Raw genomic sequence first — 70,350 nt, forward strand, 5'->3', positions numbered from 1 at the left:
AAACCATAAAACCGACATTCTTCACCTCCAACTATACAAACCAGACGAATTACCCCCCTCGATCCAATCCGCGGTGGTTTTGGTCTACATGGCGTACGCATGGCAGTCCAGTCAGTATTATATATATATATATATATATAAAATATTGGGACCCACCTGTCATATAGCCTTCCTCTCTCTCTCACTCTTCCCCTCTCTCTCTCGGTCATCGGCAGGCGGGGGCGGCGGCCTCGGTGCGGAGCTGCTGCGGCGTCGGACGGTAACGCGGAGGCGGCGGCTGAGGGTGGCAGCCTCAGCGTGGAGCTGCGGCGGCGGGGGCGGCGGCCTCAGCGCGGAGCTGCGCGTTGGCGAGGCGGACGAGGCCCGCGCGGCCGCGGGCGGCGTGCCGTCCTCAGCCTCGGCGCGGAGCTGCGCGTTGGCGAGCTCACGGTTGCAGCGCTTCCTGCCGTCCTCAGCCGCCCTCAGCCGCCGTCCCCGCCGCCCTCTCTCTCCTCCCTCCCTCTCTCTCTCCTCCCTTTGGCGCGCCCTCTCTCTCTCTCCTGTCTCCTGAAATAGTTGGTCATCAATCGTCTTCTTCGTCTCCTTGCGATCTGATTCTTTTCTGTCACCGTGTTATTGAGGTGAGTCATGGAGATATATGCTTTGCATTTCGTTGCCTTTGTTCTTCGCAACACAAGCAGAGAAAGACGAGGACCTCTTCAAGGTTCCCCGGTTCCCGGCCAACCCCTACAACTGCAGCAAGGGGAGGGAGGAGAGAGAGAGGGCGCGCCAAAGGGAGGAGAGAGAGGGCAGCGGCTGAGGGCGGCTGGAAGTGCTGCAACTGCGAGCTCGCCAACGCGTAGCTCCGCGCTGAGGCTGAGGACGGCACGCCGCCCGCGGCCGTGCGGGCCTCATCCGCCTCGCCAACGCGCAGCTCCGCGCCGAGGCCGCCGCCCTCAGCCGCCGCCCCGCCGCCGCCGCCTCCGCGTCACCGTCCGCCGTCGCCGCAGCTCCGCGCCGAGGCTGCTGCCTCCGCCTCCGCGTCACCACCGCCGTCGCAGCTCCGCGCGGAGACCGCCTCCCTCAGTCGCCGCCTCCGCGTCACCGTCCGACGCCGCCGTAGCTCCGCGCTGAGGCCGCCGCCCCCGCCTGCAAACGACCGTGAGAGAGAGAGAGAGGGGAAGAGTGAGAGAGAGAGGAAGAGTGTATGACAAGTGGGTCCCACAATTATGCTGACTGGACTGCCACGCGTACGCCACGTAGACCAAAACCACCGTGGATTGGGTAAGGGGGGGTAATTCGTCCGGTTTGTATAGCTGGGGGTGAAGAATGTAGAATGTCCGGTTTTGTGGTTCAGGGGGGTAATTCGGACGACCACGATAGTTCGGTTGGGTAATTCGTACTTTTTCCTATAATAAAAGTAATTTACAACATATATATTTCTTTTATTAAAATATAGTCATGTAAGATCTTGTTATAAAGATTTAATTGCAACGAACTATAGTGTAATCGGATTATAAATCGGATAAATAATTTAAAAGAAAAGTCCATAAGAAGAAGAAAAAATACGTGTATCATTTGGTGTACTAATAGGTAAAATGAGTCTCTAGTTAAGACAATATAGAGTGCAATCTCTGCATAGTCACGTCCTTTTGAAAGCAAACGGGATTCATTAACCAACGGGGGTGGCCACAGCATTAAAACCAAGGCAAGCCCCACAGCACCGCCTCCACCCTCCACTGTGCAACCGATAAGAGCCAGCCTCGGCCTTCTCCTCCTTCCTCCTTCCTGCGACTGCGAGCGGGAGCCCGCGGCTACCAACCCGGCGGCGGCGGCGGCGGCGGAGAGGAGAAAGCTGTGTGGAACACGGAGAGGTGGAGAGCGTCTCCGGTCTCTTCCAAAGTTTCCACCCGAGGAGGAGATCAAATCTTGGCCTCTCGAGTCAGCCCCCCCGCGTCCGCGTGGGAATCTTTCCAGATTCGCGCGCACGCTCCGTGGACGCGGATCGGGAGCGGGGAGGGGGACGTAATGGTGGTGGAGGGGAATGGCCGCGCCTACTCGATCACCATTGGCGTCTGCGTCATGGAGAAGAAGGTCGGGGGGATCTTGCGGCCCTTTGGTTCTAGGACTCTCGTTTTCTTTTCTTTTTCTTCTTCTCTTTTTTTTTTTTTGGGTGGTTCACGTGATCCGCGAACGCATGGATATGGCTGTTTGATTTGGTTTTCCTTTCGTTTTTTTTCCTTTTCGATCTCTCCTGTGTTCACTAATCACTTATCTGTTCTTTCTTTTGGACGTCTCTGGTTTCTTGATCGATTCGTGCTGTTGCCGTGCGTTTCTGGTTCTTGATTTGATTCGCCTTGTTGCCGTTACTGCGGCTGCCTATTGATTGATTTGGCCGGTTCTTGAGGAATGAGGTTTCTAGTCGCGCCGCTGGTTCTTGACTATGATTATGATATGGTCTAATCAATCTCTTGATTTTTTTTTGTTTTTCTCTGCAGGTGTTCTGCTCTCCAATGGAGCAGATTCTTGAGAGGCTCCGTGCATTTGGAGAATTCGAGGTACGCGAGATTTTTTTTTCCAAGCCGTTTCTCTTTCTTTGTTCGATCAATTTGCAAAAGTGGAAACGGGTGTGCGATTGAAGCTTGTCATGTGGATCAGTGGATGGGTGGATGGAATTGCATACGATAAATTTTCTTCTTTTTGGTAAAAAAAATTGCTTTTTCGAAATATTTTATGGCGAGACATCCGTGAATCTTTGTGGATACCAATTTATTCTGCATCTTTTCTTTGTGGATACCAGTACTTGAGGTCCCCATCATGTGGTTGCTTTTGCGGTTTGTCCCCAAATGTTTTGTCTTATAGCAACTAGGTCCCTTAATCTGTACTGGACACGAGTGATCTCTCAGTTTCTTTGCAATATTCTTTTTGGGTGGACTTAAGTTCGCCTACTTTGCTTTACCGATAATTTAGCCACTATTGTCAATTAAATATTTGAATGTTAGCACTTGAGTACTCCATATCCCCCATTTTTTATGCACCAATGTTGACTCCTTTTAAGTATATAAGCTATTGACCGGTGCTTTAATATGAACCGGGATTCCCTATCAATTAAACAATGGTGTGAAATGCAATGGAAATCTTAACTTTCTGCAGACGATAAGGCATCGGATTTGGTCCACGGCATGCATATATTAATCCATTTGCATGTTGTTCTTTGCATTCTACTCGGGACCACTGACCACTTCGTCATTCTTTATGCATTACCGTAGTTCGAGCTACATCACATGTCACTAATTACTCCTTGCTTCCATTAATTCATCATGTTGCTTCTTTTATTTTATGTTCCATACTTCATATATTTTATCAAACCTGTTGATAAACCTGGACTGCACTTATTTTACGCTTCAAATTTCTCTATTTTTTATCTCAGGCATACTTAATCTCATTATTAATTACTCTATCTGAACTTCAATTTATTAATTGATGTTCAAGTTATGTGCAGAAAGTTGAAATGTTTCAGATCAATTGTCATTCAGCATTATTTATTTGTCTTGCAGATTATAATATTTGGGGATAAAGTTATTCTCGAGGATCCTATTGAGATGTATGTAATGACAACTCAGGTTATTGATAACTTAATCATTGTTCTTTTCAAGTATAGGTTTATCCACACTACTTCTGTAGTATTTTTTTATGGCATAAATATAGTGCATGCTTGGCTGTAAGTTTACGAGTAATGTCTCACTTATCTGCATTTTATGTCCAGTTGGCCAAAATGCGATTGCTTGATTGCCTTCTATTCATCTGGTTTCCCTCTTAAAAAAGCTGAGGCTTATGCTGCTTTACGAAGGTATGAACTGTTTCCTTCTACATTGTTATGTTGGCATAAATTCTATTATGATTTAGCAAATACATCCCTGTTTCCAAAATGATTTATAGAGCACTTCTCAAAATTTTTATTATAATTTGTCGTATCATTTTTCTTGGAATGTACATGATGATTCTTATACAACATTTAGACAACTAGGCCGGCGTCAAGGAAGTGTTCCTTTTATTTTTGAAGTTCTGTTTGTTCCTCTTCAATATTATCTTACGTCTTATTTTAAGCTTTTGCTAGTGTAGTACCATACGTTGCACTGGTTTTCATATAAATGTCATGCATTCTCATTCAAAAAATGCCCAAATAGTTATATTTAAATGTAAACTAAATACAACCATATGGACTATTCATCCATATATACACATGTGTACACGATGCAATTATTTTCTACAACCCTAGAAAGGTTCACCCTTGCCTGCAAAGACCCATCCACAGAAAATCAGTGTAGTGTGGAGCACACTGCACATCATCACCATCTTCCATCACCAACTCCTCTTATCAACAAGCTTCTTATATGCATCTAGATATTGGAACATTGCTATTGATCTGTGTAGTATACCAGATATCTCACTGGACATGAGTTGATCAAGAGAGCATTGAGAAAGTGGAAAACTTTTACTGTTTCTTACAACCACTGGAATTTCTTTGCCGTTAATTACTTTAAATAAAATGTTAAAAGTAAGAACTGCCTCACACCCTCACCAGCTCACCTTATTGAGGGTGATTTTTTTTTCCTTGAAGTGAATAGAGGTTACCTTTTCTGTTACATTTGGTGATTTTAGTTTGCCCATATCTCCCAGTTGTCTTGCATTTTGTAACAGCAGTCTTATCCTCTATAAATGTCAGGCCTTTTTTAGTGAATGAATTGGAGCCACAACACCTACTTCACGACCGCAGAAAAGTATATGAGGTATTTCCATGGCATTCATAGTGTCTTCTCTTGCGCTCAGTAAAACGCATGATCTTTATTCTCTGATTACGTACACTCCTAGAATAAATATATATGTTTTATCTTTAACCTTTGTGAGAAGTGATCTTGTTATCTATGTTGGAACAGCATACTAGCATTGACCTATTAAGAGTTTCAGTTTAGCATTACTGCTCTCAAAGTGTCTTTACTTAAAAGTGGATTTTCCAGAGCTCCGATAGGCACTCCTGTCATATTTATAGTTTCAATAAATTGTGTTATGGGGTTTCCCCTGCTAGATGAAAAAAAAATTCTGTTGTTGCTCTGCATGGGGTGTTTACCAAGGTGTCAGTGAATCACTTGACATTTTTGGAAGATAAAATAAAATGTTAGTGAGCCAGTTGACATTCTTGGAAGATTCATCTACAGGTAGTATAGAAGATATTCATTTATGCAGTTACTAGTTGAATACCCATGTGTTGCAACGGACTTCAAGTAAATATTCCATATATTTTATAATTGAGGAGTTCTATATAACTCTGGAAGAAAACACATAAAATTTTCAACCAAACATCAGACATAATTTTCAGTCATTCACAAATGATCTACTAATCAAGAGATCCCACCAACTCAAGAAATGGTGGTGGAGTGGCAGACGACCACCAACGCACCTAGTTTCTTCTATATTGTACTGGCAGCACATATGTTTACAGGAGTACTGAAGCACGAAGTTTAACAGATGACATTTTTTTTAAAAAAATCTAAGGTTATTTCGGCTTGGGTGTACTTTTGATTGCCACTGACCGAATTGGCTAGCATTCTAAATATTTTATTTGTATGTATCTTCCACATCTTGTTTATCAGACACCAAGTCGCTCTTCCTCAAGTTGCAATAATTTTCTAGTAATTATGGGATGTGTTTTTCATGATTTCTCATTTACTCTTCCAAGTTATTCTTTGGAATAATTACTAAATTTTGCTAAATGCAATCATTTTCATGATTAAGCATCTGGAGAAGTATGGAATTCCTGTACCCAATTATGCTCTTGTCAATAGAGAATATCCGTACCAAGAGTTAGACTACTTTATTGAGCAAGAAGATTTTGTTGAGGTTCATGGAAAGCGATTTATGAAGCCCTTCGTGGAGAAACCTGTCAATGGTAATTGCCAGTATTTATCTAATTAACTTATTTCTGCTGTACTGTGATTCGTCTCTTTGAATTGTTGTTTCCATTGCCTCATTGGCACTGCTGTGGTTGATTTTGCTGTATGCATGAAAGCATACACTATATTTTTTTTTTGTGCTGAGGGTACAACAGTGAACGAAATACTATCATTTTAGCCTCCTTTTTTATAGTAGTATGGCTTGTTAGTCTATGTTTCACTCACAATGATCAATTATACGATAACTGATTCCTTAATCCTTTTCAGGGGATGACCATAGAATAATGATATATTATCCTAATTCTGCTGGTGGTGGAATGAAGGAACTGTTCCGAAAGGTAATTTTGAATGTAGCACGCCACAACAGTTTAAGTTTCATGCATCATACTTACCACTCTTTTACCTGGTGACTGTAATTACCTTTCCCCCTTGAGTCCTTAAACCTGCCAATTGCTTTGATTCTTTGGCTTCTGGAAAACAAAGATATATGAAAACATATCTCTGGAGTTATTTTGAGTTGAGGATCCATGCCTTTTATTTTCTGCAATTTAAGGAAAAAGGGGCCAATGATTACCTAATTATAATTGCTATGCTATCACAAGGCTTGAATGCTTGATCCCTTGCATTTCCCTTTGCAGAATTCAATTATTAGCTCCTTTATATTTTGTTTGTCAACATGTCAGGTGGTTTCTAAACAGAGAGGAAACCAAACAACATTTTCTGTTCTTCATGTATTCTTATGTATTTTTCTTGTATCTGGATACAAAAATAAACTTTTTGTTATATTTCTGATTAAATGTAGGTTGGTAACCGATCTAGTGAATTTCATCCTGATGTCAGGAGAGTGAGGCGTGAAGGATCTTACATTTACGAGGAGTTCATGCCTACTGGTGGGACGGATGTTAAAGTAAGAAAACTTTTGCAAGTGTTCTGTTCTTTTAGTTGGGCAAGTGTTCTGATTCAACTGCTGTACACTGAAAAATAGCATATTAGTTTCACTTTAATGGTTCTGGCTGTTCTCTTAAAAGGATTCATGAATCTATTTCTTTCCTATGTTCAGCTTTGTTTTGGAAAACCTGAAATTGAATGGACCTATATCCTTGCAGTCAGCCATATACAATTTATTTATGGATGAGAAGCTTCTCACGGTCTCACCAAATGTGGAAACTATCCATGTTCACATTTCACAAAAGAAAAATCATTTGGTCTATTTTTTCCAATAAAAGAAAGTCGAGCCTCAGTGTGCTCAGCTCCTTTTATTGGATTCTTTGTCTATTTTGACATGGTTCATTCAACAGTTTGGAGAGCTTTTGCATTGAGTAAATCATGCAGGGAACATATGTTCCACAAATTTCACTTTTCTGGCTTCCGTCTAAATTATCACAAAACTATTTTCAGGTTTACACAGTTGGCCCAGGATATGCACATGCTGAGGCACGTAAATCACCAGTTGTTGATGGTGTTGTTATGAGGAACCCTGATGGGAAAGAAGTGAGCGATTGCACATGTTTTTTGTTAAATTCATTTGAATATGCATTGATTTGTGTTGTTCAAAGTTCATGTTGTGCCATGGTATTTGCTTCATGAAAATAGAAAAAATCCACCTAAAATTTGTGTTATCATCACTGGTATGAAACCTGCACATATTTCATTTGTTTCCAAGCAAATTCACAGTCAAGCAGGTCTCTTTGCTGAGATGTCCACATCTGTTAGGTCAAATTGATACCGTTTTCCACAATGGACTTCTGATTGTTATTACCAGCTTTAAGGTTTTATTCGATATTGAAGTCAACTTAAACTGGGCATGCTTTGTGCAAACAATTTTACATAATGTAGCCAAGAACAAGACAATGGATTGATTTTTGGTGGTTTGGCAATTTGTTAAATGATTATACCGTGGAGTATGGTAAAAACACTGGTATCAATATATCGTGAACTAGCATTTTTATTGTATATTACTCATCAGTGCATAGAAGAAATAGTCGGACTATTTTTTGGGGTGAGAACTTGCTGTATTGCACCAGGCTGTAATTGGCTGCCCTATAGTCAGACCAATGTGGACAGGCATGGAGCAATCAACCTATGGCTAATGATAATTAATAAAACCTTATTATTTTTAAGATCATGGAGTTTGTTAATTGATACACGCAGTAGTTTAAAAATCTATTGGCTATTTAATGGATGTTGTTTAGTAATGTTTGAATTATGACTCTAAATTAAGTTTCTTGACACGGAGCTTTTCATCTACTCCATGAACAATGTGTCATCCTCTTCATTTCTTGATATTCCTGTTTCCTATTGATCTTTCTTACCTTTTATTTTATTACTTGAAGGTACGGTATCCTGTGCTTTTGACCCCTACAGAGAAACAAATGTCAAGAGACGTGTGCAGTGCTTTTAGGCAGATGGTAAGCTAGCTTACTTTGTTATATCTTAAGTTTATTTTGAATATCCTATGAAATGAACGCCTAGATTAATTGTGCCTTTTATTTTTGTTTTGTTTTGCTTGAGAGTGAATTCTTCAACTGATACTGCAGCAGACTTATATAATCTAGTTTCGTTTCAATTTGCAACTCTGCTGAATAGATAAGGTGTTGCATGTTGTCCAATTTTTGGGGGAAGTAGTATGTTTTACTATCTCTATAGTTATGCTTTAGATACTTTGCATCTATCGTGTTTGCTTGCTTCTCATCTTCTTTTCATGATAACCGCCTTGCGTTTATCATAGTATTTCCTAATATTCCTATTATGTTCTGATATGACTTGTTTCCATAGGTTTGTGGTTTTGATCTCTTAAGGTGTGATGGAAGATCATATGTTTGTGACGTTAATGGATGGAGCTTTGTGAAGAACTCGTACAAGTAATTTATTTAATCCTAGTGTTCTTTTCTTACAGACTGTCTATGGACCTTAATTAGTTCTGAAAGATTTGCGTAACTTTTTCTATCATTCAGGTATTATGACGATGCTGCATGCATCTTACGAAAGATATTTCTAGATGCAAAGGCACCTCATCTTTCTTCAACCATCCCTCCAAGCCTTCCTTGGAAATCTAATGAACCAGTTCAGCCCACTGAAGGTCTTACACGACAAGGAAGTGGAATAATTGGCACATTTGGGCAGTCAGAAGAATTACGTTCTGTCATTGTTGTGATACGCCAGTAAGGATTACTGCCTCTATGCTGGTTAAGCTGGTATTGAATGATAAATATTGGTGTTGTGTCTTGACATCTAATATCTGTTTAGTGGCGATCGGACACCAAAGCAGAAAGTGAAATTGAAAGTTACTGAGGAAAAACTCCTGAATTTGATGTTGAAATACAATGGTGGAAAGCCAAGAGCTGAGGTATCCCCTTTGTGGAATATTTATTTTTCATTATCCTGTTGGTGCTTAAACTAAATCATTTTTTCTTGATTTCCTTGCAGACAAAACTGAAAAGTGCCGTGCAACTACAAGACTTGCTAGATGCCACAAGGCAGCTTGTACCACCAACAAGGTAAGCCAATCCAGAATTAGCTGTCTGTGCAAGTTTATTCTTCTATTGGCTTGCCACAATTCGCAAACTTGTTAATTTAGTCAGTTTGATCTTCTATTTACTCAACCAAATTTATATTATCTAGGTCTGGCCGGGAAAGTGACAGTGATGCTGAGGATTTGGAGCATATTGAAAAGCTTCGTCAAGTCAAAGCAGTACTGGAGGAGGTAATTTTTAATTCAAATCTGCCTGTCCATGTGATATGGATATTTCTTCACCAGGTTATGGGGGAACATATCTTGCGCAAACTCATACAAGTAGCTAGTATTATGCATGCAAAACCTTTTCAGTTTGGCATCAAATAGGCATGACAAACACTCGAATCTGGATGAATGGGTAGTCCCTTATTTAGAAATTTATATTTCAAATGACTATGCGCTGGAAGAAACAAAGTGGGACAATTATTCTAACTCGCTATGGAATAATAATAGAAATACATGCTGTTATTTCCGCTTCCACGGAACCTCACTTCCTTTCTGTTTTTGCTATCAATCCATAGACTTTCTTGTCAATTTGTTAACATTCTTTTCATTAATTTGAGTCCTAATATTCTTGTTCCTAATATTTGTTCAGGTTTACACTAGATATACCCCGTGGAGGCTCTTTATTATTATATAGCTAACACAAATGTATTCAGTGTGCTTTGTAGCCACTTAGTTCATGATGCCACAAATGGAGGCATGAATGCTATTTACTATTGATTTCTCAAACTTTTAAGTTATAAACCAGTAGACTCTGATACTAACATTGTTAGATTTTTGTTAATTTTTGGTCAATTCAAGAAATTATAATTTTTTTTGGAGCTATAATAATCTTTTCACTCTTAGTTACTTATTCTTTTCCTGCCGTTAATGGAACAAGGTGCCATATTTGTCTTGCATACCTTGTAGTCAAACATAATGAACTAGTGGTAAAAGGAGCATGGAACTTGTATATATCCTCCAGCCTTCTAAAGGGTGCTGGCATATCTGTCATAACAAGGTTATACCATTCTTTTACAAGAATGCTGACATATGATAATTTTTGTTATCATTGCAACACTAGGGTGGGCATTTCTCTGGTATTTATAGAAAAGTGCAACTAAAGCCACTGAAATGGATTAGAGTTCCAAAGCGCTGTGGTGATGGTGAAGAGGAACGACCAATTGAAGCACTGATGATTCTAAAATATGGCGGTGTACTCACTCATGCTGGGAGAAAGCAGGTTTTGTACTCATAACTTTTTACTTTAATTTTCAACTGTTTGTTACTCCCTCTGTCCCACAATGAGTTCATTTTTGGCCTCTCCCATTTGTCCCAAAATAAGTTCATTTTTGAGCAATCATTTCATCGGAGTTAGTTTTCTATTGGTATATGTGATGGGTGAAAAATGAACTTATTTCGTGACGGAGGGAGTATTATGTATTCTCATGGTAAATATCCACCCTTCCTCATTACAACTTAATTAATCTAAGTTTAATTTAATAAGCATCAGAGCTAGAATTATTCTGTATCAATCACTAGTTTTCTGTTACTCCAATCTAGGCTAGTACCTAAGCATTGCAATGGAATTTAAATGAATATACCAGAATATTGTAAACTTGCAAGGCTCTATATATATATCAGAAGAAAAACATATCCATAGAAGGTCCCACCAACTCAAGAGGTGGTGGTGGGATGGTTAGTCAACTAGGTTCTATTATGTCGTACTAGCCAAATATCGATGAGTTGTAATGATCTAGAATAAGTACAATAGAAATTTGAAAATTTTTATACAATTTTCAATTTATCATCAATCCACAAATAACTCTTACAACCGAATGAGCAAATTTGGATACAACAGGAACAAAGTTCATACAGTTGCATTTGTGATCAACTTTATTCTTACGTCATGATTTTATTTTTCATGCTTCTCATTCAGGCTGAAGAGTTGGGTAGGTTTTTCAGAAACAATATATATCCAGGTAAGATTCACATTGTGTTGCTTCTGTTATTATGTAAAGAACTTTTTTTATCTTTGATGTTCTTTTCAAGTGAAAAGAGAAATTTACACTGGAGATCCATAAACTTGAGCAGTAGTGGCCTAGGTCCTTGGCAGGCTTGTGATGTTGAACACCTGTTCCACTTAGTTTACTACAACAATTTTCTAATTAATTTGGAAAGGAAGTTCATGTAAAAGGTGACTTAGCTGTCATAATAACATGTATGTGAGTAGTTGATGTGGCTTGTTGAAGTTACTGCTTAGATGAAGTTCTTGATGGTTGCAAACAAGAAATTATAGAACACCCATTTTTTATCTTTGCAACTTATTTTAGCTAGTTAAATATCTGTACAATACCTACATCAATTATGTTTTTCAAAACCTTCAGCTTACAATTGGCTCATTGACATAAACGACAGAATTGTCAAGTAGGGCCCTAGCACACCTGTCATTAATGGGCCTTCTAGTGAAAATTTCAGTTATTTTCTTTAGATATAAATGCAATAAGAACCTGGCATTATTATAGGCAATGATTGGCTAGGAAAAGTAACTTTACTGACATTACAGTCTGTTGCAGATTTCTTTTTTTTAAGAATAAAGTTGCATGTATTTAAGCTTTAAAACATTTTAAGTAATGTAATGTTCTCAATGAAATGTGATCCCTGTCAGGCTGCCTTGTCTTGCATGATGACCTTGTATCATCTTGGTTTTCTTTTCTCTTTTTTTTTTAAAAAAAAGTTTATTTCTTGTACTCAATATTCTTTTCTTACTAGTATGTTATCCTGAATATAGGTGAAGGAACTGGTTTGCTTCGCCTTCATAGCACCTACAGACATGATTTAAAAATATACAGTTCAGATGAAGGCCGTGTGCAGGTATACTTTTGGTCTTCTTTTTTTCAATTTGTAGCCCCTCTGAAATAGTTCAATTTAGATAATCTGAAATAGTTTTATTTTTTTAATTTATTCTGTTTTTCCTTTCTATGCTGACATTGGTCATGCCAACAGGATTTAGGAAAATTTTACCAGTTGATAGGTAATTGTTGTTAGTTACCTTTCAACTACTTTTTATTTCCTGTGGTAATAAAGCCCATACCTGCTTGTGTTTAACCTATCAAATACGGAACAATGGATGGGGGCAAACATAACTTAAGCTGATGAAAATTGTTTGGTCTCAGTGATATATGATGTTTGTTCTTCTCAGATAGTGCTAAATCTGCTTGATCATATCCATACCGTGTTCAGGATGGCTCGGAAGCAATAATCAGTCTAATATTAATCAATGCATATTCAAACTTTATTGGAAACTCTGTAATCTAATTGTACTCCTAGATAATTGCATTTTTTCACTATTTCCTGGACTACTGGAAAACCAGGCAAAATATACTATTGTCATAACTAATAGCCTAACTTCAAATCTGTATATTCAAGCCCAGCACGCTCATTTTGGTACTTTCACTACTTTGATAAAATTACACCACTGTTATACACTTTGACAAATTGTTGTACTCGAACACATAAATACAGAAAAATATATTGCAGAAATGATAGGATAAGTTATTCAGTAGGATAATCATAAAAGTGGATGCTATCACTGGGTATAGTAGAGAGAAGATAGCAGCAAAATAGAAGTGGATCGTCTGCAACTTGTCTTATAGTATGTGGCTATGCGTTATTTTCTCTTGTAATGTTATTTATCATCTGAGTATATGTTCATGATGGTGTACTTGTCAGATGTCAGCAGCAGCATTTGCCAAAGGCCTTCTTGATTTGGAAGGGCAACTAACACCTATACTGGTCTGTTGCTTATAATTTAGATCCTTTTTGTTGCTTACTTGTGACTCCTGCCTCTTTCTCAACTCTGCCTTTGTACTAACTTCTCCAGGTCTCTCTAGTAAGTAAAGACTCATCTATGCTAGATGGATTGGAAGATGCTAGCATCGAGATGGATGAAGCAAAGGTTTGCTCTCATATTTAATAAACACCCGGTATTTGTTTATGGACTCTGAAGTATTGAAGTCTCAAAAAGACACAAGCACATAGTATACTGCGAAGAGGTTAATTTTAAGGTATATACTGTCTGGTGCTACTGTGGACTGGCACTGGTGCATCCTCTTCAGCTTAGTTGGATTGATACTCCTCTTTGGTTAGGAGATTTCCATCGAGAGATCAATTAGAGATTGCCTGTGAGGATTTAAAGGATATAGCTAAGAGTATGGAAATTTTGGATGAGATTCTGTTATTAGGAAATCCTGTCCTGATGACACTTATTCTGTCTTCCTGTTTCTCTCACTGCCTCTTGTCTTCTTTGCTTTCCTCATCACAGCTCCTGGTCAGTGACGCTTGGGGCCAAAACCACCTACCCATGACAGTTACTTGTTACAAGTCCCGTATAATTCATGCCATGTCCATACTTACCATGTCAACCAGTTCCATATACGATACAATTAGATATGTATATGTTTTGGCATGTTTGCTTTAATCTCAGGAAGCTAGATCATTTACGAGTATATTACAAGTCTAGCCTGTATCTTGTATATGCCAGGACAACCGCCTGGCATAACTATGAGTTTTAACACTTGCTAGTGTTGAATCTAACCATTACTTTATTTTTCACCCCTCATAAATCTTTAGAAGCACCTGTGATGTTACTTAGTTACTATAAGCTAATTCTTAATCCTTCTGTATTGTCATATCTTCACTTAATAACTAGGATCTCCTTGCTGCTTTCTATTCCTGTTCATCATATACTATTACCAAAAATTAAATAAATAAACATTTTCAGGCTAGATTGCATGAGATCATCATTACAAATGCTAAAGCAAAGAATACCAATGAACCAGTGGAGTTTCCATGGATGGTTGATGGTGCAGGATTGCCTGCAAATGCTTCGCAGCTTCTCCCTAAGATGGTACAGTACTTTGACTGGATATAAGCTTGGTCTTTTTCATAAGCATCTTTTGAAGTATTCAAATAATTTACAGCATTTGTTTCAATAATGCATTTCTAAACCACTCTAGGAGAGGTTTTAATAATAAGAGAAGACAGCTATGGAAAATATTGGACTGTCTCATGTAGGGCAGTCTTTTCTTCAAAAGATATGAGAACAAAAATATTGAGAACTTAGGGCAGTGCTAATAATTGGTATTTATGTATATGCTGATGATTAACAAAGAACTGTGAAAAATATTAGCTCACATTCACCTCAAAGCAATATGTTACTGTGTCAGTCATGCCAACTGTGAAGTCTTGAGCTCAATAGGTTTATACTGGAGCATGTCTTGCTTGATTCATGAAACAAACCTTTTGAAGCAAATATAATTAATGTTAGAAGTCATGATGGTGTAGGATTCAGTAGATGCCACTGTTTTGTCTTGAGAATTTACGCAAAAATGTATATGATTCTTATTTCCTTGCTTTAAAACTTACTAGGCCAAGTTGACGAAAGAAGTAACTGCACAAGTCAAGCTACTTGCTGAAGATGAAGATGAGAAGCTTGCATTAACAAACTCGTTTTCTAGATATGACCAAGCAAAGGCTTTTGGAAAAACAACAATTGATGTTGCTCGTATTGCTGCCGGGTTGCCTTGTGGTAGTGAGAGCTTCCTCTTGATGTTTGCTCGATGGAAAAAACTTGAGAGGGATTTATATAATGAAAGAAAGGAGTGAGTAGAATGTTTCACTTTTAGACTTCTTGATGTCAGAAATCATTTTATTAACCAAGTATAACTTCCTTCTCCAATCACTTATATAGTGCTCCATAAATTTTACTGCAGCCGATTTGACATTACACAAATCCCAGATGTCTATGACTCCTGCAAGTAAGTGAACAAACCATCTTCAAGTAACTAGGTTATTTAGAAAGAAATCAGGAGCGTGAATTAACTGTCTGTTTTCATTAGCAATCTCTATTTTCTAGCTTTTCTGAATCCAAAGCCGCTAATATATTGAAGGGTACCTAAATACTCATTATGACATAAAGTTATTTAAATTTGACACAGAATTATAACGTGATGCCATTATTCTTCCTTATATATCTAATGTACTTATTTGAATTATGAAAGATCATTTACATCTGTCATGAACCGCACAATCTAAGTGCTGAATTACATTGCAGATATGACCTCCTGCATAATGCACATCTTAACCTTGAAGGTTTGGAAGAGCTTTTCAAAGTTGCTCAAGTAAGGAACCTTAACGTTCTATACTTCCATTTGATCTCTCTTTTAAATTTGCATGAATGTTACTGATGGACTTCTTGAGTAGCCACGAAGTCATATTGACTAAGTACTTCCTGCAGAAGAGAAATCAGTCAATTGCAATTGTAAATATATACTGATATGCAATTGCAAAATATGGCCATATTATTTTGGTATGAACAACTGGGTAGATAGGGCATTGAAGTTCTGACATCTGAGGATATCATTTGACACAAGTCACCTGTGCCACATAAAGAATGACATTCCTAGTTTTCTTTGCCTCCACAAGTCTTGGAGTGCAGACTATTGCATTGTGGTCACATAGGCCTTGAAAAGATCGCAAGCGGTTAAATTATACAGTTCCAATGCTCAGGTGATGTGACTATGTGAGACAAACTGTATGGTCAGTGCTTATGTTATGATGATTCCTCATAGAAGGTTCAATCTTATATTCTTTTTGTATAGCCTTATGAGAGATGTGAGTCTTAAGTTCATTATGCTAGATCTTGTGGAGTGAAGTGACCTGGAACAGACATTGTTTGTTTAGTGCATCTGTTTGGATGATTCAACGTAGAAGGTCCAATTCCACATTCTTTTTGTACAATGTTATGTGAGATATTAGTGAGAATTTCATTAAGCTAGATATTAGTGAGATATGTTCTTTTCTTCATACTTTTATCATTTCGTATAAATCAATTACTCCCTCTGTAGAAAATTGTAGGGCATATTTTATTTGGAAAAGAAGTCTTTAAGACAAGACTTTGACCATTGATTGCGCATAAATATATTCATAATATCTATAAAAGCAATGTTTATGAACGCTCTTTGAAAAATGAATGTATTGGTATAATTTTATGCACTAAAATATACTTATAATTTGACTAATTGTTTGTCAAAAATTTACAAAGTTTGACCTTCTGAAAAATTATAGCTTTTATCTATTAGAGCCACATATGATGTTATAGTTTTGGATTTTTTTTTGTTAGTTTATTTGCGTAGATTAGTTCTCTTTGACGTTTTTAATATTTTCATCATAGCTTATCTAACATTGATTGTTGTAGCTTCTTGCTGATGGCGTAATTCCAAACGAGTATGGGATCAACCCAAAGCAAAAACTAAAAATTGGCTCAAAGGTTTGTTTTAAGAAAGACGTTACTGTTTGTTCCATCCACAGATGATTATATGCTCTTTGAATGCCACAAACTGATTAATCATTTTGAATGCTTTGATTGGTTTTCCTAGATAGCACGTCGGTTACTTGGAAAAATTTTAATTGATCTACGGAACACTCGTGAAGAAGCAATAAGTGTTTCAGATCCAAAATTTACAGAAGATGAAGCTACATTCTTACCAACGAAAGAATCAGAGTACCAACAAAAACTTCAAACTAGAAATGAGGATGGAAGAAGATCTAGTTCCACAAGTGAGAAATCATTGGATCAGGAAGATGAAGATGATAGAGAAACTAAATACCGCTTAGATCCTAAGTATGCCCTTGGTTTTATCAATCCTAATCAATCCTAATCACATGTGTATTTAATTTCTCTAATTCACTTTATTCCAGGTATGCTAATGTAAAGACACCTGACAGACATGTCCGGACAAGGCTTTATTTCACATCAGTATGCATGAGACTTCATGTTCAGCTTTGCTTTTGTTCTTATCATCATTTTTGGATTTAATTGTTATTCTAACATTCTCTTTAACAGGAATCTCACATACACTCCTTAATGAATGTCCTTCGCTATTGCAACTTGGATGAATGTCTACAAGGGGAGGATAGCCTTGTCTGCCAAAGCGCTTTAGACCGACTGCATAGAACCAGGGAGCTTGACTACATGAGTAATATTGTGCTTAGAATGTTTGAAAATACTGAGGTATGGATCTTTTTCATATGGCTCACAAGAAAACTTGCCTTGTTACAAATGCTATTTTTATTCTGGGTAAGATTTCTGTTTTTCACAAAATACATGAGACCATATGTTTCCAAACCGCCATTTTATGTGCGATGAGGTCCTGGATCTCTTTATCTTATTTCCTTGACTATTCTCTGTTTTGCACCTACTTATGTTGATGTGCTTCATAGGTTACAGTTCTTACTGTTGGGATAACGTGTACAGCCAGTTCTCTGGAATTTGGATGTTGTTGTTTTACACGGTCTTATTTGCTTACCGGATTTCGTATTTACAGGTTCCTTTAGAAGATGAGAAAAGGTTCCGGATTGAAATGACATTTAGTCGTGGTGCTGATCTTAGTCCTCTAGAGGTGATGCTTGCACCTTCTTTTGCAACGCAGGACATGAGCTCCGGTGTGCTTGCTCGCTACTAGATGCATTTGAGCAATTGAGACTTACTCATGTAATATATGTTTTGGTCCAGGATAAAACCAGTGAAAATACTTCCTTGCTCCAGGAGCACACCCTGCCGATAATGGGGCCTGAGAGACTGCAGGAAGTTGGTTCCTGCCTAACACTGGACAAGTTTGAGAAAATGGTGCGACCATTTGCGATGCCTCCTGAAGACTTCCCTCCAGCTGCTGCGCCACAAGCCTTTTCTGGCTACTTCAAAGGCTCTGGAATGCTTGAAAGACTCGCTAGTCTCTGGCCTTTTCACAAGGGTGCGACTAACGGGAAATAAGTGAAAAGGCTACAAAATGGGTAGAATTGATCCATGTGAATATTTCTCAACTTTTAGCATCTGGTGGCAACACCATTTGCCCAATTTTGGTAACTTTGTCGAATGTTTCAGAGACTGGATCCTTTATAAATGCTCTTGCCCAATGTCTTCAAATCCTGTTGGTGAAGCACAAAAATATACTCTCTCCGTTTCAAAATGTTTGACACCGTTAACTTTTTAGCACATATTTGACTGTTCGTCTTATTTTAAAAAAATTGTAAAATATGTAAAACTATATGTGCACATGAAAGTATATTTAACAATGAATCAAATGATATGAAAAGAATAAATAATTACTTAAATTTTTTGAATAAGACAAATGGTCAAATACGTACTAAAAAGTCAACGGTGTCAAACATTTTGAAACGGAGGGAGTACATGCAAAGCTAACTCTGAATATGCAATCTCCTCAAGTTTTTTCAGGAACTGGCTTGTCCAGGGATCAAATATACTTTCTGCTCCTGATCAAGCTCTGGACAATGTTGGCATTTTGGCAACATGGACAATGTTCATCAGACAATGTCTGTTGGAGAACACCTATGCTAACACCTAGGCATGCACTAATTTCCTTGCATTTGATTTCCACCTTGCAGCTGGTTAGCTCATGCACATCTATTTTGGCACACTTCAACTCTGCTGAAAAAAAAAGGCTGCACAGTCAATCAGCTAGACACGATCATTGTCTGGTGAATGATATTAGAATCTGATTGAGTTGTAAAGTATAGGTTACGTGTGCTTATGTCATTTAAACTCCACCATCTGGTGAGCCTGGTCTCAAGAAACATGAGCATGGGTAGCATCCGTAGTTTTTAGTGTATTTTAAGAGATCTGGTCAAAACCTACAACAATAAGGCAAAATTAAAATAAAATATTTTGTTTGCATCAACGATATACTCCTAAAGGCAAGATTTTCCAATTGTTAAATAAGCAAAAGATAGTGTGATGAAAGCCGGAAACCTAGCGAGGTAGGTGAAGAAAGACAAGGGATGTGTGAAACATGATATCTTCATCTCGTCTTTCTTTTTGGCCATTTTAAAAATGATTTAAACTCTAATTTATATTTGGGGGCATGATTGGATCACACATTGCACTGACAAGTGTCGCTCTACGTTTGGATGCTTCCATTGACTGTGGAAAGATTACAATAGCATATCATTTCATTTTTCTTAAAAGAAATTAATAGATAAGTATGCCCTTTGACACAGCTGATGATAAAAGGCAAGAAAAGATTATGTCAACTTCACTTTAGTGGCCGAAGAGCGAGTTGCCTTTTGCAGCAATTCAGCAAAGTGCAGCTTGGAAGCGTCTGGCGTATTATGCCAAGTATTTGGACAGCAGGAATTTGTCGCGATGGGTCTTTGACAGGCATTACCATACCAATAGTTGAGAGCTTAAGGCTCAATCTGAATATGTTTCCGCCTTTATTCTTAGTAACGTAATTTCCATTATATATGGATAAATATTATTATCCGTAAAAAATATTCTCTAGTAACTATATTCACACGAAAACGATGCAAACTAAAATTAGAAAAATAAAATCAAACATCAAATCCTGTTGCTGTTTGGCAGCCACGTTAACTTGTAATTAAATTGTAACGTGGCTACCAGCGCCAAAGAAGCCAAGACAATGGCTGGCTACAGTTCACTAGTGTTTACTGGGTGAAACCCCGCGTAATGCTGCGAGAGTTTACTACGATAATAATAAGTAAAAATAATGTGTGAAATGGCTTAAACAATATGAGCTTGCATAAACATAAGTTGATGTGATTTAAATTTAATTAGTATATAGAATGATGATCAAATGTAAAAGTAAGATGATGTGGTTTATGAGAAAACAAAAGAAGGAAGATAATTTAGACCATACATCTTAGGGCTAAAAAAATTGAGATAATTTGAACCAAAGATTAATCATATAAGGATTAAAAGTAAAAACAATTGATGAGATATGACTTAATGAGAGAAAAATAAAAGTAACATGAACTAAGTGATGATGAACTTTATAGGTATAGGACATAATATAGAAAAAACGATGGAGAGATATATTAAAATAGTATATGAATTATGTGGAATGATTTGATATGCTTACATTTTAATTCTCTAAAATTTAATAAATTATTAAATTATAAATAATATAGCAATACATGTATGATGCTTAAATGTAATAGTAATTGTTAGTGGATGATGATGTGGCACCTTTGCGTATAAGATAGAATTATCTTGGTTAGAATTTATACATAATTAAAAAATGGCTATACATACCATCCACCGGTGCGTAAAACCTTCGTTCTATATAACTATTTTGGGATAAAGGTGCAATTCAAGTATATAACAGTACTAGTTCAGTTTTTAAATATGCGATGATTTTTGACACGATGTTTTAATATTCATCATGTTCAACAATTTAATGTAATATTAAAAACTATAATTCATACTTAAAATACATTTAATGGTAATAAAGATCATAACAGAATGGATGATATTTATATAAAAAATTAATAGTAAAACGAATGATTGAATATCATGTATAATAGTTGACAACATTGCCATATATATTTAAAAACTGGAGGTGGTGGCGCAAGATTTATACTACTCCAGTATTAGTACGGTAATGAAGGGCACTTTAATGATAGGGTCAGCATAGCAGGTGATATCAATTAAGATATCAATCACACGTAAGTAAAGAGAGTTTATTAAATCATATAATCTCCTTAATAGATCAAAACAAACGTGTCAGATGTGAAAACAGCAAACGATGTGATGAATCTGAACACCAATAATTAACATATATAAGAGATCACGAACGTGATGGTACTGCAGATTGTGACCCGGTAACAACAATATATATGAAAATTCAGGATGCTATAACTGTCATAAATATAGATTATATATGTCTTTGCTCGGTGAAATAATATTTGGTTCATCAACGATGAACAAAATGACTATATTTCAAATGACTATTATATACTCTTTCGCCATCCTAAAATATGTAACGATGGTGACCAACGTCTTAAAAAAATGAAATACTTCATCCGTATACTATTAACTTCTATTGTAATATTTATCTATTTTTTTACTCAAAAATTTTATATAAATGTTATTTATTTTCATTAATGAAACTCTAATTTAACTTGCAACTTTATATATTTCTACTAAATTTCTAGTTTTAAATTTTAGCTTATAATTTTATATATTTATACTAAATTTTGAACATTTTTAACAAGATAAAAGTTGAAGAGCGTCGCATATAAAAAAAACCCGGAGTTATTAGTATATTTAATATTTCAATACGAGATCCCATCGCAGTCGGTGAAATTAATTTGCTGACATGCATGGCATGGCTCGCAAAGAGCTAAAATCCACGTAATGCATGTTTGACCTCGGCGCACGTGGGCCATATGCATACATGTACATGTAATTGTCTATTTGCAATTCACGGGAATAGAAAAGGAAATGAGAGAAGAAGAAATGGAAAAAATAGGAGGAGGAGTGTTTTATTTTTATTTTTTTTTCATGTGTAACATATGGAATCCACTAACACGTACGTGTTACTGCGCAGTACCACGTCAGCGCGTGGAGTGGGTTAGAGTCCATTTAAACTAGCTATGGTACCTAAGAGTACGTGTTACTGCGCAGTACCACGTCAGCGCGTGGAGTGGGTTAGAGTCCATTTAAACTAGCTATGGTACCTAAGACAAATTTGAGAGCTTGAAAATACGTTTAAGAGTTTTGAAATCTAGATGATATAGCTAAACAAGTTTAGGTATCATCCATACACTTCTCTCTTTAATATATATTAGATGGTTATGATGAGTGATGAAATTGATCCAATATGGTTCTCTTTCTATAATTAATGTGACCTTAAGGTATATTGAAGATTAGTTCTAACTATATCAGATGTCTAATCGGATAAATACGATTAAAAACTAAAGAAAGGCATATTCATTTTTGTAAATAATTCTTTTATAATTATATAACTTATCTTTAAAATAAAACATGTATATATATTTAATTTAAATTTGGGCTTTCTCTAGACCATAGGCTGACTTTTAGACTCATAATTTAGCCTTGGGTTCGTGTCTACCTGGCCACAAACACACCTAAAATATTTGGTTAACGTATAGGAAGAAAATATTTGGTTAACGTATAGGAAGAAATGCTATACGTTATCATAATATCTTTTTTCTCTCCCAACGTTAATTTTGAAAGTTCATGCATTGGAAAGCACCAATGTGATGGTGACATCATGGATGCTTAACTCAATGTGCTAGTGTTCATATAATCCTGATGCCTACGAATGTTTCCCATATGTGTATAGGTGCCCTTTTAATTAATAATATTTTAGTGAGATCGGATGTACCACTAGTCTCCACCTATGTGAACATATATTAGAGATTGTATTTTATGGGTGGGTCATTGTATAGTGGCGTGGACGTGCATATGAAAAAAAAAAAAGAAAGAAAGCTCCTGCACCTATCTTCTGTGAAAAATATTTTCTATGTGCCTTTATTCACAACGTACTCAGGCGGTGTGTTGTACGATGGTGATTTGATAGGATTTTTTTTTACTCTAGAAGTATAAAATGAAAACAATATGGCTGAGAAAAGGAATCAAGTACGCTCATTTGTAAAAAAAAAATAGAAGGTAGCTCGAATACGTAGCATTGTTTTTGCCTTTTTGGGCTCACATTTCCTCTTTAGAGAGTCCCTAGAGAATTTCTATTATCTTTTATAGAGTACATACATCAACCTACCTGAAGGTACCACTTTATGTTGATCATGCACACAAAGTTAGTCGGAAATCTTAAATCTTAAATCCTAATTCCTAATGTTCCAAAGCTTCTCTAACATATTATATGTTCATTGAGTGTTGAATCCTACCAAATGAATTACTACGTAGAAAATAAGAGAAAACTCTAGATCAAACGCCAAGAAAACCAACAAGAGGTGGAAAACCAAGAGGTGGATCCCTATCTACACCGAATCAACCAACCTTTTTTTTTTGTTGGTAGGTGCCGATACGACCGATGTCATATGGCCTGCAAGAGATATCTATGCTCACGTAGTATAATTAGTTCAGTAGCGAAAAAGGTGTAGCCATAACGTCAATTTTGTTGTCGCTTTGTTGACGTCCACTAGATAGAGTGACGCTCCTATACTAATCACTAAAGTCAAATATGCAATGGGAAACAACATATTTGTGGTCATATGTATTTATATATGTAACTCCTTTTAATTGATACACACATTGATCATTATATTTGCCACCACAACCATTACACATGTTCTTGATCATTATATTTGCCACCACAACCATTACACATGTTCTTGGACATTATTATTTTACATGAAAAAAAATAAATCTAGCCTTTTGCCCTTACAATCATGCATCCATACCAAAATACTTTTACAATCTCTACTAGGGGTGCATTCGGCTGGCCTTGCTGCCGCAACGGCTATGGCTGTGACATTGTAAACGGTTGTAGCACCCAGCCGGTTTGAACTACCACAATCCTCACCAAAATGCTTTTGTAAACTACCGGGGCTGCGTTCGGTTAGCCTTGCAGCCGCTACGGCTGCGGCAGATAGCGCATGCTATTAGGGTTTAGTTTTATAATCTAGATCAATCTTTGAATCTATTCTTATTTTCAAATGTAAACAATAAACAACCTCAGGTTAGAAAGCTGAGGTCTAAAAAGAAATTTAGTACCAAGTATTAGTATATTTTTAAAGCTGTTATAAAATCACACATTATTACTAACATAATAAAATGGTAATGAACTAAAATAGCAAGGAGTAACCCTATATGACAACAACAACAACCAAAAAAAAAACCATCTATAGGCATAAAATTGTGAGGAGAACCACAGATTGTCCTGATTTTCACATAAAAAACCTACTTTTTCCCAGCCCAAAATCTCCCCTTTGCCTGGTACACTACCTACCCTTTCTTTTGTTGTCCAATTCATTTCCATTTCTTGCCGTTTTCTTCCACATTCTTCTCTGCTGCTGGTGTCTCTTGTGGGCCGCGTGGAAAGCCACTCTCTCCTCTTTGACCTCGCTATCTATCCATCTACTGCAGTTTGCTCACTGGAAATGTTTTTCGCGTATAAATAGCTGGGAGGAGAGGCAAGGGGACCGGAAAGAGCGCGAGAAAGAAAGAAAGGCGAGTTCTTTTTGGCAAGGGAGGGAGGGGGGGCACTCGTTGAGGGTGGGTTTCAGAGGTGTGGGAGGTCGCCTCCATGGCGGAGGACAAGGGAGGCCTCGATGCCGTCCTCAAGGAGTCGGTCGACTTGGTAACGCCCTCATCTTTGGATGGGATGGTTGTTCACTTGTTCTTGGGGTGTTCTTGGGTTTAGCACCGGGGGTTTCTTGGGTTTTGGAGGATGATTTTTGGCGTGGTTGTGGTTTCTTGGGATGGATGGATGGTTTTTTCAGGGTGGCGAGATTGGTTTCGGTTCTTGCTGTTCTTTGGTTTCAAGGATTTCAGTTTCAGGGTGGCCTCGGTTTGTGGTAGAGATGATTGGTCTCTTTCACGCGCTTCTGTTGTTCGGAGGGATCTTGGTTTCTGCATGTTCTTGGATTTGATGGATACCCGTTTGTTTGTTCTTGCATGTGTGTTAGTAGTTCGTGGAGTCGAGTCAGAGTTCAGAAAAATGCAGATTTTTTTTGTGTGCGCGTGTGTTCGAAGTTCTTGTTTGGTTGGTGGGCTGTGCAGCAAAATCGGCATGAACTAGTTGTTTCTTGTGAATTCCAGAATGCCAGGTGATATTCTTGGAATAAAGGTTCATTTTTTTATATTCGGTTACTGTTCTTGTCACTCTCTGATCTCTGATTATTATATTCGACGGTAGGATATCGTCTTTCCCCCACATGCAGGTGTTGACTGCTTGCTTTAGTTTTCTCGTGTGTGTGTTTTTTTTTTACTCGGTTCATATCGTTTTATGGTTATTTGCATTTGAAGATTGATTCTTGTTTATTGGAATCTGTTACAGTTCTTGGTTCCGTGGAAATTGGAATCATAGGTCTCATACTTGAATGTTGAAAACATATTTTATTATCGGTAGTCAAATCTTTATTTTGTTTTTCTTGGGTTACCATCATGACAATTGCGTGCAGGTTCTGGTAACTTTCTTTGTGCCGATTTTTTTAAGAATAAAAAAAAACTAAAATTTCAATTATTTACAGGAGAACATCCCGATCGAAGAAGTATTCCAGAATTTGAAATGCAGCCGACAGGGGCTCACTTCCGAAGAGGCGCAGCTGCGCCTGCAACTTTTTGGTCCGAACAAGCTCGAGGAGAAGGAGGTTGAGTTCCTTCATCTCATCTTGCCATTGCTATCAAAGATTTACCTTTTTCTTGTTGGAAAGTAATACTATAATTCAGTTCATTTGCGTTACGTTTCCGCTTATGCTGGGTCATTGATGGTTGCAGGAGAGCAAATTCCTCAAGTTCTTGGGGTTCATGTGGAATCCGCTGTCATGGGTCATGGAGGCTGCAGCTATCATGGCCATTGCATTAGCCAATGGTGGGGTAAGTACTTAGGAGTCTTAGACATAATGACAAAATCTGTTACTCCTATTTAGTACTTGGCTTCTGTCCTTTTCTCTGTTGATGAATGCAGTGCAACTGTGTAAGTGGTCCCGTTCCTTTTAACAATATATGTGGTGTTATCATCAGGGGAAGCCACCAGATTGGCAGGACTTTGTTGGTATCATCACACTGCTACTTATCAACTCAACTATCAGTTTCATTGAGGAAAACAATGCTGGCAATGCTGCTGCTGCGCTCATGGCGCGTCTTGCGCCAAAAGCCAAGGTCTTTCTTCAATCTCCACTTTTATTATGAGATATCCACTCTATTGTCCATATTGAGGTGGAGCACTTTTGAATATTGAAACTCATGTTGTGTTGGTTGTTAGGTGCTCCGAAATGGTAGTTGGACTGAGGAAGAGGCAGCCATCCTTGTGCCTGGGGACATCATCAGTATTAAGCTGGGAGATATCATTCCCGCAGATGCTCGCCTCCTGGAAGGAGATCCTTTGAAGATTGATCAGGTTCTTTCTGCAATTCACATTTTAAAGTCATTTTCAGTCTTTAAGTAATTGAGGTTTACTCATGTCATGATGTGATCTATTGTTAATAGTCTGCGCTGACTGGAGAGTCATTGCCAGCCACCAAAGGTCCTGGTGACGGTGTTTACTCTGGTTCAACGGTTAAGCAGGGTGAGATTGAGGCTGTTGTGATTGCAACTGGTGTGCACACTTTCTTTGGAAAGGCTGCACATCTTGTTGATTCCACCAATCAAGTTGGCCATTTCCAAAAGGCAAGATTGAGAAGCCTCACTTCTGTTCATGTCTCATGTTGTTAGCCATCTGAATAATCAATTTATTACTCATTCTTGCATTCATTTTTATCCACTTTGTGCAGGTTTTAACAGCTATCGGGAATTTTTGCATTTGCTCAATTGCTGTGGGGATGTTTGTTGAGATCATTGTCATGTACCCTATCCAGCACAGGCCATACCGCCCTGGGATTGACAACCTATTGGTGCTTCTCATTGGAGGCATTCCTATAGCAATGCCCACAGTCTTATCTGTAACCATGGCAATAGGGTCTCATCGCTTGTCTCAGCAGGTTTGTATCTTTTTAGGCACACTGTTAAACATAGTGTGGCCATACCAGAACTTCTGTACTATAATACTTGATTCTGAATTTTATTTCTGCAGGGAGCTATAACAAAGAGAATGACTGCAATTGAAGAGATGGCTGGCATGGATGTTCTTTGCAGTGATAAAACAGGAACTCTGACTTTAAATAAGCTCACAGTGGACAAGAATCTCATTGAGGTAAACTCAATTATTTTTTCCCTTAATTTAAATTTAATTAAAGCACTTATTTACATCTTTTTATCCAGGTTTTTGAAAGAGGAGTCACTCAGGACCAAGTAATTCTGATGGCTGCTAGAGCATCCCGAACAGAAAATCAAGATGCTATTGATACTGCAATAGTCGGGATGCTCGCTGATCCAAAAGAGGTACATCGATTTGTCAGATAGGGGAGGAACGACTATCTTGTTTATTTGAGGAATTAAACACCAGGAAATATTTCCTGCAGGCACGTGCTGGTATTCAAGAGGTTCACTTCCTGCCATTCAATCCGACTGACAAGAGAACCGCATTGACATACATTGATAGTGATGGAAAGATGTACCGTGTTAGTAAAGGCGCACCAGAGCAGGTACAACAAAAATCATCTGCAGATATGTTAAAAAAGCTTTGCTGGAAATTTCCATTTATATGATGGAGTTATTGATTGATTTCATAAATTGACATGCAGATTCTCAACCTGGCACACAACAAGACACAGATAGAACGACGAGTCCATGCTGTAATTGATAAGTTTGCAGAACGTGGACTTCGATCACTTGCTGTAGCATATCAGGTTAGCACTTCTTCGGATACTCTTTGCACAATTTGAATGTTTTAACATTTTGAGTTAATTAAGATTAGGAAGTATCCAGAGTCATTATATATGTTGAAAAATCATTGTTCCCTGGGCCAGTTTAATTTTCATTATGGTCTCCTTTCCCTATCATGTAGGAAGTTCCAGATGGAAGGAAAGAGAGTCCTGGTGGGCCATGGCGCTTTGTTGCTCTCCTTCCACTCTTTGATCCTCCAAGGCATGATAGTGCAGAAACAATTCGAAGGGCACTTAACCTTGGTGTAAATGTTAAGATGATCACAGGTACTCTTCTGATTGAAAAAAAAATCTAGATGGTTTATTTGTTATATATATTTTTTATTATTCTTTTCTGGTCGTTGTGGTGGTGAGAGGGTACTCCATGTCCAGTTATTATATGGTGCATCAGTTACTAGAATCCTAATCTACTCCATCCGTCCCAAAATATAAGAGATTTTGGGTGGATATGACACTTCCTAGGACAATGAATCTGGACAGAGAGTCACATTCACCCAAAATCCCTTATATTTTGGGACGGAGGGAGTACAATAGGAAGAACAACTAGCATAAATTTGCAGTACTGCAATCTGTTCAATAAGAAATGCATGATTATGATGTATCATAAAGAAGAAACTCAATTTTCATCATTAAAAAAAAAAACCATCCATTGCTCTTCTGTCATTGTTTGGAGCCATGGGGACCATCACCAGTTCAAAGCTGCAGATAGTGGTCTTTGTAGCGGTTCCAGTCTTCGCCATTGCTTATATGTATCCATTTACAGGTCTAACTTAATGTTTATAGAGACTCTTTCTTGTTTATATAACTTATTTAAATTATTTTTGTGAGGATAATTTATATTTAATTCTGATTCAACATTTTTTTAAAATTAACACTGTAAACATGCCTAAAAAATTGTGGTAAGTTGAGAGTTGGTCTACCAAGTGTCATTACTGGATCATGTCATGGAAATTTATTGCAATTTTGTTAATCTTTCTGAATTATGGGAATTAAAATTATTTCTTTATCTTCAGGTGACCAACTAGCGATTGGGAAAGAAACAGGGCGTCGTCTAGGAATGGGTACAAACATGTACCCTTCATCTGCTTTGTTGGGACAGAACAAGGATGAGTCTGTTGCTGCTTTACCAGTTGACGATCTAATCGAGAAAGCTGATGGTTTTGCTGGTGTATTCCCAGGTATGTATGCAATCAATTGCAGAATAAAAACCAAATGGTTGAAAGTCACAAAGAAAAATATAACTGTGAAGTCCTCTCTTTTCTCAGAGCACAAGTATGAGATTGTAAAACGTCTGCAAGCACGGAAGCACATCTGTGGAATGACTGGTGATGGTGTAAACGATGCTCCAGCCCTAAAGAAAGCTGATATTGGTATAGCAGTTGCTGATGCGACTGATGCAGCAAGGAGTGCATCTGATATTGTACTCACAGAACCTGGCTTGAGTGTGATCATTAGTGCTGTTCTTACCAGTCGGGCGATTTTCCAGCGAATGAAGAACTACACTGTAAGTCAGATGGAAACAAACATAGTGTCTTTTAATATTCTGCCTTTTTCTTTGGGTTATTTTGCTAATTCATTTCCATGTTTGCAGATATATGCTGTCTCGATTACAATACGTATTGTGGTATGTTTTCTTTACTGGAGAACTAGAAATTATGGATTTCCTCTCATTTGGTAAATAAATAGTTGATTGTTCTCGTAGGTATTTTAATTTAACTACAGGTCAATCAGAACTAACCATTCAGATAAATTTAACAGAACTAAGCACTAAATGATTCCAGTGTATAACCTTTTGTACATATTAACTTTGATGATCCCCAATATGATGTTTTCATCTTACTATGCCAAACAATGTGTATCAACTTTATGTTTTAGCTAGCACTTAATGTATATTGACTGCTCTTTTGACAGTTTGGGTTTATGCTGCTTGCCCTTATATGGGAGTTTGATTTCCCGCCATTTATGGTTCTGATCATTGCAATTCTGAATGATGGTATGTCACATTCTTGTTCCCTCCATCCCTGCTATCTCTCCTAAAACTTCAGTAGTAAGTAGAAACTATTTTCATGATGTTCACTTCAACCATTTTCTGGCACAAACAGGTACCATAATGACTATATCTAAGGATCGAGTAAAGCCTTCTCCACTACCTGACAGCTGGAAGTTGGCTGAAATTTTCACAACTGGAGTTGTGCTGGGTGGATACTTGGCAATGATGACTGTTATATTCTTCTGGGCTGCATACAAGACCAACTTTTTCCCTGTAAGAAGTGCCAAAAAATGATAACAAATGTTTCTAATTGAACTGTTGGCCTACCACATTTTGTGATTGATTCTTGTATTCGCTTTGAAACTTAATGTTGCATTGATTTTCAGAGGATCTTTCACGTTGAAAGCCTTGAGAAGACAGCTCAAGATGACTACCAAAAGCTTGCATCTGCTGTATATCTTCAAGTTAGCACCATCAGCCAAGCTCTTATCTTTGTCACAAGGTCTCGCAGCTGGTCATTTATCGAACGCCCTGGCTTTCTACTTGTCTTTGCTTTCTTTGTTGCACAGCTGGTATGCTCTCTCCCTATTACCGCAAACTGATAAATTCTCTTCTGGGTAGAATTGTGTTAATCTAACTTTCTTCCCCTTCAAATGCAGATAGCTACATTGATAGCTGTTTATGCTAACTGGGCATTCACTTCAATCAAAGGCATTGGATGGGGCTGGGCCGGTATCGTGTGGCTCTACAATCTCGTTTTCTACTTCCCGCTCGATATCATCAAGTTCCTCATCCGATATGCTCTGAGTGGGAAAGCATGGGATCTTGTCATTGAGCAGAGAGTAATGCTAATGCACCCTGCATAGTTGTCTTGGCTCCTTACCTATTTCGACTGAATTTCCATGCATTTGTGACTAATGACCCATCGATTTCGACAGATTGCGTTTACAAGGAAGAAGGATTTTGGCAAGGAAGAGAGGGAACTCAAGTGGGCACATGCACATAGGACACTCCATGGCCTGCAGCCACCGGATGCGAAGCCCTTCCCAGAGAAGACCGGCTACAGTGAGCTGAATCAGATGGCGGAAGAGGCGAAACGGAGGGCCGAGATTGCAAGGTAGGACCTAAATCTGCAGTAGACACTTGTATAATTCTTTTCCATGATCTGTCACCTTAAGAATCATATAGAAGCACCATGTCCTTTATATTGCATCAATTCTCAGTTGCTTTTGCCATGTTCCTTCCAAGATCAAGAAGCATCTCCCTTTCTAGCTGCACAATGCCAATTTGCATCCCCCTGGAACACGTGGCGTGAAAACGATGTAAAGCTAACTAACTATGTGCTTGTTCTTGCTGTTGATGCTACACTTGCAGGCTCAGGGAGCTTCATACGCTGAAGGGGCATGTGGAGTCAGTTGTGAAGCTGAAGGGCCTGGACATTGATACCATTCACCAGTCCTACACAGTGTGATAGACTCTTATCTAACAAGAGTAATATGGTTGCTGCAGAGGAACTGTTTCGTTTCATCTAATTAGTAGTTTTTATCTCCTCTCAGCTAACATAAATGTAATCAACCAACAGTTCATACAATCTATAAATCAAATCATCAAAGGGGATTGTTGAGATTATCCGTTTTTGTCGGTGTTTTCCTATATGTATTGTCCCTTAAATTGGAGGCCTCCCATGTGTGATACCATTGTGTTATGGTTTATATTTTCGTACGTCTGACCGCGAATTCATGGAATGGGTTGTTTCCATTCCACTTTTCCCCTGAACGAATATAAAATAGCTTGTTCAGTAGGAAGCTTCAAAATGTCACACCTTAAAAAGTGAAAGTTGTCTCATCTCCTTTCTTGAAAGGAAAATGGATGCATGAATAAACTTTTCTTTTAATTTTTATCCTGGGGGTTAGGTATGTGCAAATTGTTCACTGAACGATCTTTTTTTTAAAAAAAGCAAAATTGCAGTTGCGCATGCATTTTCCATTGGAAGCTCTCTGTTTTCTGCATGTAAAGCATTTCAGATGGAGCTGGTGAAATTCGATAAGCTGACTGCTGAAGCTTCAGAATCAGCCTGATTGCAGTAAACAGAACGTGCAAATCAGAAATGAGAATAACAAAGTAGAGGAAACAGATAGTAATACATCATTCTTTTTCAAGACAAATGACAAATACATCTAGCAGAAGTTCAGGCTTTGGAGATGTTTGTTTCGACGTGATATGGCTCTTTGGTATAAAGGAAGTAACATTCAGACGTTTCGCTCTGTGGTTTGAACCCGAAAACCTTCAATTGTTGCACATGCCGGACGCTCCTCCACTCTTCAGAGCTGGCATCCTGCAAGGATATCAGGTTGAGCAAGCTCAAGTTGCAGTTTATGTGTAACCTCTTTACCTTTGCCTCCTGTAAGTACCCCGGGAGCGTGTCAGCATCCAAGTCCTCCCAAACGATGCTCCGGACTGCAGGCAACCTGTCAAACGCCTTCAGCTCTGGGCATCTGAGGATCTCAATCTTCGTCAAGCTCGAGCAGTTTACAACCATCTCTAGCTTTGGGTTGTCAGCCAGGTAAAGTTCAACCAGCGAATGCAAGTTCTCTAAGGATTCAAGGCTCACGGCGTTCGTCAGCACCAAAGCTTTCAGCGCTCTGGTGTGGTACACAAGCCCCGGAGGGAGACGATTCAGTTTGCAGCTTTCCACTGTGAGCGACTCCAGAGCAGGCATTGCTTGGACATGCTCGTCCCAGTCCCACGATGCCCATCTCAACATCCCCTGGAAACCCAGCCGCTTCAGCCTGGGAAACGCAATGCCTGCACCTTCAGTCTTAGTTGTTGTTGTCGTCGTCGATGGTGCGTTGCCATCGACAGCAATGCCTACCGGAGGGAGGATGAAATCATGACTGACATGCTCAATGGATGGTGCATGCTCAATCCAGAGGTAGTCAAGGTAAGGGAGTTGGCCCAAGCCACCGGGCAGCCGGTCGCAGCACGCGTAGTCTTCTAGCACCAGCCGCCTCAAGCTCCGAAAGGCGGGGTGGCCATCCACTGCGGTAGCCGATGTCCAAAGTAACCTGCAATCGTAAGACTGTCAATTGAAGGTGGAGGGCGGAGATGCTCAAAAACGTTCTCGATTCTCTCGCAATCCTCCTCGCTGATACCACCTTGCACGGTGCCTTTTGCGCTGATCCTGCTAGTGCATCTCAGCTCCAGTTGTGTGAGGTTCTGCTTGCTGCTGAGCTTTGATCTTGCTGCCATTTGGCCAAGTGTTGCCTTTTCCAGAACCTCCAAATGTAGTGCACTGAGATTTGGCAAAGATCCTAGCTCTTCCAAGCTACACCAATCATGTGTACTGTCATCCAAATCGGTTGGGAACCCCAACATCTCAACCAAATTTTCTAGCTTTCCGAAACCCCTAGGAACTGAAGATACCATTGTGTCTGATGTCCAGTGATCTTAGCTTCCGCAGTTGAACAATGCTTTCAGGAAGTTCAGACACATTTATGCAACCACAGAGATCAATGTGCTGTAGAAACCTCAAATTCCCTATGAGGTTAGGGAGTGCAGATATGTATGTGCCTTTGAGACCTAGGTATCTCAAATGCTTAAGGTGACAGATGGAGTCTGGTAGTACTATCAGATTTGCATCCTCAAGATGTAGCACCCGAAGGCAAGAAAGATTATTCAAGAAATTCTTGTGCTTAGTAACGATGCTCCTGAATAGTATCAACGTCCTTAGTGATACTTGCCTCTGTAAAGCATCCCACTCGACTTGTTTGAAATACAGAGCCGACGAAACTTCAGAGTACCAAGTGCATCACCTATGGTCTGTTTCTGCATCTCGTTAATGGCCAATCCCTCGTCCTTCGCTACATGTTGGGCAAAAGACCGGACAACATCATGCATGGTGCATCCTAGTTGATCATAGTACCCATCACTTGGGTCCAAAAGGTTCCTTAAGACTAACTCTTTGTAGTACTGAGCTGCTACAGCCTCTGGCAATCCTGAACCCGTGCTATCTTGCACGAACCCTTCAGCGATCCACATTCGGACAATGGTTCTTGATTCGATCACCTCACCTCGTGGGAAAAGTGAGCAGTACACAAAGCATTGCTTCAAATGAGAAGGCAACTCTTCATAGCTCAAGCAGACCACTTTGTTAATTTCATCATTCACTTCATGTTTACACCATGCAGAATGTCTAGAAACCTCCATCCAGGCACCTCTTGTTCTGCTCTTACTAAGAGGCCCCCAATCATCTTAATTGCGAGCGGTAAACCATCACACCTGTCCACAATTTGCATCCCAATATCCTCCAACTCATCCAATTCAGCTTCATCACTCTTGTTCAAAACTATCTGTTGGAATAGTAAAAAGCTATCTTACTTAAAAATGAAGTGTATACCTAATAACATCCATTGAATATAAGCTATTCTCAAATACAGTAAACAACAACAAAAAAAAAAAAACCTGCAACATTCATTTTTACCTAATAACAACCATGCTTTTTTATCATGTGATTTACTTAAAAAAAACTCTCATAATTGCAGTTAGAAAGTAGATAGTTGTAAACCATTTATTTAAGGATTCTTCAAGATCTACAATAGCTTAAACATCGAAGCTCATCGTGTGAAATCCGAATTTCAGTCCCAAACTTGCAATTGGCACAATTGATCAGATTTGTTTGTGATACTGACCTGCTTCTTGAGCAAGGACCAAGCATCCTGTCGCCGCAGCTTGTCAACACGGTGGAGGTACCTCACCTTCATTCTGTGAGCAACGCCATCGTTTCTCGTGGTCACCAGGATCGGGCTCCCCGGGGCGCCATGGCTAAGCGGGACCCTGAGCAGCTCGTTCCACGCCGCGTCGCTCCACACGTCATCCATCACCAGCAGGACCTTCCTGTGCGTCACCGCGCGCTGCAGGGCGCGCTCCAGCAGGGCCTTGTCCCCGGCGACGGCGAGGCCCTCGCAGCTGGCCGCCCCGGCGGCATGGGCGATGGCGCTGCGCAGCATCGTGACCTCGTCGGCGTCCCGGCCGACGAACAGCCAGATCCTGGCGTCGAAGCTCTCTTGGACCGTGGCGTCGCCGAAGACCATCCTGGCGAGGGTGGTCTTGCCTATGCCGCCGGCGCCGGTGACGGCAATGGTGGGGATGAGATTGCAGCCGCCGCCGGCGTCGTCCAGGTCCGTCGTCTTACTGACAAGGATGTCGGCGAGCATCCTCGTGTCTTCCGCGATCTTCTCCCCGACGACGTCGGATCGGATGAGGCCCGGCGCGGTGCGGCGGCCGTCGCCTGAATCTGCGCGCCGAGAGCAGCAAGGGGAGGGAGACGAGGAGATGATCCTAGTCTGGGAGACGAAGCCGAAGCGGGAGCTCCTCCTCTCGATGCCGTCCAGCCTCCGGTTGAGCGCCCTAACCCTCTTCCCGATCTCGCGTGCCCGGACGGGGTCGCGGAAGCAGGAGAGGGCAGGGACGCGGACGGCGCGGAAGCAGCAGCAGCAACCCGCCATGGCAACGGGCGTCGCGGCCTCGCCCCCCGCGGCGGCCTGGCACTCGTCGAGGATGTCGTCGGCGTCGTACATGGCGTCTCTGAGCTCCCGCACCCACCGGTCCACGGCCGCGTCGCGGTCGCGCGCCCTCTCCGCGTCGGAGAGGACGGCGCGCAGGTCGCCGAGCGTCGCCTCGAGCCTGGAGATCTCGCCGGGCACGCCCAGCAGCGCCTCGACCTCCTCCTTCGCCGTCTCCGCCAGAATGCGTGCGAGGCTCGACGCGAAGGCGTCCAGCATCGCCGCCATGATCGCCGCCGACACACTGTGCTGGGAAAAAAAAAAAGGAAGAGATGGAGAGTTGAAGTTGCTTGCGCCGACAGATACTCAGATAGTCAAAACTCCAAACCTCTGCGACTGCTCCACGTCCATGATCACGAGTCCACCCAAACCAATTTCCGGCGTGTTTAGTTCCAAATTATTCTTCAAACTTACAACTTTTCTATCAAATCAAAACTTTTCTAAACACACGCTTTTTCTAGTGTTGGCGTCGATTTGTGGGACCCATACTGCTGCATTTGCCGATCTATCAGCCAACCGTTCCTTTCTCCTTTCTATTCTCCCCGTGATAAACACTTGTTTAATCAGCTGAGTTCGACTCATTTTGGGGCGTCGATTTTCGGTCTGACACATAGCAGCCGACTCCGGAGGGTATAAGAGCAAGTTTAATAGCATAGCCTATTACTAACTCCAAATCATCTATAGCTAATATAATAGCTAACTCATACAATAGTGCTTACTATAATATTAATACATGGTCCTATCTATCATACATACATTACGTCTTGGAGTCCGTGTTACAGCTGGCTACAGATCTGTAGCCCGCTGCTATTCTTTCTCTTCCTTTTTCTCTTTAAAATATGTTTACAGCTGGCTTATAGCATGCTATTGTACCTGCTCTAATGGGCGATCGATTGCCGTCGCTCAGCGATCGGTTTGCCCCTCCTCCCCTTGTACTCCTCTCTCTCCTCCCCCTTCCTCCCCTTCTTTTCTTTTTACTACGGTACACAACACAATTTTTTTTTGAAAAACAAAAGTTAGAAAAATTTATGACTATATATAAAAAATTTGAATTCAAATTCAAATTTGAATCAGGTATGTAAACTTTTGACTTATAAACTTTGGGTCTATAAACTTTAGGTGTATAAATTTTAGATGTATAGAAATACTATATATAGAAAATATTTGAATTCAAATTCAAATTTGAATCAGATATAATTCAAATTCAAATTTGAATCAGGTATGTAAACTTTTGACTCATAAACTTTGGATCTATAAACTTTAGGTGTATAAACTTTAAAAATATTTGAATTCAAATTCAAATTTGAATCAGATATAATTCAAATTCAAATTTGAAACGCGTATATAAACTTTTGAGTTATAAACTTTAGGTCTATAAACTTTAGGTGTATAAACTTTAGATGTATAGAAATATTATATATAAAAAAATATTTGAATTCAAATTCAAATTTGAATCGGATATATAAACTTTTGACTTATAAACTTTTGGTCTCTAAACTTTAGATGTGTAAACTTGAGGCGTATTAACTTTAGGTGTATAAATTTATTGAAATAGGAAAGTAATGTGATGCCAAAAAAGGAAATCAAGTGGAGGGGTGGAGGGAGGGAGGGGGAGGGGATCGATCGCTGCCCCATCCCCAGGGCGATCGATCGCCCAACAGCATTTCCGGCCGACTCCTATAATGTACTACTCCCTCCGTCCCATAATATAAGGGATTTTGACTTTTTACTTGTACTGTTTGACTATTCATCTTATTCAAAAAGATTTGAAATTATTATTTATTTTATTTGTGACTTACTTTATTATCCAAATTACTTTAAGCATAACTTTTCGTTTTTTATATTTGCACAAATTTTTTGAATAAGACGAGTGGTCAAACAGTGCAAGCAAAAAGTCAAAATTTATATTATGAGACGGAGGGAGTATTTGGTTCGGTTTCTCTGCCCGTGCTCGATTTTTGTCTCACACTGGAGCTGCTCTTAGGGTGTGTTTAGTTCGTGAAAAGAAATTTTTTTAATAATACATAAATCTCCATTGGATTTGTTTTGGATGGTCCAGATCTACCCAATGTAACGTTGTGACTTGCCTACCCAATGTCCGCCAAGCTGAATCAGTCAAAATTCATAGTAATAGAATATGCTAAATTCAGTGCTAGGTTGGTTTTTATAGGACGAAATGAGCAAGTTGCATATTGCACCAGGCAATAGAAAATATTTTCACTTTAGACCATGTTTTGTTACCAAAGTTTGCATCTTTGCACTTTAAACTAGTGAGCTCACATGCAAGTGACAAAACTATTTTCTTCATCGTTGGTCTTCCCTGAGCCTAATTTGTTGGATGCCATTTGCAAAGCATTTTTCCACCCCATGCGTCAAAGATCCCCTCTTCTCACAACACCGGTGAACAAGTCCTCTCCCCGCTCCGCCACACGATGAGCTTGGCGGGGTGGGCCGTGGGGGTGGGTATACCTCTTTTTCCGATTATTCGCTTCACTTTTTTAACATACTACATTTGACTTTAAGATACTTATTTTTACCGATGTTTCGCTATCGATTACCCTTCAAGCAATGTTTTTTTACTTTGGTCCATGTAGTTTTATGTATCATTTTGGACAACTTAATTTTTTTATTCATTTGCATCTAATTTGTCATATATCAAAGAAGAATTAAATTTTAAAATATACTGTTCATTCATTTTTTTTCTCAGAAATATTCGGGATGCAAAATTTTTTACAGAAATATACCATCGGTCTCGCACAACCGTTGCGCGAAGATGACGTGGGAATGACGTCGCGAATGGTATCGCGCGAGACTGCGCGGTCTCGCGCCAGAGACCGCACGGTCTCGCGGAATGGAAGAGCGAGACCGAACGGTCTCGCTGTCAGGGTTACGGATTAGGTATACCCCTTACCCTTCGATATGCGCCACATATTGACATGGTATACCCGCGCATACACGGATATTATCTGCATACACTAAGGAAATTCTCCACAGTGTTTGAGTCCTACTCGGACAAGACAGGGTCGTCAATGTATCGTGTAGGGTCCGATGTCTCCGAGTTCTACTTGGAGACCACCTGATCTGCGATATAAAAGGGACCCCCTGGGAGGACCTAAGGCATCGAATCTCACAGCCAACACCACCCCCACAGCCCACGAAGTCGGAGCCTGCAGGAGCCAAGTCGCCGGGAGATCTAGTCGAACCAACTCGATTACGATCTCGCCGGTTTCATCGAGTTCCATCGTTCCCTTTGTAACCTGTGGTTTTCCATCATATAATCCCATATCAACTGGATTAGGGCTATTACCTATCAAGGGGCCTGAACCAGTATAATCCTCATCTTTTGTTTGCTCGATGTCGTATTACGTAGATCCTTGTACCAACGTACCCCAATACCCTCTATATCCGGTCTACGGGTATCACCCGTCGACAGTGGCGCGCCAGGTAGGGGGACTTGGTGCTCAAGGTTCTACTACTATGTCATCCAGCTTCGTCGACAACAGCGTCAACACCAACCTCAACCACGGGTTTCCTGCTTCAACAATGTTGGTGTGGACTCAAGTCGGCGAAATCGTCTTCCCGGTTTACACCACGATACCGATCTCAGCCGGTCCGTCAATGACCGGAAACGAGAACGCAGTGGCTGCAACCCAAGACGACTCCGTGTCGAAGGATCCTCCCGCCGAAGCGGAGAACGGAACGTCGACAACTTCTAAGCTTGAGAAGAATTCTAATGCGGCCGAACCTTGTTGTTCCGACAAGAACCACGAGCCGACGAGAACAACTTCCGAAGCGACAAGGTCCTGGTGTCCTATCCACAAAACCAGGAAACACACTTTGCAAGCCTGCTGGGTTTTTCTCAACGTCCGCGGCGAAATTCGCGCTTGCAAAGAGCGTGGAATTCAGCGTATTTCTCCAACTCGTGATGTTTACTGTCCTATTCACAAGACAAAGAATCACGACCTCTCAAGCTGCAAGGTCTTTCTCAGCGCCACGAAGACGTCACCTCCTAAGGACCAACAGTCAGGCATATCCCTTAGAGATGAAGACAAGGAACAACGAACACTGGTCTCAGATCGATTCGTCGGCGTAATCGACATCGATTCCCACGAACCATCAATCCTGCATCTACTCGAGGACTACGCTCATCTCCAACGAGTACGCCTGTAACACCCTGAAAATTCGACCGACAAAAATCTAAACTCTAAAAATACGGATTTTCAAAAACTTTTTAAATTAATTGCATCATGCCGATCCTATTCGCCTATTTTATTTGGATTTGATCTCGAAGTTTATTAATCGTGAGTAAAGAATAGTTAATTAGGAATAAACCTTAAAAATAAATTGGTAAAATAAATATAAATTAAAATAAAGATTAGGTATGGATAGAAATGAGTAAAATATTATTACGACCATATTTATATCCATCAAATTTAAAGAGCAATGGAATGAGAATTAACTCTAATTAAATTCAAGTAAATTATAATAATAATATATAAAACATGGAATAAATTAATCTAGAATGAATCCATGGATTGGAATAGCACAAATATTGAGTATACTTCATTTATGCAAAATTTGGGAATTAAAGAATCAAATTTAAATAATAAATGGGCCAAAATCGGGTTAATTAGAAAACGTCACTGTTCATTGCACTCCAGGTGCTCGACACGGTTCCCCTAGCCCCGCCCCCTCCCTTGCCACGCGCGCCGCTCGCCGCGCGCCGCCCGCCTGTGCGCCGCTCGCCCGTGCGCCGCTCGCCCGCGCGCCGCCGTCGCCATCATCGCCGTCGCGTCGCCGTCGGCCTCGCGCCGCGTGCCGCCGCCTCGAGCCCTGTACCGCCGCCTCGCGCCCCGCGCCGCGCGCCCGCCCGCCCGTCGCGTCCCGCCCCGAGCCGCGCGCCGCCGCTGTCGCCGCCGCCGTCGACGTCCCGTCGCCGTGCGTCCCGTCGCCGCCCCGAGCGCCGTGCCGCCCCTGCCGCGCCGCGCCAACGTCGCCGCTACCGCCCGTCGCGTCATCCCGAGAACCGTGCCGCCGCCTCGCGCCCCGCGCCCGTGCCGTCACGCGTCGCTCGCCGCCATCCCGTCGCGCCGTCCCATCGCCGCTGCTGCCGCCCGCCGTCGCGTCGTCGCTGCCGAGCCGTCGCCGTCTCTGCTCCGCGCCCCGCGCCGCGCCGCGCGCCGTCCCGTCGCCGCGCGCCGCCGCCCCCGCTGTCACATCGCGCGTCGCCGCAGCCGTCGCGTCGCCTCGCGCCGCGCACCCCCACCTCGCGCCCCACGCCGCCGTCGCGTCTCCCCTCTCTCCCCCCCTTATCTCTTCCCCTCTCCTATATAAACCCCACTATTTCCCCTCTTTCCCTCCATCCTCACCTCCTCTCCTCTACCCACTCCACCACGCCGTCGCCTCCACGCCGCCGCGCCGCCGTCTCCACGCCGCCGCGCCGTCGCATAGAGTCGCCACACCGCCGCCACGAAGCCGCCGCGCCGCGCCGCGCCTTGGCCGTGCCGTGTTCCCCGCCGCCGTCGCAGCCGCCGTGCGCCGCCGCCGTTGTCGTGCCGCCGCGCCGCCACCTTCGCAACCGCCGCGCCGTCGCCCCGGAACCGCCCCGCCGTGCGTCGCCGCCGTGCGCCGTCGTCGCACCGCCGTCGCCGCCACCGCCGTCGTCGCCGCTGCCGCCGTCGGTGAGCCGCCCTTCTTCCCCCTCGCGCCCACCGCCGCTGCCGCTCGGGTAGGAGGGAGAGCCGAGAGAGAGAGAAGGAAGAGAAAGAGAAAAGAAGGAAAAAGAGGAAGAGAGAAAAGAGAGAAGAGGGAGAGAGAAAAGAAAAGAAGGAAGAGAAAAAGAAAAGAAAAGAAAAAGGAAAAGAAAAAGGGGGAAAAGAGAAGGAAATAAGTAGGAAAAATTAGGAGAAATTTAGGACACTTAAAAATATTAGGACTTAAGTATAGGATTAACGAAAATATAGTATTTGCAAAATAATGCTATAACCATAGATGTATTTAAAAACTAAACAATTAGGTGAATTATATAGATTATTGTAGATTGTTTTAAATGATCTCTACAAATGATCAATTCGCGGTAGTGATTTAGATATAATTAATTAGATGAATTCTTATAGGCTATTATAAATTATATTTGGGTAATCTCTATAAGAAATCGATTCACGATAGAAATTCGGATTTAATCACTAGGAATTTTAGACGTATATTATATTTAATCATTTAGTCATAGACTAAATTAAATCGTATAATATTATAAGATAATTTTAGGATTCCGTCCGATGTTTAGCTCGCAATAGAAATTTCTAACCAAATATATGAATATAATACTCGGGTAGATTCAATCAAAAACTTATGCTAACCAAATATTTACACCCGCAAAATAGCTTAGGATATATAAATCGAAATTGGGTTTGCCCTAGTCCGCGAATAGTAAAGTTAATATAAAATAATCGACTTTCGCGTTCGACTTCCATTTGGATTTATTTGGATTTTACTTGAATTCTAACCGAATTCAAAATCGATTCTTCGCACGTACTTGTAGAGCCCGAGAGAGTTGCGGATCCAAGTGAAGGCCAAGACCCGCAAGACTTTGAGCAAGGCAAGTCATCACTATCCCTTGAACATGTTGATCCCAATTGCGAAATTGCTTTGTTTACAAATAAAATTGCATGCAATGATGAACATCCCACTTGTGATTATGCCATGCCTTGATTATTGTTTACCCTTAAATCTTTGTAACCATGTTTACGTATAAGTCCCTAGTCAACTATGACAATCGCTTAGAAATGCTATTCTAGAATCATGCATACTCATATTTATCAAATGCTATATGCTTGGGCAATTACCTTTGGGAAGGTAATTGAGATGCGGCATGTGGAGACATGAGCGCCACATTGCCATGATGTTGATGACATGATTTGTGAAAGGAGAAATAAAATTAAACAACTGTTTTCGACTGGGGCGGACGGAGGATTTGGGTGGTATCTGGAAAAGGCTAGTACCGTCCCCGGTCAATTAAGGACCGAGCCATGAAGTTAAGCATGAAACGACCCCCGTACAACCGTACTTCTCGAATGGGTATAGACCTAGCGGATTAGATAGCCGAGCGGAGGCAGTATCCCTGCATAGATGGTTCACCCCTGAGTGAGGCAGGTGCGCTACGATGGGACAGCCGTTGAGGTAGGGCCGAGAGGCGTGCCCTACATCGGTGTCGCCATTGGTAGGACTGCCATGAGTGTGTGAGAGAGAGAACTTAACTTGAACCATAATTTAATATGTGTGTGAGACTTCTCTTTCCCGGGAGCGCCAGAACTCCTCTCACTGCTAGAAACATGGACGCCTAGAGTGCATGAGGATTTAAGTTCATGGAGCGGGTACTGCCAATGCGAGGTTATCGAAAAGCTTTGCCGTGACGCGTCTCATGTGTTGGGACGAGGCTCATGTGTTGGGCAGTCGCGGAGTGCGGGTAAAGTGTACATCCACTGCAGTGTGAGTAAACCAAATCTATTCGAATAGCCATGCTCGCGGTTATTGAGCACCGGGACATGTATTACACTTGGCTAGACTCTAAATTCTTAACCTGTGTGGGATGGGATATTGCATGATGATTTTTAGGCTGATGGAGCCACTTCCTAAGAGGAAGGAAGGTGGACGTCCTCAGAAAACCATGACGACTCAATGGCGGGAAGCTATCCTTGGGATCACAATGGATGGTGAACAGAACCGTCATTGTTTAATATGAACACTGGTACTAAAATTTGATTAGTCTGTGCTAGGTCTTAGGCTTGTGAAAAGAATTACAAAACCGGCTTTGCGCAAAGGAACCATAGCTATCCTTTGAATACCCCTATCATGTGCATTTCTTGCTGTGGTGGCTTGCTGAGTACGGTTGGTACTCACCCTTGCAAATATAAAATTAATCAGAAGCGGGAGATGAAGCTTCGGAGGATCCCTATGCCTACTACCAGGAGGGAGAAGAAGACGATGGCGCTCAGTAGGTCTTAGTTACGGTCGTTGCCTGTGGCAATGGCATGCCGCTGCCTGAATTCCGCTGCCTCATCTATTTCTGCTTTTGGATGTATTCCGGACCGCTCGGTTCGATGATTTAAGAGAATGCCTGCGGGCTTATGATGTAATAATTAGCACTAGACTCTCGTGTATGTGCTTTTGGTATTTCCGCTATGAACTCGTGTGTACCAGACTACTTGATCCAGGGAAATGGTACTGTTTACACGAATGATTCCTGTTATAGAAACGGGGGTCTACAACGCCACGCGAGGTATTAGCTATCGACGGGACCAGCACGTCAGCACACGCTAATGCGGAGGCGGAAAATCAAGTGACTACACCGGCCCAGCACATCAGGACCCTTAAACACAATACTGAGAGAGAGACCTTACGATCCCGTTCTGAACGATGATCTCGCGCGGTGGCAGGAACGGCTACGGGAATCAGTAACCAACCTCAGCCACGCGTTCGAAGAAGCCGCTGCTGCTATGCACCGGGAACAACCACCAATCGGCGGTGTCGATGGCGAAAATCCCGAACAGCGGGAGTCATCCCATCAAGCTACCCCTCCACCTCGTGGCACCGGCGATCTCCGCGACCATCTCAACGGCCGCCGAGAGGCACGGCGCACGCGAGACGACGGGAATCGCTCCCGACATCGCGTCTCTTCCCGACATCACGAAGAACGAGAGGGCCGCTCGAGCGAAGACCGAGACCGCGCTAATTGCCACAATCGCCATGATCATGATGATCGCGAGAGGCGGACGCAGGGCGATACTGGTCGGGGACGCTGCCATAACGACGAGGACGACGGAGATTGGCACCGGGACAACAACGGAGGGCGACGACAGGATTCTCGAGAACCCAGCTGACGACCCCGTAATCCCACACCGGAACCAAGCGATTCATCGTCATCGTCATCTTCTTATTCATCCTCATCGTCAGACAGACATCCACGAAGGACACACGATCGCCGACAACCAACCGCCCCTAGCGCTGGGTGTAGAGCTTTCGGTCGTTCCCTGCGTGATGTCCGATGGCCTGAGAGATTCCGACCCGGAGCAATAGAGAAGTACGATGGGAGTACTGACCCAGAAGAATTCCTTCAAGTCTACTCCACAGTACTCTATGCTGCCGGAGCGGACGACAACGCGTTGGCAAATTATTTGCCAACTGCATTAAAAGGCTCTGCACGCTCATGGCTGATGCACCTCCCGCCCTACTCGATTTCTTTGTGGGCAGACCTGTGGCAGCAGTTCGTCGCCAATTTCCAAGGAACTTACAAGCACCACGCGATTGAAGATGACCTACATGCGTGGACACAGAACTCGGGTGAATCCCTACGGGAATTTGTTCGGCGCTTTAACGAGTGCAGGAATACAATCCCTGAGATTACCGACGCTTCTGTAATTCGCGCCTTTAAGTCTGGAGTCCGAGATCGCTATACCACCCAGGAGTTGGCGACAAGACGCATCACGACTACTCGGAGATTATTCGAGATCATCGAACGATGCGCCCACATAGACGATGCGCTGAGACGCAAGAATGACAAGCCGAAGACCGGGGGAGAAAAGAAGCCAGCCACGGACGCACCTGAGTCAAGCAAGAAGAAAAGTCGCAAGAGTGGGAAAAGGAAAGCTCAAGCGGAAGTTCTCACAGCAGAATACGCGAACCCATCCAAACGCCCAGACCCACAGGGTAGCGACGCAAAGAAAGCATGGTGCCCCATACACAAGACGGACAAACACTCTTGGGAAGACTGCCTCGTTTTCAAGAAGTCGCTCGAGAAACATATGGCGTTGGAAAAAGGCAAGCGAGTACGCGTGGTCGAAAAGGATGCGGAGGCGGCTGCTCAAGAATCAGACTCAGCATATCCAGACTCCGACCTCCACGTCTCACACATTTTCGGAGGCTCCACAGCGTACTCCTCCAAGCGAGAATACAAGAAAGTGGAACGTGAAGTCTGCTCGACATGGCAGGGGACTGCACCCAAGATGAAGTGGTCTGAACAGAAGATAGAATTCTCGGAAGAAGACCATCCCAAGACTGCCGTCATCCCAGGACGCTATTCGATCGTGGTCGAGCCCACCATTCGAAACATCAAGGTCGCGCGAGTTCTCATCGACGGTGGCAGCTCAATCAACCTTCTTTTCGCCAGCACCTTGGACGCGATGGGAATCCCACGAAGCGAGTTGACACCTACCGATCAACCCTTCCATGGAATTACTCCCCAGTCCTCATCCAAACCATTGGGCAAAATCACGTTGCCTGTGACTTTCGGCCAAGCAAACAACTTTCGAACGGAGCAGATCACCTTTGATGTCGCTGAATTTGATACAGCGTATAACGCCATCATCGGGAGAACTGCACTTGCGAAGTTCATGGCCGCATCTCACTACGCATATCAAGTGCTCAAGATGCCGGGACCGAAAGGAACAATCACTATTCAAGGGAACGCTAAGCTAGCGGTACAACGCGACAAGCGGAGCCTCGACATGGTTGAGCACACGCCCAGCCCACCCGCCACAACTGAGCCTCCCAAGAAAGTGAGCAAGACAAACAAGACGCCGAAACCAGACGGCGCGATCAAGATCGTTCCACTCACTAGTGCCAACCCCAACAAGACCGTTAAGATCGGGGCATCACTAAGCGAGAAATAGAAACTCGCGCTCATCACCTTCCTCCGCGACAATGCTGACGTGTTCGCTTGGCAGCCGTCCGACATGCCGGGGGTCCCTAGGGAGGTGATTGAGCACAAACTCATGGTGCGACCCGATGCTAAGCCAGTAAAGCAAAGACTGCGGCGATTGGCACCAGACCGAAAACAAGCCATACGAGAAGAGCTCGACAAACTTCTCAAAGCTGGCTTTATCAGAGAGGTGCTCCATCCAGAGTGGCTAGCCAATCCAGTCATGGTGCGGAAGGCCAACGGAAAATGGAGGATGTGCGTCGATTTCACCGACCTCAACAAGGCGTGTTCCAAGGATCACTTCCCTCTTCCTCGAATAGATCAACCGGTGGACTCAACAACCGGCTGTGAGCTATTGAGCTTCCTCGACGCTTACTCTGGCTACCACCAAATCAGCATGGCGAAAGAGGACGAAGAGAAGACAGCATTCATTACGCCGTTCGGGGTATTTTGTTATGTTAAGATGCCTTTCGGACTGATAACCGTAGGGAATACTTTCCAGCGCACGGTCCAGGGCGCGCTTAGCAACCAGCTCGGCAACAACGTCGAGGCATACGTCGACGACATCGTTGTCAAGACCAAGACAAGCGACTCATTGATTGACGATCTACGGGAAACGTTCGACAACCTCCAACGATACCGCCTCATGCTCAATCTAGAGAAGTGCACGTTCGGAGTACCGTCGGGCAAGTTGCTCGGTTTCCTCATCTCTGGCAGAGGAATAGAAGCAAATCCCGAGAAGATCAAGGCAATTGAGAACATGAAGTCGCCCACAAGACTCAAGGAAGTACAAAAGCTAACCGGATGCATGGCAGCACTAAGCAGGTTCGTCGCTAGGATGGGAGAACGAGGACAACCCTTCTTCGCTCTGCTGAAGAAGCAAGACAAATTTGTATGGACACTGGAAGCCGAAGAGGCATTTATTGCACTCAAGCGCTACCTATCAAACCCCCCTGTACTTGTTGCTCCCCAACCTAATGAAGAATTATTCCTCTACATTGCCGCCACGCCATATTCCGTTAGCACCGTCATTGTCGTCGAGAGAGAGAAAGTACAACGACCAGTCTACTACGTCAGCGAAGCTCTCCACGACGCAAAGTCAAGATATCCTCAGATCCAAAAGCTGCTTTACGCAGTAATCACGACGTCAAGAAAGCTACGCCACTACTTTCAGGCCCACAGAGTCACAGTTGTCTCCTCCTTCCCTCTCGGCGAAGTCGTGAGAAACAAAGACGTTGTCGGCCGCATTGCGAAATGGGTAGTCGAGCTAAGCCAGTTTGATGTCCACTTTGTGCCACGAACAGCCATCAAGTCCCAGGTGCTCACCGACTTCGTAGCTGACTGGACTATGCCTGATAACAAATCAGACAACCAAATCGACAATGAAACGTGGATAATAGCGCTCGATGGTGCACTCAACAGCCAAGGAGCAGGGGCAGGATTCATCTTGACATCTCCTTCCGGAGATCAATTCAAGCATGCAATCCACCTCAACTTCAGGGCAACCAACAACACAGCCGAGTACGAAGGACTACTCGCCGGGATAAGAGCTGCAGCCGCACTTGGAGTCAAACGACGGATCGTGAAAGGGGACTCCGAACTAGTCGCAAACCAGGTGCACAAAGATTATAAATGCTCTAACCCTGAGTTATCCAAGTATCTCGCAGAAGTCAGGAAGCCGGAGAAAAGGTTCGATGGGATTGAAGTCCGACACGTATACCACAAGGACAACATCGAGCCAGACGATCTAGCACGGCGCGTGTCCAGACGAGAACCGCTCGAACCCGGCACTTTTCTGGACGTCCTGACAAAACCATCAGTAAAAGAGGTCAGCGGCGAAGTTAACCCAAACGCCCCCGACATCAGCTCGGAGGCCACAGAGGCAGAACGCGTCGTTGCCGATATTGAAACCACAGACGATTGGTGCACCCCACTGATCAAATTCATCAACAGCGACGAGTTGCCCGAGGACGACGCAGAGGCTGAGAAAATAACCCGTAAAGCAAAAATCTATTGCATAATCGGCAACGATCTATACAAGAAAGCGCCACACGGGGTACTTCTCAAATGCGTTTCGTCCGACGACGGCAGACACCTCCTCCTCGATATACATGAAGGCATCTGTGGGTCACACGCCGCCGGTCGGACGTTGGTCAGGAATGCTTTTCGACAAGGGTTTTTCTGGCTAACCGCCCTCAAAGATGCATGCGACATAGTCCAGCGGTGTGAAGCCTATCAATTTCACAGTAAACACACAAAGCTACCCGCACAAGCGCTCCAGACTATCCCTCTTACTTGGCTGTTCTCGTGTTGGGGGCTAGATATACTCGGGCCATTCCCACGAGGACAGGGCGGCTACAGGTTCCTATTCGTGGCGATCGACAAATTCACAAAATGGATCGAGGCGATACCCACGGGGGAAATCAAGGCCGACAACGCCATCAAATTTATCAAAGGGATATTTTGCAGATACGGACTACCACATCGCATCATCACCGACAACGGCTCCCAGTTCATCAGCGCCGGTTTCCAAGATTATTGCATCGGGCTAGGAGTCAAGATATGCTTCGCTTCGGTCTCTCATCCTCAAAGCAACGGACAAGTCGAGAGGGCAAACGGCATAGTGCTACAAGGGATCAAGACCCGTGTCTACGACAGGCTCATGTCACACGACAAGAAATGGGTCGAAGAACTCCCATCAGTACTATGGGCCATACGCACCACACCGACCACGTCGAACAAGGAAACACCCTTCTTCCTTGTGTACGGCTCCGAGGCCATGCTCCCCAGCGAGCTACGACATCAAAGTACACGAGTACAGAAGTATTCCGACGAGGATCAGGAGGAACAGCGAAACGACGATGTGAATCTACTCGAGGAATATCGCGAATGAGTTGCCGTCCGAGCAGCCAGTTACCAACAGGCCCTCCGCCATTATCACGAAAAGCGCATCCGAGCACGCATACTTTCGATCGGCGACTACGTCCTCCGATGGGTTCAAAGCCAAGCAGGGCGAAACAAGCTCTCACCCAAATGGGAAGGACCTTACACGATCACACAAGTCTTGCGACCAGGTGCATTCAAGATAGCAGACGGCGATGGCCGCGAGTTGGCAAACTCTTGGAACATTGACCAACTACGTAAATTCTATGTATGAGTCAATATAATCCATACCTGTAACACACCTTACAGTATCAATAAAGCCTATTTTCAGGCACATATTACAATCACAGTGTTCCTGCCTGATGATCCCTTACCCAGATGACACCTAGCGTTGAAACCTATCCTCATGTCCCTTTACGCCGTCCTGACAAGGCCTCCGAGGAACCTAAGGGATCTTCGGCTGGGGACGCCTAGAGCCGATAAGGCATTGTCGGATCCTGTAGAGACGAAAGACCATGTAAGACCTGGTCGTGTAAGAGTTCTCGCCGTGCGTATTAACCAAGCCGTGTAATCGGAAAATTAACTTTCCAACTTCACGGCTGGGGGCTAGGATCAGTGCTTTCTCAACCAAGGCAGGTCAAAGGTTCAAGAGCCTTGTCCCCCGAGAAGAATCCTCCGACGATAAGGCTGGGGGCTAGGGAGAGTGTACGACTCAAATGACTGACCAAAGTCGTGAACTGAGGAAACACTCTTACACACTATATCCAGAGGTACGAATACTACCAAGAAGGCCAACGCCAGTCCGTAGACTTGAAAACCTTCTCCGCTAACGGTGCCATCGACTTCGCCAGGTGGTCTATCTCCGCAGGAGTCCTCCGAGAACGAGTGAACCCTTCATGGAGAAACTCGAGGTGCATTTGCGGAAGATGATCTCGTATGCAAGCCAACACATGCCCTCCCGCATATCGGCTCGACCGACGGCACTCCTGTTTCAGAGCTTCGTCAATCCGCTTGCTGACGCCTTCAAGCTGAGTACAGGCCCCGTTCAGCCACGAGATGTATCCGGCCGCCGACTCCTCAGGTTCTCCGCGGACCACTCGAAGTTCTCTGCAAACTCTAGCCATGGATGTGTAGCAGCTCTTCAAATACGAGTTAAACCACACCTCACGACCTCGGAGCGTTTCCACGGCCTGTTCCTTTTTTACTTCCAACATGGCTCTCTCGAGTTCCGCCACTTCAAATTTCGTCTTCCAATATTGGATACGACGATCTTGGCTAGCAAGTGCGTCCTCGAGGTCTGTCCAACATGGAAACGACTACGTCAGACTGCTTCTCTCTCTCGAGAACACGACTGATCAAATCGGAGGAGCGAAAAGCGATGAAGAGACCACAAACCTAAGGAAGTTGTCGCTGTCCCTGTCCTCGCGGGTAAAATTTCACCCACGTTGTCCAGCAACGCGTGTCCCACAGACGCAAGATCCGGAGGGATCGCTGACAATTCAGGCTGCCCACGCTGCTGGACATCCTCGACATCGACATCTCTACAAAGGACAAAAGTTCCCGAGGTCAACATACAAGAGTGTAACATCCTGAAAATTCAAGACAATAAAAATCACTAAAATTTCGAACTTTTTAAAACTTTTGCATCATGCTGGTTGTTATGATTCCTATTGCTTGCCAAACCATAAATGATCACCAAGAAAGTAAAGAAAAGAACTACATTTAAGCAGTAGATATGATTTACGAGAATATATTTAATCCTACAAATAATTATGCACAAGATATTAAAATCAAATAAAAGAAAAATTATTATTAACCTATTTTATCAAATATTAAAATATTTGAATAATGTTGGTGGGTGCCATAATATGAGTACACATGAAATGATGATCATTTAAATAAACTAAGCTCTCTGTATATATAATAGAATTATGGGAGTATTTAATTCGATATGTAGATCGATATTGCACCAAGTTCCTAATTGCATTTAGGGATTGAAATTTAATATATTAAACCCCTCCATATAAAATAGACTAACATATAAATAAATTGAGCTAATGTGCTATTGTGTTAATAACGGTCTCATTAGAAAATTATAGAATCTTTAATAAACCTTAAATATTGGACAATATTAAATTTTGGGCAAATTCACATTTGAACACTTAATACGGTCACCCAAATGCTTAGGAGTAAATACAAATTTAATTTGCAACTTTTCTCAATTTATAAATCAACCAAAACCCTAAAAGAAGAAAAATAGGAAAACTTTGAAAAATATATAATAATAATAAGAATATGTTCAATATTAAATTTGAATATAAATTTCGATGGAATAACTTAGACTTGGTGTATTTTTACGTTGTGACAAAATTAGTGGCAATAGTATATTTTTCCTAATTGCAAAATACCTTCTAAAAACAAAAATAGCCGGCTAGCACTGTTCATTAGCCCCCTAAGTGTTCGATTTGGTTCCTAGCCATCCTAGCCCTCCTCCTCCCCCTGCCCGTTGCCGCTCATGTCGCCATCGTCGTCGCCTGCGCCGCTGCCGCGCTCCAGCTCGCGCCCCGCACCGCACGCCATCGCCATCGCCGTCGCGCCGTCGCCGTCGCTGCCTTGAGCCCCGCGCGCCATCGTTGTCGCCGTCGCGGGGCGTCGTCGCGCGCCCGTCCAATCTCTCCTACCGCGCGCGCCGTCACTTCGCCGCTGCCGCGCCGCGCCGTCATCCCATCGCCTCGCGCGCCCACACGCCCCGTCGCCGCCCGTCGCGTCGCCCGCCCATCGCGTCACCGCCCCAAGCCGCGTGCCATCGCGTCGCCCGTCCCGTCGCTGCGCGCCCGTCTCCTCACCGCCTCGCGCCCTGCGCCGCCACGCCGCCGTCGTTCCACCCCTCCCCCTCTCTTTCTTCCCCCTCTCCCCTATAAATACTCCACCCCCTCTCTCTATTTTCCCCACCCCATCTCCCTCTTCCTCCCCTCTTCCCTCTCCACCGTGCCACCGCCTTCGTGCCGCCGCGCCGCCGCCCTCGTGCCGCTGCACCGCCGCCTTCGTGCCGTCGCGCCGTGCGCCGTCGTCGCGTCGCCCTCGCGCCGCCGCACCGCCGCCTTCGTGCCGCCGCGCCGTGCGCCATCGTCGCACCGCCGTCACCGCCGCCGCCCCTCCCCTCGTCCCGCCACCATCGCCGCCGGGTAGCCGAGCCGCGAGAGAGAGAGGAAGCAGGGAGGTAGCGGGGAGAGAGAGAAAAAGAGAAAGGAGAGGAGAGATTAGAGTGGGCCCCATGTAATTGGTGAATAGTAATCCCTTCTTAATCTTTATTAGTTGTGTCTATTACATGTGGGTCTGGGTGGTTAAAAATCTAATTATAGAAGTTTTATGGTCTCGAGTCTATGACAAGCGGGCCCTACCGGGTTTAATGGCCGGTTTGACCCTAGTCAAAGGAGCCGGGCCCACCTGTCATTTGCCCATATGGATTCCTTTAGAAAGAAAAATAAAATAAAAGAAAAGGAAAATAGGAAGACCCCACCTGTCAGTCACTATAGCTTGTGGATAAGGTTGTATTAAAAATAAATGAATTAGTAACAGTACCATTTCGCAATTATTACAATTAATTCAAATTTGAATCTTTAAAATAGCGTAACTTATTCGTTTTAGCTCGGATTTGAGTGAAACTTGAACCTAAATTCATCTAAATTCATAAACTTTCCAATGATATATAATTCACTATTTACTAAAATATATTTACAATTATAAATTAAGTAATATCAAATGATTAGATAATAGTTAACCTAAATAGTGTGCCAATAAATAAAAATGGATATTGTACAGTAGCATAATTATCTTTAATATGTCTTGTCACTGTAGCAACCAAATAAATTAGTTATAATCAATCCTTCAAATTAATGGGTGTATAGGAAATCCATGACTTATAAATTATTTATATAAAGTTTAGCCTCATCTTTTGTAACTAAAATATAAACACACATAGGTGAATCTTTAACTTGTTTAGGAGAGTAATCACAGAGCTAGTTGTATTTGGACCACTTAAAAATTAGTCGATACAATGTCATGTGAAGTAGAATATATATATATAGTCGGTTGATATCCATTAGTTAACCAAACAGAGCCATCTTAAAATCGACATGTATTGTATAGCTTACAGTAAAAAGCAACTACTCAAATATATGATCCAATAATAATATATTGTTGCTTACACATATACTATACATCCCATTATAGTTGTACGGTATAGTATTAATTTGCGTGTTGCATATATTAAATTAGAAGGAGTATATGACAAACATGTATATTAGATAAATACTAGTTATAAATCTTGACCTCATATAATTATAATTATAGTTCAACTGTAACTTAGGATTATTCATTGTAAAATTATGTGATGGGATAATCTGTAACCATAATATGATTAACCTAAACAACTCTAACATACAAAGCATGGATAATTATTAACCTTTTATAATTTATTGTAACAAGTAAAATATGTTCATAATTAAAGTAAAGCTTCCATCAATAAAATAATAATACAAATGATTCACTGTAATTATTTGATTGATCCTAAATCCATCTAACAACAGAACCTCTAGTATATAACCGTCCTATTTAGATAGATGCATACATAGCCATAATCCTTCCATAGCCATTTGATAGACTAAACCACCGATTAGCCAAATATATATGTATCCCATAAATGCTATGTTGGTTAACTCCTAAATAGGCCACGATGACAATAGAAAGATTAAGAAAGTTTAGCCTTAGCATGATCGGGATCCATTAGCAAACACGAATAGTACATTTTGTTGCGCATATTTGATTGTTATTTGAATATTGGTTTTTCTCGCATATTATAGACCTTGTGTATCGGTTAGTCGTGAGGCAACGTCTGCAACTTCCAGGAGGTGAAGGTTGATCAAGATTGTATAAAGAATAAGGACGATTTGAGCAGGCAAGTCATCACTATTCCTTGAACATGTTGATCCCAATTGCGAAATTGTTTTGTTTATAAATGAAATTGCATGCAATGATGAACATCCTACTTGCGATTATGCCATGCCTTGATTATTGTTTACCCCTTATTCCTTCGTAACCATGTTTACGTATGAGTCCCTAGTCAACTATGACAAATGCTTAGAAATGCTATTCTAGAATCATGCATACTCATATTTATCAAATGCTATATGCTTGGGCAATTACCTTTGGGAAGGTAATTGAGATGCGGCATGTGGAGACATGAGCACCATATTGCCATGATATTGATGACATGATTTGTGAAAGAAGAAATAAAACTAAACAACTGTTTTCGACTGGGGCGGACGGAGGATTTGGGTGGTATCTGGAAAAAGCTAGTACCGTCCCCGGTCAATTAAGGACCGAGCCATGAAGTTAAGCATGAAACGACCCCCGTACAACCGCACTTCTCGTATGGGTATAGACCTAGCGGATTAGATAGCCGAGCGGAGGCAGTACCCCTGCATAGATGGTTCACCCCTGAGCGAGGCAGGTGCGCTACGGTGGGACACCCGTTGAGGTAGGGCCGAGAGGCGTGCCCTACATCGGTGTCGCCATTGGTAGGACTGCCATGAGTGTGTGAGAGAGAGAACTTAACTTGAACCATAATTTAATATGTGTGTGAGACTTCTCTTTCCCGGGAGCGCTAGAACTCCTCTCACTGCTAGAAACATGGACGCCTAGAGTGCATGAGGATTTAAGTTCATGGAGCGGGTACTGCCAATGCGAGGTTATCGAAAGGCTTTGCCGTGGCGCGTCTCATGTGTTGGGACGAGGCTCATGTGTTGGGCAGTCGCAAAGTGCGGGTAAAGTGTACATCCACTGCAATGTGAGTAAACCAAATCTATTCGAATAGCCGTGCTCGCGGTTATTGAGCACCGGGACATGTATTACACTTGGCTAGACTCTAAATTCTTAACCTGTCTGGGATGGGTTATTGCATGATGATTTTATGCTGATGGAGCCACTTCCTGAGAGGCGGGAAGGTGGACGTCCTCAGAAAACCATGACGACTCAATGGCGGGAAGCTATCCTTGGGATCACAATGGATGGTGGACAGAACCGTCATTGTTTAATATGAACACTGGTACTAAAATTTGATCAGTCTGTACTAGGTCTTAGGCTTGTGAAAAGAATTACAAAACTTGCTTTGCGCAAAAGAACTATAGCCATCCTTTGAATACCCCTATCATGTGCATTGTTGCTGTGGTGGCTTGCTGGGTATGGTTGGTACTCACCCTTGCTATTTATATATCTTTTAGGAGAGTGTTGAAGAGAAGCCCTTATCAGTATGCTTGCGTATCTAACAAGATGATCGGAGTGCGATCTTGTTATAGGTCTCGTTTCCCCAGTCGACTGCCTGTGGAATGTTAACCGGGCCCTTATATTATTTTGTTTTCCGCTGTTGTTCTCTGATAGTTGTTGGCCTACCTGGCCCTAATGTAAGTATTTAACTATTTTAGCCTGAATTCATTCATGATATGTTGTGATCCAACTATGTATGTGTGTACCAACTACTGATCCAGGGATTGGTACGGATAAACACAGAAGATTTCCGATTTCCAAAATCGGGGGTCTACAGAGAAAAATTGTCGCTGTCCCTGTCCCTGTCCTCGCGGGCAAAATTTCACCCACGTTGTCCAGCAACGCGTGTCCCACAGACGCAAGATCCGGAGGGATCGCTGACAATTCAGGCTGCCCACGCTGCTGGACATCCTCGACATCGACATCTCTACAAAGGACAAAAGTTCCCGAGGTCAACATGCAAGAGTAAACTAGAATGATAATTGCTCTCACGAAGGCGGTCAGAATTCAAGTTTTACACAGCGTGTCTTGGAAGTACAAGAAGTCCTACTCTTCAGATAGGGGGAGCACAGACTCCCCCAGATCACCGACTAATTCCATCACCTCCTTACGCGTGTTGCTAGCCGCCCCCTGATCCAAGATCTCGCGCAGATCGAGTTCAGGACGCGACAGCTTTACACACGCGAGGACATGACACGCCCCGGTGTAGATCCCGTTCGACGTCTCCTCCGCGATCCTGGCCGCATGCTTGGAGGGGATCTCCCCCATCGCCGTCGCCAGTTCCGCAAGGGAGGATGTCAGCGAGAATTCGTCAGGATTCACCGGGATGGTAGACTTGATGCCACACTCCCCGGCAAGCTGGTGCAGGCCAGTGTAGGTGACCCGCAACGAGCCTCGGATTTCCGACAGGTTGTTCCCGAGTTCCGACATACGGTCCTCGAGCCCCTGCCGTTGTCGCTCGTTGCCGGCCATCAATTCCCTCATCTTCGTGAGGTCTTCACGAGCTTCCGCCAACTCGCGCACCAGCCGGTCAGCACGCGCATTCGCCAACGCTGCTTCCGACCTCGCCTCTGCAATCTCGCGGCCAATGCCGCGAGCACCAGCTTCGAGGAGGCGCCCCATTTCGACTTGGAGCTCCTCCCAGGTGAGGACGGCAGCGGGTGGACCACGACCTGCCACGGGATCGCTGACTGGGCCGCTAGGCGTCGCCTCCTGACTCTCGGCTGCGAGTACGACATCCGTTGAGGGCGCGGCAGGCGACGCGCTGGAAGTCCCTCCAGACTTGTTTTGCGCAGCCTTTGCCCGCGCCTCCCTATGGAACGACCACGGATCAGACAACGCTTGAATGGAATCACGGAAACGTAAAAATCCATCTACTTACTTCTCGCCAACCGTCACAAGACGTTGTCGTCGTGGAGGCGGGGGAGACGCGTCCGAGGCCTGAAAGACAACCAATGCGAAGTAAGGCAAAATCCTTCTGGCGGCACGATCTGGCGACAGGATAACTTACCAAGGGGGTCGACGTCTTGCGACGATGTCCGCTTATAGAGGAGAACTTCCTCCCCTTTGTCGGAACATTGCCACCACTAGTAGTGGCTGCAGCAGCATCAGACGCCTCCTTGGCGACCTTCTCTTTTAGAGACGCCGCCACCTGATGGTCCACGAACGGCCCGATGATGTCTGTCAGAGGAAGAGCCTACACTTAATCAAGTCATAAGGTGATCTCGAAAGGAAAATGCGGGATGCTTATCGAGTATACTTACGTTGATAGCGTCATCATGTTCAGCCGCCCCCTTTTCACAAAGGGGCACAGGGATGTTACTCGCCGTTGTCGGACCACTGATCATCACCTGGCCGACGCGGCACTCCACGGTTTCGCTGTTCAGACCTGTGAAACGAGAACCAAATTTCGATAAATCAAGGGGAACACGAACATAAGCATGTCAGGATAAATGCGAGAAAGATACCCCGAGGAGAAACCCGGGTCGCGTCCTCCGGTCCGAAATATTTAAAGGCTGGATAGGCCCGAGCCTGGAGCGGCTGGATCCGCCTACCAACGAAGTCTGCAACGACTTCATACCCCGACAAACCCCGTACTCGGAGATCGTCGATGATGTCGATAAACGACTGAAGATAGGGGGTCAAAGGGGGCTTTGCAGTCCAAGACGAAATCTTGTCCGGTTGTTCATCGGGAACAACGAAGACAAGGTCCGAATCTTTGATCTCAAGATAGAACCACCTATTCCGCCATTTGCTGTGAGAAGAAGGGCACTGGAAGGGGATATAACGCGACTTCAGGCCATCCCGAAGTCGGAACCCAACGCAACCAGATACCCTGTTGGACTCCATCCAACGCAACTCATAGTAGAAGCGAAAAAGATCAAGAAAAGGCTCTACCCCAATGTAGGCCTCGCAAAGATGAGCAAAGATGCTAAGAAAGGTGATAGAATTGGGATTCAAATGAAGAAGAGAAAGACCATAGAAGTTCAAAACCAGGAGAAGAAATTTGGAAGGCGGGGGGAGAAAACCGCAGAAAATATAGTCTTCGATCGCAACCATGCGACCTAAGACGGGCTGGGGATTAATACCTCCTGCTTCCCTCTCCATGCTTCCACGACTAGGAAGGGCGCCGTCTTCCTGAAGCTTCTTCAGCGACGCACTGGTGGAAAATGAGTTGCCGAGGTCCATCGCTGATCGAAGATCGCCGGAGAAAGAGCCTATGTTGCTAAAACTAGGGTTTCTTGTGGCAGCGAGGAAGGCGAAGAGCGCTTACAGGCGGAATGTTTTCTGCACGGTGGGCGGACTGCAAGATGGATCCCCAAAATTCCTTTAAATAGACGCACTACCGACGGTGCGAATTCCAAGGAAAGGAGAGAGATGGCCGCCGGAAATTTTTGGGTCTGTTACGTGCGGCAGTTTTTCAGACTTTAGTTTAAATTCACTCATGACCGTTGGGCTTCACACGGTGTTCTCGATCATGTCCTGTCTCTATGGTTCCCACACCGAGAACGACATCAGTCTCGACATCAGAAGCCGCTATTGGTCGCATGAGTTCATTTAAGCAGAAATCGGGGGCTACTGTCAGGGTTACGGATTAGGTATACCCCTTACCCTTCGATATGCGCCACATATCGACATGGCATACCCGCACATACACAGACATTATCTGCATACACTAAGGAAATTCTCCACAGTGTTTGAGTCCTACTCGGACAAGACAGGGTCGTTAATGTATCGTGTAGGGTCCGATGTCTTCGAGTTCTACTTGGAGACCACCTGATCTGTGATATAAAAGGGACCCCTGGGAGGACCTAAGGCATCGAATCTCACAGCCAACACCACCCCCACAGCCTACGAAGTCGGAGCCTGCAGGAGCCAAGTCGCTGGGAGATCTAGTCGAACCAACTCGATTACGATCTCGCCGGTTTCATCGAGTTCCATCGTTCCCTTTGTAACCTGTGGTTTTCCATCATATAATCTCATATCAACTGAATTAGGGCTATTACCTATCAAGGGGCCTGAACCAGTATAATCCTCGTCTTTTGTTTGCTCGATGTCGTATTACGTAGATCCTTATACCAACGTACCCCAATACCCTCTATATCCGTTCTACGGGTATCACCCGTCAACACTCGCTGAAGCAACGAGCGACACTGTCTGACGGCTTATTTTAATTAGTGATTAATTACTCAATTAACTAATAATAATTAGTGATTAATTATCATAATTAACGAATTAATAATTAATAATTAATAATTAATTAAACGCTAATAAGGATAATTAATCGCTAATGAAATCGGCATGGCATGGTATCGCGCATTGCTTCAGCGAGACCGAACGGTCTCGCTCTTTCATTCCGCGAGACCGCGCGGTCTCACGCTTTTCCTGCGTGATACTGTCTGCAACGTCATTCCCACGTCATCTTCACATGGTTGTGCGACATCGACGGTATATTTCTGTAAAATTTTTTACAGACCGAATATTTTTGAGAAAAAATTGAATGAACAATATATTTTGAAATTTAAACGGTCTACACCATACAACTGAGGAAGTTTATTGATAAATAGGAGCCGACGTACTGAAAATCGTTCATATGCTTCAAAAAAAAAGGGATAATCCAAAATAAAACAAAGTCAAGATTACCTCGTCCAAAAGTAAATACATTGGTTAAAGTATGTTAAAGCGAAACATGGGTAATAAAAGATGACCCATAATGAAAATCTACTTAAGAAATTATATATTTACTTATACTGCATTAGATTAGATTAGCGGGATCGAATGTTATTATCCATTCTCGGATGGCTTAACCGGCTTATTTTTAATGATGGGCATATTGCCCGCGCATTGCAATAAGATCTTAATTAATGAAAACTATCATTAATCCATTGTTAATATTATTATTTTTATACATCATCTCTTGATATTTGTTTATATAAATTTATTACTAACTTGTGAACCATTTTTCCTCACATTATCATTTTTCTCTTAAAAAAAGTTGTGATTTTAATGTGGGTTCTGAGACCCCATTCGTCCTTTTTCCATTGTAAAAAAGATAATGAGTTGGTGATGGAGTGAACAGATTTATTACTTACCACCGTTATTATATATTTTTTTAGAGTACAGGAAAGCCAACCGATCGCTGCCCTGTTTAGTTCTCAAAACAAAAACTTTTACGCTATCAAACATATGCATAGAGTATTAAATGTAGGTAAAAAACAATTGTGAGACAAATCTTTTAAATCTAATTGTACCATGATTTGACAATGTGATGCTATAGTAAACATTTAGCAATAACGGATTAATTAGGCTTAATAAATTCGTCTCGTAGTTTTCTAATGGAATCTGCAATTTATTTTGTTATTATTAGATTACGTTTAATATTTAAATATATATTCGTATATTCGATGCGACAACTTGAAAAAAAAAGTCAAAGTCAAAATCATGCTGCGGAGAATAAAAAAAAAATGCACGCCCCTATCATTGCAGCGATACACAACATGTCATTGGGGGTCCGATCTTCTCTGCTCATGGCGGCGGCGCGGGAAGCATTCGCGGCCAAGCTGGCGAACGTCCTGGTGGGGATGGCGAAGGAGGAGGTGGAGACGCTCCTGGGCGTGCCCGGCGCGATCGCCAAGCTCGAGACGACGCTCGCCGACCTGAGCAGCATCCTGGCCGACGCCGACCGGAGGCGCATCGACGACCCGGGCGTGGAGCGGTGGGTGAGGGAGCTCAAGGACGCCATGTACGACGCCGACGACATCCTTGACCTCTTCCGCGCCATGGAGGGCGGAGAAGACCCCGGCTCGCCGCCAAGAGCTGCTCCGGCGCCGTCGGCGTGCTGGAGCGCCCTCTGCCGCCGCAGCCCTGCCGCTACGCGCAAGATCGGGAGGAAGATCCAGGAGCTCAACCGGAGGGTGGAGGAGATCGCGAAGAGGAGCTCCCGCTTTGGATTTGTCTCCCAAGTAATCCACTCCTCCTCGGCCCTTCGTCTAACCGATAGACCCATGTGTTCTTGCTCGTCAGAAAGCAGCCGCAACCGCAAGACGGGACCATCCATCATTCGATCCGATGTTGTCGGCGACAAGATAGATCTTCACACAAGGAACCTCGTTGATCTGCTGATTGGCAACAAGCTGGCGGATGGTCGCACGCGCGCAAGATCGTCAGGCGATGTCATCGCCGTCGCGATCACCGGCGCTGGGGGGATAGGCAAGACCACGCTTGCCAGGATGGTCTTCAACGACGCCGTGTTGGAGAGCCACTTCGAGAAGAAGGTATGGCTGAGCGTGAATCAGGAGGTCAACGAGGTTCACCTCCTGCACGGCGTGATCGCCGCGTTTGGGGGAAGCTACCATGGCTGCGCCGGGGACAAGGCCCTGCTCGAGGACACGTTGAAGCATGCCGTGAGGCAGAAGAGGTTCCTGCTGGTGATGGATGACGTGTGGAGCGATAGGGTGTGGAGCGATCTGCTCCGAGCACCGCTCGGTGCTTGTGCTCCTGGAAGCCGAGTGTTGGTGACGACGAGGAACGACGGAGTTGCTCGTGGGATGAGAGCCCAGCACCTCCACCGGGTTGAGAAGCTGGATCTAGGTGATTCTTGGTCACTGCTAAAGAAGCAGGTAAGACTATCACATAGTATCTATCTATCTATTATCTATCTATCTATCTATCTATCTATCTATTATCTATTATTAAGACAGCTCGAAAAAAGGCACCACATTCGCTGTGGAGGCTAGAAATTTTCACATTAATCGGAGAAAAAGAAAAAAAAAGAAAAGGAGAGTCCAAGTAGGAATACAATCTAAAAAAGAGCTGAAATTCAGAATTAAAAATAAGCAATATTGAAAGAAATTTCTATATAAGAACCCAATACGAGATTAATTAAAATTCAAAATAAAAATAAAATAAAATCCAAAATTAGAAAAAGAAAAGGTGAGTCCATGTAGGAATACAATCTAAAAAAAACTGAAATTCGGAATTAAAAATAAGCAATATTGAAAGAATTTTTCATATAAGAACCCAATACGAGATTAATCAAAATTCGAAATAAAAATAAAATAAAATCCAAAATTAGAAAATAAAAGGAGAATCCAAGTAGGAATACAATTTAAAAACAGCTGAAATTCGAAATTAAAAATAAGGAATATTAAAAGAAGAATGCATATAAGAATCCAATACGAGATTAATTAAAATTTGGAATAAAAATAAAAATAAATCTAAAATTAGCAAAAGAAAATAAAAGAAGAGTTCAAGTAGGAATACAATTTAAAATTAGCTGGAATTAGGAATTGAAAATAAGCAATATTAAAAGAAGAATCCATATAAGAACCCAATACGAGATTAATTAAAATTTAGAATAAAAAATAAAATAATAACCAAATTAGAAAAATTAAAAGAGAGTTCAAGTAGGAATACAATAATAAAACAACTAAAATTGCAAATAAAAACATTAAAAGAACACAATACAGTATTAACTAATTTTTTATGAAATAAATTCTGGAATTAGAAAAAGAAAAATAAAATTTCAATTAGGAATACAATTTTTAAATAACTAAAATTTGTGATAAAAATAAAGACTATTAAAATAAAAGACCATCTAAAACACATGACGAAATAAATTAAGTAACATGCCTATAAAGAAGTAGAGTGGTGGCGGTTGATACGACATATAAAAATTGTTAATAAAACATCAAATAAAATCCTAATGACGATTAAAAGGAGGGATGTCAGGCAGACCGTGAAGCAAACAAGTAAGGTGGTGGCCAGGACTTCTAGAAAGTAAAAAAAACCATTGATAATCATTTCGATTTTTAAAATCTCAATGACAATAAAAAGGAGAAGCAGCGGGCGGGGTGTATAAGAGTATAGTTGCAGAGCCGCCGACGGTTGATGGGACTTCTAGAAAATAAAAAATGAATTCCAATGATAGTTATGTTCAATTTTTAGAATCACAATGACAATAAAGAGTATGCGGCGGACGGGCTGTAAAGGGGCATAGTGGCCTCGTTTGATGGGACTTCTAAAAATTATAAAAAATAAAACAACAAGTTCATTTTTTAAAGGTTCGGAATTTGTAAAAAGTAAAAAAAAAACAATGATAATCAGGTTCGATTTTAAAATCTCAATGACAATAAAGAAAGGAGATAGCGGATGAGCCATAGAGGAGTACAATGGCAAAGCTACTGACGGTTTGGCGGGACTTCTAAAAAGTAAAAATGAACCCAAATGATAATTATGTTCAATTTTTAAAATCTCAATGACAATAAAGAGAAGAGACAGTGGACGGGCCGTACAGGAGTGTAATGGCAACGTTTGACGGGACATCTAGAAATTATAAAAATGAAACTCAACGTGACAATAAACTCTAAAAACTACAAAATCCAATTTTTAAAGGTTCCAAGAAAAATGGATAGAAATAGTGGTAGATTGAGCAAGCAAATAAAGAAAGAGATGGCATAAGAGGTAGCAACTGGTGCGACTTTTTAAAACTATATAATTAGAAATACGAGGATGATAAGTTTTGGTCTTTCAAAGTCTTAATACAATGAGATAGCTATTAATAAATTTTAAGTAAAATCATACTTAAAAAATATATGATTTTGTTTGGGTGCTAGCCGCGCAATTGCACAGACTACCCAGCTAGTTAATTACTAATTAGTACTGAGATGCACATTGCTAATTACTCCCTCCATCTAATTTTGATAGTCATATTTTATTTTGGCATACTGACCAAGGATAAGTAATTCTACTTATCATCCATTTAAACATGTTATTTCTCGTTAACAAGCGATTCATTAATATTTACATTTCTCGATGCCCATGCAGCCAATCTTGTGTGGAAGAATGGAGAGTCACGCATTAAATCTGAGAAAATCATTAAGATGATAGGTTGTTGGATTGAAATATGCCTATTAAAAATAAATTTTTCAGATTTAGAAATATGCCTATCAAAACTAGATGGAGGGAGTACTAATTATTACTCCCTCCATCCCATAATATAAGGGATTTTGAGTTTTTCCTTGCAACGTTTGACCACTCGTCTTATTCAATTTTTTTTGAAATTATTAATTATTTTATTTGTGACTTACTTTATTATCTACAATACTTTAAGCATAACTTTTTCGTTTTTTATTTTTGCAAAAAAAATTTGAATAAGACGAGTGGTCAAATGTTACAAGCAAAAACTGAAAATCCCTTATATTGTGGGACGGAGGGAGTATTAGTACTGGGAATAATTGAATATAGAATAGAAATGTGCATCTCTGTACTACTCCGTCCCAAAATATAAGAACACCGAATAGGACAATTTCTAGGATTACGAATCTGGATATTTCCTAGTACTATGAATCTGGACATATAAGCTGTCTAGATTCATAGTACTAAGAAATGTCCTATCCGGTGTTCTTATTGGGACGGAGGAAGTACTAATTAGTGAGATGCACATTACTATTCTATATTCAATTATTCACAGCAGCACATACATGCGTTGGTGGATGGTATTTCTCTTGCTCCTACAAAATGTGAGGCTGTTATTAGTATTTCTGCTCAGAGGAAAACAAGTGTTTTTAGCACAAATTAAGCCGTTGAAACCAACGGAAAACAACTTGATGCAATATATTTTACTAGTACTAGGTTTTTCTCCCTAGTTTTGTTCCTCTCTTGCTCTCTGATGTGGCAATTCTCCAACAGGTAGTTCTGAACGAGGGCGATGAATCTGAGATTGATGGACTAGAGGACATCGGATTGAAGATCGTAGAAAGATGTGATGGCTTGCCACTTGCGATTAAGGTTGTGGGTGGACTCTTACTGAACAAGGGCAAAACGAGAGATGCTTGGGTGAACGTCTCTAATCACTTTGCATGGTCAATGACAAGAAGCAATGACGACATCAACAAAGCGGTCTATCTGAGCTACGAAGAGCTGCCTCCGCATTTGAAACAGTGCTTCGTGTTCTGCTCACTTTTCCCTAAAGATGAACTGATCATAAGAGGAGTAATAGTCAGGATGTGGATTGCACAAGGTTACGGACATGACATAATGAGATCGACGCTACCTGAAGATTTGGGAGTTGAATATTACAATGAGTTGGTGTCACGGAATCTTCTAGAGCCATACAAACGATCCTATGATCTATCAGCAAGCACAATGCATGATGTTATTCGCTCCTTTGCTCAACAGATAGTTAAAGATGAAGGACTACTTGTCAATGACAGACAAGATGTGCATGGTATTGCAGGTGCTTCAAAGCTGCGTCACTTGTCTGTATCCAAAACTGCAATAGAGCGGGTCGCTATACAAAAGCAAGTGTCATTGAGGACATTGTTGCTCTTTGGGAGATGTATAACTGAGTTCACGTATTTCAGGAACAATATCTCTTGCCTAAGAGTACTACATTTACAAGGTGTAGATCTTGTTGACCTGCCGGACTATATATGCCATCTCAAGCATCTAAGATACTTGGGGCTTGCAAATACAGGCATATCTGCAATCCCTCGAGGCATAGGAAATCTAAAATTTCTACAGTTCATTGACCTTATGGGGTGTCGGAATTTTCATCAGCTTCCTGACAGCATCTTGAAGCTACAGAATATGAGGTTTCTCGACTTCAGGGGCACGAGGTTAACCTCAATTCCTCCAGGTATGGGAAAGCTAGAAAACTTGGTGAACATGTTGGGGTTCCCAACTTATTTGGATGACAGGGGACATGCCTGGAGCAGCTTGGAAGAACTACGGTCTTTGTCGAACCTAAAATGGCTTGATTTAAGAGGTCTAGAGCTTGCATCTTCAGGCTCTATGGCTGCTACAGCAATGCTCAACAGTAAAAAGCACTTGAAAATCTTAGACTTGACATTTGCCAGTAGGCTCACCGACAACGGGATGATCGAAGGAACCAGCAATGTCATCGAGGAGCAGGAACGAGCCGAGGATGTGTTGAGTAATCTCTGTCCTCCGCCTTGCGTAGAATGTCTTACGGTCAATGGTTACTTTGGATATTGACTACCCCGATGGATGAGAACAATGTCGGACTTTCCAAGCTTAAGGCGTTTGGAGCTGAAGGACTACGTATGCTGCAAGCAGCTGCCTGTCGGCTTGGGCCAGCTCCCTTATTTGGATTGATCATGCTCCATCCATCGTGAGCATTGGCCATGATCTCCTCTTCCTCTCCTCCTCTAGTGCTGATGACCAGAAAGTCACAACTGGAACAAGGATCACTAGGAAGCTGCAGCTCCATGGTCTTTCTCGCGGTGATGCTGGTGTTGCATTTCCAAAGCTAGAAACACTGGGTTTAAAGGGGATGTTGGGATGGAGAGTGTGGAACTGGGATCAGCAAACACCAGGGATGCCCGCCTTAGACGTTCTTACCATCACCGGTTGTAAACTACGTTATCTTCCGCTTGGACTTGTACACCATGCAACCGCACTAAGGGTGCTGAATCTCAGAAATGCGCCGCACCTGATCTCCGTAGAGAACTTCCCGTCACTTGTGGAGCTCACGTCAGCTGACAACCCGAAGCTGCAGAGGATCTCCAACAGTCCAAGACTGCGACATATCGTCGTTATCAGATGCCCAGGGCTGAAGGTAGTGAAGGATTTGCAATCACTTAGGAGCGTCATTTGGAAGGATTTGGATGCTGATGCCCTCCCAGAGTACCTACGAGAGACAGAGCTAAATAAGCTGGACGTGTACTGCAGTCTAAGATTGCTTAAACTCATATCCTTGCAAGATGGCAGCTATGAGTGGGAAAAGATCCAGCACGTCCAGCTACTGAAGGCATATGGGAAGAGATCAACGGAGGATAAGGTTGACCGGCACATCTTCTACACTAAGGATCCGTACTCGTTTGAAGCAGATATGGGCGAAGATCTATGATCAGTGGTGGGCCAGGATCTCTTCAAGCCTAGTAGGGCTTAAACATAAAGGCTAAAACTATCCATGTCTACTCACTAGTGGATCCATCGCCGGGCGGCCGCCCTGGCTCACCGGTACGCAGATGATCTATTATAATTCTATGTAATTAAAAATACAGAATTTAGTGGAAATTTTAACTCCACAACGCATTATCCTTTAGCATTCAATACCATAGCTTTCAACCATAGGTTATTCTTAGCATCAGTGTACTCCTATCCAACCAATTGTGCCTTTTCAACCATAAAATTGCATGCACAACCAGTTGTGCCCTCCTCTAACAACATCCCTAATTTTTAGATCTAATTCATTCAATTGGTGTGAGAAACCTAGAGCCCATAACAAAGACATTCGAACCAAGCACAATACAACAAATTATTTTGCTAATTACTAATATACTTGCTCTGGCTCCTACTATTTATAGGGTGAATTCATTGTACCGAACTTGACAAAACGATTGCAATGCTCTGCTTATCTTCGTCCAGTAATCCATTAGACTAAAACAAACTAAAATCCAGATTAGCAAAATCCTAATCGACTCAATATTACACAGTGCAAGGTGAAGAACTGAAGACCTGACCTAGAGTTGGGGAATCAGAAGTTTGGAGCATTTCCAGATTAGCTGGGCATGAACAGCGAAAGAGAGGACAGAGCACCTGAGGTTGGAGTGGACTTACTAGACTGGAGTTAAATGATTTTAAAGGTCTGCTCGTCTTTTCTAATAGACTAACTGCTACCAAATGCAAAATAAGGATGCAGATTGAAGAATAGAGAGAAGGCTGACCTGGACTGGGTTGAGTGCACGACCGTAGCCTAAAGGATGCGGTACCACAAGTGTATGCAAACTATAAATAAAAATAACAAAGAACAGAACCTTCAAGTATAAATGGCCATATGGCCCGAGGCCCGACGGCCTGACCCAAGGCCCGGTGATTTGGCCCGTCCCAGGCACAACACGGTTCGACTCGGGAGTCGGGTCGTACCCATGCTGGCCCGGCCCGATAGCTGTGCTGTGCCTGGGCTACTACCTCGGCAAGCTGGGCCAGCACGGTCCAGCACGAAGTTCAGGGATGCGAAAGAGACTTATTTTCAATCTATGTAACAGACGACACAAAGAATAAGGAGTATTATTTATTTACTTATTTTGTAAAATTGAAAAGCAAGTCACAAACGGTGTTTACAGAACCGATTGAAACCAAACATGGACTACATAAACCACTCAATTTTTCGGTCAAGTTGATTTTTATTTTTTTACAAGATTTGTTAGGATTTTATCGGTTTAATAGATGGTTCCCATAAAATCCGAAGATACCGCTGGGGAGCAGTTTTGATCCAATATCAATATTGTGAACCCTGATCGTGAATTTCACTTCGTGTGTTCAAAATATATCAATGTGTGCCATGTGGGTTGTTTAATTAGATGTTATGCTGGTCTTTTTCACAAACATGGCCACACATGATCCATAAAATATGCCAACAGTATCAAATTTTGAACATTAAATTCCACAGCTGCCTCGTGACCTTGCCGCCGCCACCATCGCCACCATCGCCGAGACCCGCCACACCCTACCGGAAGTAGCTGCAGCCACCGCCACCAAAGAAGAGAGCCATGGCCAGTAGCCACCAGCCTAGCTCCGTCATGGTCCCTAAATTTGAAAATATACTGTTCATTCACTTTTTTTCAGGAATATTCAGGATGAAAAAACTTGTGTAGAAATATGCCATCGGTGTCGCACTTCAGTTGCGCAAAAATGACGTGGGGATGACGTCGCGGACGGTATCGCGTGGCGAAAGCGTGAGACCGCACGGTCTCGTACGGCAACAGCGCGAGACCGTCTCGTGGGATGGAAGAGCGAGACCGAACGGTCTCGCAGAAGCCATCAGCGACATTGTCTAATGGAATCCATTTGATTAGTGATTAAGTACTTAATTAACAATTAACTAATAATAATTAGTGATTAATTATCATAATTAACCGCTAATTAAATCGGCAAGGCACGGTATCGCTCTTTGCTTGAGCGGTATCGCTGTTTGCTTGAGCGAGACCGTGCGGTCTCGCATTTTCATTGTGCGATACCGGTCGCGACGTTATTTTCATATCATTTTCGCACAATTGTTGTGCGAGACCGATGGTATATTTTTGCAAAAGATTTTGCATCCCGAATATTTCTAGCAAAAAGTTGAATAAACAGTATAGTTTCAAATTTAATTCGGTCCCCTCCCTCATCTCTCTTTTTCTTCCCCACAACAGCAGCCTCATTGCCACTGCCACATCTGCCATTCGAGCTCGGGAGAAGAGGGCAATAGAGGATGAGAGAAGATATGACACGTGGGCCCAACCACTTTTTAATCCTTTGCTCTTGAAATTTTGCATGGTAGTACAAGGTACTTCCCTGCTTGTGGTAGTATTTTCAAAATCTCGTAGAACTCGTACACACAGTTTTGTGGAGTGAAAATCCATGATTTCACCAAATTACAACTTCCTCCATTTCATATTGTAAGTTGCTTTGATTTTTTCCTAGTTAAACTTTTTAAAGTTTGATCAAGTTTATAGAAATATCTAACATCTATAACATCAAATTAGTTTAACTAAAACAAACATTTAATATATATTGATAATATGATTGTTTTGTGTTTAAAATGTTTATATTTTTGTCAAACTTAAAAAAATCGACCATTTCAGTTAAAGCATATGAAACGGAGGGAGTAGCTGCCATCCATTCCTTTGTCATATCCAATGCTGTCAGACGACAGCAGTGCAGGGAACGCTGGGCACAATTTCCTCGTAGCATCAGATAGAACAAGAGTGAAAAAACAACATATTTGCTCATTGGTCCGGTCGTACTCCCTCTGTGTCCTAAAAAATGATAAACCTGGATTTCCGTGTCTAACGTTTAACTGTTCGTCTTATATGAATTTTTTTTATAATTAGTATTTTCATTATTGTTAGATGATAAAACATGATAATACTTTATGTGACTTGTCTTTTTAATTTTTTTTATAATTTTTTTAAATAAGACGGACGGTTAAACGTTGGACACGGAAACCTAATATTTGTCTTTTTTTGAGACAGTGGGAGTAACTCGTAAGGGTCCCATCAAATCATATATAAATTGGTTCGCGGCCACTTATTATGTCAAACAGCGAATGTGCACTCTATAGGGCATGTAAGCATATTGGTATACTGTATTTCATAACTCGAAATTAACGAGAATAAGCAGCCTGTAGAGCATTTGCCTTTTCGGATGCGACTGAAGCATCTGCAGCTCTGCCATGCAATGAGTATGCCTTCTCCTGGTAGAGAGAAAACAACTAAATCCTATTAGAAATACAATGGAAATATGTGTACCTCACTAGTGTCTTCTGTATGATTACGGATTACCAAGCAACAACTGAATTGGCTTGACCTTTTTAAAGCCATAAACCCTGAGGGTAGTTGTATTCAGAATAGGGCCTGGGATGAATATCAGAATGGTACTAATTGGTCTGGCCGATAAAATAAGTTTGCAAGAAGTCCAAGGTTAGGCCAAGATTGCACCGAAGGTCATTCCTTAGTTCACATGTTACATTTGGCATGGAGATATCAGTTGATGTGTTGATACTAGACAGAAACACGTATTAATCTCAAATGCCTTGTAGCATTCTGCTTATATGCAAAGATGAATGCCAGCAGTCTCTACAGACGATACAAAGTTGACGCAAATATTTCTATTTT

General features: G+C 42.3%; 5 protein-coding genes across 9 annotated transcripts in view; 3 read left to right on the forward strand and 2 right to left on the reverse strand.

Annotated features, from left to right (window-relative positions):
- The first annotated feature begins 1,533 nt into the window (after nt 1–1,533).
- On the forward strand, nt 1,534–18,412 carry LOC127765001 (inositol hexakisphosphate and diphosphoinositol-pentakisphosphate kinase VIP2-like). Of its 3 annotated transcripts, none has more exons than XM_052289787.1 (30): nt 1,534–2,073; nt 2,478–2,537; nt 3,537–3,583; nt 3,746–3,829; nt 4,706–4,769; nt 5,773–5,926; nt 6,198–6,268; nt 6,733–6,837; nt 7,329–7,421; nt 8,264–8,338; nt 8,706–8,791; nt 8,885–9,091; nt 9,177–9,276; nt 9,357–9,427; nt 9,552–9,633; nt 10,511–10,669; nt 11,366–11,408; nt 12,218–12,300; nt 13,159–13,221; nt 13,310–13,384; nt 14,210–14,335; nt 14,857–15,089; nt 15,201–15,245; nt 15,542–15,608; nt 16,685–16,756; nt 16,866–17,110; nt 17,188–17,245; nt 17,333–17,500; nt 17,814–17,888; nt 18,002–18,412. In XM_052289787.1, the coding sequence occupies exons 1-30, from the start codon at nt 2,008–2,010 to the stop codon at nt 18,257–18,259; spliced, it is 3,135 nt and encodes a 1,044-aa protein (XP_052145747.1). In that variant the 5' UTR covers nt 1,534–2,007; the 3' UTR covers nt 18,260–18,412. The 3 variants fall into 3 exon arrangements, with proteins under 3 accessions (XP_052145747.1, XP_052145748.1, XP_052145749.1); XM_052289788.1 differs by having other exon boundaries at nt 2,057–2,073; nt 3,537–3,602; XM_052289789.1 differs by lacking the exons at nt 1,534–2,073; nt 2,478–2,537; nt 3,537–3,583; nt 3,746–3,829; nt 4,706–4,769 and having other exon boundaries at nt 5,912–5,926; nt 6,771–6,837.
- A 6,018-nt stretch (nt 18,413–24,430) lies between these two features.
- LOC127766587 (plasma membrane ATPase 1-like) lies at nt 24,431–31,399 on the forward strand. 2 transcript variants are annotated; one of them, XM_052291673.1, is made up of 21 exons: nt 24,431–24,590; nt 25,483–25,602; nt 25,730–25,828; nt 25,976–26,113; nt 26,217–26,351; nt 26,441–26,620; nt 26,725–26,931; nt 27,024–27,143; nt 27,212–27,331; nt 27,412–27,534; nt 27,634–27,738; nt 27,897–28,041; nt 28,788–28,952; nt 29,040–29,278; nt 29,366–29,398; nt 29,686–29,767; nt 29,877–30,037; nt 30,151–30,336; nt 30,424–30,606; nt 30,703–30,881; nt 31,139–31,399. In XM_052291673.1, exons 1-21 carry the CDS (start codon nt 24,537–24,539, stop codon nt 31,233–31,235), a joined length of 2,871 nt encoding a protein of 956 aa, XP_052147633.1. In that variant the 5' UTR covers nt 24,431–24,536; the 3' UTR covers nt 31,236–31,399. The 2 variants fall into 2 exon arrangements, with proteins under 2 accessions (XP_052147633.1, XP_052147632.1); XM_052291672.1 differs by having other exon boundaries at nt 28,788–29,278.
- Nucleotides 31,400–33,926: 2,527 nt separating this feature from the next.
- LOC127766588 (putative disease resistance protein RGA3) lies at nt 33,927–35,766 on the reverse strand. Its single transcript, XM_052291674.1, has 3 exons — nt 35,654–35,766; nt 34,453–35,569; nt 33,927–34,113 (listed from the first exon to the last, which is right to left on the reverse strand). The coding sequence occupies exons 1-3, from the start codon at nt 35,674–35,676 to the stop codon at nt 33,928–33,930; spliced, it is 1,326 nt and encodes a 441-aa protein (XP_052147634.1). The 5' UTR covers nt 35,677–35,766; the 3' UTR covers nt 33,927.
- Nucleotides 35,767–60,165: 24,399 nt separating this feature from the next.
- LOC127765455 (putative disease resistance RPP13-like protein 1) lies at nt 60,166–65,735 on the forward strand. The gene is made up of 2 exons (XM_052290363.1): nt 60,166–61,347; nt 64,418–65,735. Exons 1-2 carry the CDS (start codon nt 60,193–60,195, stop codon nt 65,723–65,725), a joined length of 2,463 nt encoding a protein of 820 aa, XP_052146323.1. The 5' UTR covers nt 60,166–60,192; the 3' UTR covers nt 65,726–65,735.
- A 2,288-nt stretch (nt 65,736–68,023) lies between these two features.
- Nucleotides 68,024–70,350, reverse strand: part of LOC127768519 (uncharacterized) — a 5,608-nt gene continuing 3,281 nt past the window's right edge. Inside the window, exon 13 of one of the 2 annotated variants that reach the window (XM_052294115.1) lies at nt 68,024–68,281. In XM_052294115.1, coding sequence (XP_052150075.1) covers nt 68,273–68,281 — 9 coding nt within the window. In that variant the 3' untranslated portion in view covers nt 68,024–68,272. Of the gene's footprint in view, nt 68,282–69,714; nt 69,930–70,350 lie in introns of those variants that run through there. The other variant, XM_052294114.1, reaches the window with a different exon arrangement.

Source organism: Oryza glaberrima, chromosome 3, assembly GCF_000147395.1.
Source record: "Oryza glaberrima chromosome 3, OglaRS2, whole genome shotgun sequence".
NCBI classification, from domain to species: Eukaryota; Viridiplantae; Streptophyta; class Magnoliopsida; order Poales; family Poaceae; genus Oryza; species Oryza glaberrima.

What these genes read in the sequence shown, in the direction of transcription:
- LOC127765001 (XM_052289787.1), top strand. Translation starts at nt 2,008, where the DNA reads ATGGTGGTGGAGGGGAATGGCCGCGCCTACTCGATCACCATTGGCGTC. An exon ending in GTGGAAAGCCAAGAGCTGAG is followed by an intron (nt 9,277 to 9,356) that starts GTATCCCCTTTG and finishes ATTTCCTTGCAG; the next exon opens with ACAAAACTGAAAAGTGCCGT. An exon ending in CTCATGCTGGGAGAAAGCAG is followed by an intron (nt 10,670 to 11,365) that starts GTTTTGTACTCA and finishes CTTCTCATTCAG; the next exon opens with GCTGAAGAGTTGGGTAGGTT.
- LOC127766587 (XM_052291672.1), top strand. Translation starts at nt 24,537, where the DNA reads ATGGCGGAGGACAAGGGAGGCCTCGATGCCGTCCTCAAGGAGTCGGTC. An exon ending in TGCTCGCTGATCCAAAAGAG is followed by an intron (nt 27,332 to 27,411) that starts GTACATCGATTT and finishes TATTTCCTGCAG; the next exon opens with GCACGTGCTGGTATTCAAGA. An exon ending in ATCTTGTCATTGAGCAGAGA is followed by an intron (nt 30,607 to 30,702) that starts GTAATGCTAATG and finishes CGATTTCGACAG; the next exon opens with ATTGCGTTTACAAGGAAGAA.
- LOC127766588 (XM_052291674.1), bottom strand. Translation starts at nt 35,676, where the DNA reads ATGGACGTGGAGCAGTCGCAGAG. An exon ending in GACGTGGAGCAGTCGCAGAG is followed by an intron (nt 35,570 to 35,653) that starts GTTTGGAGTTTT and finishes TTCCCAGCACAG; the next exon opens with TGTGTCGGCGGCGATCATGG. An exon ending in GGTCCTTGCTCAAGAAGCAG is followed by an intron (nt 34,114 to 34,452) that starts GTCAGTATCACA and finishes CTATTCCAACAG; the next exon opens with ATAGTTTTGAACAAGAGTGA.
- LOC127765455 (XM_052290363.1), top strand. Translation starts at nt 60,193, where the DNA reads ATGCACGCCCCTATCATTGCAGCGATACACAACATGTCATTGGGGGTC. An exon ending in GGTCACTGCTAAAGAAGCAG is followed by an intron (nt 61,348 to 64,417) that starts GTAAGACTATCA and finishes ATTCTCCAACAG; the next exon opens with GTAGTTCTGAACGAGGGCGA.